This window comes from Arvicanthis niloticus, chromosome 6 (genome assembly GCF_011762505.2).
Source record: "Arvicanthis niloticus isolate mArvNil1 chromosome 6, mArvNil1.pat.X, whole genome shotgun sequence".
NCBI classification, from domain to species: domain Eukaryota; kingdom Metazoa; phylum Chordata; class Mammalia; order Rodentia; family Muridae; genus Arvicanthis; species Arvicanthis niloticus.
Genome location: NC_047663.1, coordinates 36,171,109 through 36,241,810, shown reverse-complemented (window position 1 = coordinate 36,241,810; position 70,702 = coordinate 36,171,109). Strand labels below are relative to the sequence as shown.

Sequence of the window (70,702 nt, the reverse complement as noted above, 5' to 3'; positions counted from 1 at the left end):
GGATGTCCTCTGGCTCTGTGGCAGCTGCTCCTCAGCTTGACAAGAGGAGCTGTAGACCACCCACTCCATGCCAAACACATTTCCTTCTCATTCTTGGAATGGGAACTTCCGTTTTAGAGAGAAAAACCAAGGCTTAGACCTGTTCCGGGTCAAGAGAGGTCACATAATCTTCCCAAGCCAGTGTTCTTTCCCAGAGCCCTGAGGGTCCCTGCTCTAAGGTCTCTGGATATTAGAGTTCCCAGGTCATGATGGGATGTCATTGGGTAATTTTTATTTAGTCCCAGAGCACATGCTTAGTCCTTTCTTCTTGTCCTCACCCAGGGTATTCCTCCCTTCTCAGAGCAGCTGTCTCTGCTCTTAGGCCTTCCCAGTTTGCTCAGAAGATTTCTGGTTGCATCATTGATACCCTGCGAGATAGACATCTCTTAGGTCTGAGCAAGTCATCCTTTACCCTCCCCCACACCTCCACCATCACCTATGCATACAGGTGCATGGAGAGACTACAATAGCCTTAAATATACATTTGTACAGGTGCCCCTTCCCACTGGACCACATGCAAACACAGTTCTTCAAACACAGAGGCTTGTTTACATACACATACACTTAGGTGTAGGGGAAGCAGAGGCAGGAGAATAAAGAGTTTGAGGTTAATTGGTGCGATGTGTCATGCCTATAATCCCAGCATTTAGGAGGCTGAAGCACGAGTATTTCCAAGAGATGAAAGCAGACCTGGATTACACCGTGACATTCCTCTCTCAAAGAGCAAACTCCCTCTTACAACGACAACACACACCACACATACACACACACACACACACACACACACACACACACAAAGAGGGGGGGGAAGAAAGAGAACACACTGGGCCACCTTGTACAATGTAATGAGATCCTGTCTTAAAGACAAACAGTTGGGCTCTCCCTTACCCCTGCCTTCTGGGGCTCAATCTTTTCTACCAGATTCCATGCAGTTCCTTGTCTCTTCTGGGGAGGGTAGATATTTCATCAAATCTGTGACCTACAAGATCATTGGCTCCCTTAAGGCAGAGTTGGTGTCTCTTTTGCTTATTGCTGGGACCCCAGACCAAAAACTGCTCAAATAAGAGGGGTACAGAAAGCATTTGAAGAAGAAATGAATGAGTAAATGAACTAATGAATGAATTTTACCGTCTGGAAGCAGAGTCCCTTTCAGGACATTCCTGCTCAAGTCCTAGACCAAAGGTCCTCTTCCAAGCCCACTTAGAGTCGGTTGTAGAGAACTCCTGAGGGCCTCCAGCTTCAGTCCTAGCCAGTCAAGTCCTCCCCAGAACCATGGCTCAGGTTGGGTGACTGAAGTGTGTGTGTGTGTGTGTGTGTGTGTGTGTGTGTGTGTGTGTGCACCCGTCTTCCCAGAGGACTTCTTTCTGCTATAGAAGGTCCTAGGCTATCTACATGTACAACTAACCTTCCAACCAGGCTCTCCAGCAGGGCTGATAATTCTTTGTCCCTATGTGTTTTGGAGCAAAAAACTTGCTCCTCCCACCCAGGGCATGCCTCTCCACCTGCAACCTTTGGGAAGCCTCCTAGCTGTCTGCTGGTAAGTCTTCCTTACATATCCAGAGATGAGGTGGTTCCCCTGTTGGAAGCCCTTCAAAGGCTGCAGATTTGTTAGGGTGGTCCAGGCCCTTTAGCCTAGCAATGGGGCCCTTGTGGGTCCTGCCTACTCCGGGAACCATGTTTCAGGCCCTGCTCTGGCCTACTCTTAGGGACTTTGCCCTGCTGCAACAAATAATGCCATGCTGCCTTCCTTGCAAACTGGGCCCACTGGTTCCTCCAGGATTCTTCTGGCCACCTTTGTTCTGACTTGGATACCTAGCACAATGTTTTGCAGTTAGCAGTCATTGACTGTGTCATTTTATTCTCCCCAATTGTTTCAGCAGAGATCACAGTACCCAACGGTGATCTCTGATGTTAGATGATTAGGCAATTCTGTGTATAATGCCTGGGGGCACACTGCCTCTGTCGAAGGGAGAGCCTGAGTGGACGCCTGGGGGACAAAATCTAGGAGTTAATAAATTTTTTGCTACCTTCCCTGAAGGAAGGTTACGAATGTTAGTGCGTGTGCACTGGATGGTGGGACTCTTCTTTCTCCAGGAACTCAGACTCAGACCTAGAAGTGTTCCTTTGTCAGTGGGCAAAACGACCTGCTTGGCTCGGTGTCACCAGCCGTTAAAAACAATGGCTCTTTCCAACCACTAGGTGGGGATCTAGGGTCGTCCAGACAGTCATTATCCGTCCTGTCCCAGGCGAAAACCAAGGTTTCCTTGCCTACCTAGCAAGGTCTGGCCCTCTCTAGGTGCCTCTGCTCCAAATTCTGCTTAGCACTACTGCCAGGCGAACACTGCAGGACGTGACTAAGTGCACGGACCTTGTGCAGCAGCCAGTGAGGCCTGGTTCAAATCCCAGCTACATGGGTAGATCTCCATCTACCTTCCTCCTCTCTCTCTCTCTCTCTCTCTCTCTCTCTCTCTCTCTCTCTCTCTTTCTCTCTCCCTTCCCTCCCTTCCTACCCACTCCTTCCCTCCCTTCCTACCCCCTCCTTCCTTCCTTCCTTTCTTTCTTTCTTTCTTTCTTTCTTTCTTTCTTTCTTTCTTTCTTTCTTTTTCATTTTTTGGGATAGGGTCTCATTATGTAACTCTGGTTGTCCCAGAACTGTAGATCAGGCTGACCTTGAACTCACAGAGATCCTCCTGTCTCTACCTCTTAAGTTATGGGAATAAAACCAGGTCCAACTTGTGTCTTAACTGTCTTGAGCCGCAAATGTCCTTGTCTGGAAATAGACTGTGTCTCCTTAGTTTGAAGATGGCAAAGGGAGAAGTCTGATAAGGTGCAGATAGTGAAGCAGCCACTTTGCTTCATCAGGGAGCTGTGTCTTTCTGCTGTGGAGCAGACAGCTGTGTTTGAGAGATCTCTGTGCTTGCTGTTCCCTGCACAGTGTCCCATGGTGTACCCAGTCCTCCACTGTCACCTTCACAGGGCAGCTGTCTTTCTGCTGGGCTTAACCTCCAGGTAGTCCTTTCCCCTGTCCTATGCTCCCTGGGGGACTCGTTTTGAAACCCTCCTATCCTTTCCTTCACTGGGGCACACTGACCTATTCAGCAATCCTGTTTTCCAGGTCTTGCTGATAAAGGGGGCCCTTTTATTCATTGATATATCCTCTTTCCAGGTGCCTGGCTTCTGGCTTCCATCAGTCGTGGAGATCAGATTCTTGTCTGAGTTCCTGACAACATTCTAGAAGCTCAAAAAGGCCCTCTCCGACTGCCAGGGTAATGGTTGTCAGCTTCTGTCATAACCTGGGCCAGTGTTGGGGTCCCTCCTCTCCCCATTCCAGGCAGGGAAAACCCAGATCTAGGGCAGGTTCTATAAGAGGTGACTCAAGCAAAGGGCAACAGAAGGAAGGGGAACATGGCACCTGGGATTGCTCCTTCATGTCAGGTGTCCTTGATGAGGACTCAGGCTCACTTACATCTAAGTAGAAGTATTCATGTACCTGCCTCACCCAGAGGGAGCCCCTTCTTGTGGTTCCTTGTTCCCTTGGTAACAAGGCTGGCCATGTGTTACTTCTGCCATAGGCACTGATACAGCTACACCAGGAGTGTCAGGCACACCTCTCTCTCAGAGGCCCTTTTCTTTCCTATGGTTTCTTTTTGCTTGTAAAAAAAAAAAAAAAGATTTTTGTTTTGGTTTCGATGTATATGTGCATGAACCTTCAGGAGTTAGTGTGCGTGTACCACAGACATGCAGGAGCCTGAGGAGGCCAGAAGCGGGTGTCAGATCTTCTAAAGCTGCTAGTGTTTGCAGGTGGTTGTGAGCAGCCATGTAGGTGCTGGGAATTGAACCCAGGTCCTCCGCAAGAGCAACCAATGCTCTTCAGCACTGAGCCACCTCTCCAGCCCCCGAGATTAACTTCTTGAGGAGCCATTGAACTTTGTCCCACTCTGCACTTCCTGATCATGCCAGGAGTGCACACTCCTCTTTGGTCCCCAATTTCTCTCTTGGGGATGGTGTCCTTGACCATCACTTCAACTTCCTCATGCCTTCCCCGCCTTCCAGTTTAGTTGCTAGTCCCCACCATGTTGTACTCTCCGTTTGCTTGTTTGCACTCCTCCCACACCTCAATGCTAGCTTTATCTTGTCTACTAGTGAATTGTGGCTCATGAGCTAGAGCGTGGTCCATAGTAAGTGCTCAATAAATACTCAATGACCCAATTAAAAAAACTTAGGCTGTGATGTGGGGCACATGAGGCAGGACATAGGATGGAGCCACAGAAAGGTGATCTGAGGGTCATTTAGGCCCCACTGCAGGGGTGTCTTCCTAACTCATAAATGGGCTGGAGATGTGGTTCATTGCCTGCCTACCATTATGAGGCTGTTGGTTTGGGCAAAGGATTTAAGGTGGCAGAGAAAGGGCACAAATACACTTCGTCTTTACCTCTTCCTGATACCTGGCAGCGAGAGCCGTGTGGCCAGAAGGGATGTTGGCCTTTTCCATGCCACGCACAAGGACAGAATGTCCCAGCTATTGAGAAGATCCAGTGCATCAGTTAATACCCCTGGACATCACTCAGGAGCATTCCAGCCACAAGAACAGAAGAAAATGGACAGTCTGTGTCCTTGCACAATGCCTGGGAGGAGTGGCCTGCAGAGGGATGTGTCCTGGCCTCTGACCTTTATGCCTTCTGCATTCTTTTCTGTTTTGGTATCACTCTCTCTGACTCCAGATGAGCCTCTTGGGATAGGGAGTCTGGCTGCGCACAGTTGGGGACTACGGAACTCAGCAGAGGGGCTGAGAGGGAAGGAGATTTCTCTGAAGCCCCACCTTGACAATCCCAGGGCAACAGCAATGGCCCCTCTTTAGTCACATGCCTGCATCCCACCTACTTCCACACAAACAACCCTCTGTTCATCACTGCTGTCAGGGACGGCTACACCACAAAGCCAGGCTTGCCGGGAGCCAAATACCCCACTGAGTCACTTGAGAGGTGTACCAGTCAGAATGGGTGGATTCCTAGTCATCAAAGCCCAACTCAAATGAACCTAAGTCAAAAATGAAATGTGTTCTTCTACATGAATGAGAAAAGCAAGAGTAGACATCAGACTTAAGAGATCTAGGAGTCAAGTGAGTCTGGACTGCCTCTGCCACTCTGCTTCATAGCCAGATATGTATTTCTATTGGCTCGGCTTTCAGGAACATTCTCTCCATACAATCTACATCTACATTGCTATCTATCTATCTATCTATCTATCTATCTATCTATCTATCATCTACCTATCTAGTCAGCCTAAATCCACACAGCCTTTAGCACCCCCAGTCTCATGGGGAGAGAAAGTCCCCTGCTGTTTGTGCATAGAACAAACCACTTGAGGACTTGTTGGCCCCAGTGAGGGTCATATATTCCCTTGAGAGATGGGAAAATTGGCCCAGTGAGGGTTATATATTCCCTTGGGAGACGGGAAAATTGGTCAGGCCAGGTCATCTATCCACCCTTGATGAAAGAGGCTGGAAAACAGGCTGTGGTGGGTTGGCTACCAGAGCGGGGAAGGGACAGACAGATGGTATATGGCCATCCCTAGCTGGCTTGAATCTTCTCCAGGCCTGGAGAGTGTAGTACAAAGAGATGGGTCAGTTCTAAGGCCATGGAGTAACTGGGTCCTAAATGCAGGTCCATCAGCTCCTCCCAGAACCTTGCCTTGCTTGCTTTTATTCATTTATTATATTTTATTTAGGGAGATATTTAAATTTAAATAAATGTAAAATATTATATTTTAAGGAGAGAGGGGTTTGTTTTGACTGGCACTTTAAGGAACACAGACATTCATGGTGGGAAGGCCCGGCAGCAGGATCGTGAGGTGGCTGATCACACACATCTGCAGTCAGGAAGCAGAGAGTGGACAGGAAATGAGGTTGAGCTATAAAACTTCAAGGCAGGGCTCCCAGTGAGCCACTTTTTCCAGCAAGGCTCCGCCTCTTAAAAGTTCCACAGCCTCTAAAACAGCAAGCATTCGGGCTCCGGGTGTTCAAACAAGTGAGCCTCTGGGGGACACTTCACAGTCAAGCCACATTATTCTGCCCCTCGTCACGGAGAGAATGGTTGGAAGGAGATGGCCTCCCTAAGGTCCTGTCAGTTCTTCTCTGTGCCAGAAAGGGTCTTTAAGGCTATCAACTCCATTGTCCACTAGAACTATTAATCTACACAATGTTTGGTGTATGTGTGTCTCTGTCTCTCTGTATGTATATCTGTATTTGTGTGTGTGTCTGTGTGTATGAGTGTGTGTCTGTATGTGTATGAGTGTGTGTCTCTGTATGTGTGTATGTATGTGTCTCTGTATCTGTGTGTGTATGTGTGCGCGTGCACACTCGTGTGTGCATATGGAGGCTGAAGAAGAACAGCTGGTGTCCCACCCTAACACTGTCTGCCTTATTCCTTTGGGACAGGGTCTCTCACTGAACCTGGAGCTAGCCTGGCAGCCAGCTAGCCCCAGCAATCCTCCTGTCTCTACCCCACAAAGTGCTGGGGTTATACGTACACATGTCCACACTCTGCTTTTTACAGGGATGCTGAGATCCACACTCAGACCCTCTTGCTTACACAGCAAGGGCTCTTACTCAGTGGTCTATCACTCCACACTGATTTAACACCCAGGTATGCACATACATGCATGCACACACACATATGCAATCATGCTATGTAGCCCAGGCTGACCTTGAACTTATTACCCTCTTTCCTCAGCTTTCTAAATTCTGAGATTACAGGATTTGATCCCCCCTTTTTTTTTTTAATTTTAGAGACTTGAATACTTAAAATTTTTTTAAGATTTACTTTTTTATGTGTATAAGTGTTTTGTCTGCATGTGTGTGTGTACCATATGGTGCCTATGGAGGCCAGAAGAGGACCTTGGAGCCCCTGGAACTGGAGTTACAGACAGTTGTGAGCCACCATGTGGATGCTGGGAACTGAACCTGTGTCCTCTGCAAGAGCAGTAAATGCTCTTAACCACTGACCTGCTCTTCAGCTACACAATTTTAAAGATTTAGTTTCGTGTGTGAGTGTGTGTGTGTGTGTATGTGTGTGTGTGTGAATTTAAGTGTATACCATGTGTGTATAGGTCCTCACAGAGGCCAGAAGAGGGCATCAGATTCCCTTGGACTGGAGTTATGGTTGATTATGTGTTGTGATGTGGGTGCTGGGAGCCAAACTCAGTTCTGTGGGACAGGAATTAGTGTTCTTAATAACTGAGCATTCTCTCCATCCCTGGGGTTTGTTTTTTGGCAGTAGTGACAAGAATATCCCATGGAAGAAAGGACAGACACCCTTTTCAACAAGTGGTTCTGGGAAAACTGGATATGCAAAAGAATGAAGTTGGACCCTCACCTTATACGATGTACAAACAAACATTAACTCCAGTTGGATCAAAGCTACAAAACTCTTCAAAGAAAGCATAAGAGTAACTCTTCATTACCGTGGTAATGTTTTCTTGACTATGATATTAAAAGTAAAAGCCTGTGTTAGTCAGGTTTCTCTAGAGGAACAGGGCCCACAGAGTGATACATATTCTTGGGGGACTATTAGGCCAGCTTGCATGATGCTGTCTTGGGAGTCTAACAGCAGCTGTCCTCACTGAGCAGGGCCTGAGGCTCCAGCAGCTGTTCCTTCCTTGAGGTTGGATACCTCAGTGTTGCCAACTGGGCCTGGAGGCCAGCGGATTCCTAGTGAGCTGCTTGCTGCTCTTCAGTCAAGGTTGGAAGGCCAAAGAAGCTGCCTTCTCAGAAGTTCTGGGGTGGGAGGTGTGCACCATCATGCCTGGCTTACATGGGGCTGGGAACTGAGTCTGGCCTTTGTGGATGCCACGTAACTGCTCTGCCAACTGAGCTACACGCACATGTGACTAGTCTGTCTTTTGTTGTTCTGTATAACCTTGGAGGGCCTGGTGCTCACTATGTAGCTCAGGGTGGCCTCAAACTCTAAACAACCCTCCCAATTTAGTCTCCAGAGCACAAGAATTGTACAAACATGTACTACCATACCTTGTATTCTCTCTCTCTTTCTTTCTCTCTTTCTTTTTTATGTATATGAGTATACTATAGCTGTCTTCAGAAGAGGACATCAGATCCCATTACAGATGGTTGTGAGCTACCATGTGGTTGCTGGGAATTGAACTCAGGACCTTTGGAGGAGCAGTCACTGATCTTAACCACTGAGCCATCTCTCCAGCCCACCTTGTACTTTTTACCTATTTATTTTATTTTATTTTATTTTATTTTATTTTATGTGTAAGGGTGTTTTGTCTGCATGTATTTCTGTGCACCACTTGTATTGGAGGCACCCATGGAGGTGGGACATCAGGTCCTCTGGAACTAGAGTTACAGACAGTTCTGAGCTGCTATGTGGTTGCTGGCAATCAAACCCAGGTGTTCTGGGAGAGCAGCCAGTGTTTTAGCCGCTGAGCCATCTCTGCAGCCCTTTTTCTTATTTTCCTAGACATGATCTTGCTATATAGCCTGGGCTGCCCTTGAACTTGGGATCCTTTTGTCTCTGACTCCTGAGTGCTGCGATTACTGGTGGGTGCCACCATGCTAGTCCCCAGATCTTGGTTCTTCTATGAACAAACCTACTAAATGAGACTGTCCCAGCTGCTTTTCTAAGTAGTTCATAGACACTTGGAAGTGAATGACCCATGTACATGTTGGAAAAGGGAGGTATACAGGCTTGGCCTTCTCTTGGGATGATCAATGTGATTGATAAGTATGGCTCAGAATGGCTTATCTGAAAGAAGTGGATTGACTGACTGAGGCTGAATTGGGTGAGTGATGGGATCTGTCCGGTGGAAGGCAGGAAGAGTAAGCACTGGGAGAGAGCCTCCGCTGCTGACCCTGTTTGTCCTCCTGGACGCTTGCTGTATAGTCAGTGTGGTAGTGTCTATAACCCATCTCTGGCAACGAGGCAGGACAAACCTTGCCCCAGATGAATGGAGGAATGGGTGAGACTACCAAGCAGCTCACCAGGCCTCCCCTCAGGCTAGCTTGTCCCTGAGTACCCACAGTCCTCGGTTTCTCAGAGGGCAGGCTCTCAGCCCCACCCTTGTGTCTCATTTTCAAAACTGGAATGTTGCTTCAGCTTCTTGTCTCAATTTAGTGTGTGTGTTTCTTTGTGTGTATATGTTTCTGTGTGTGTGTGCCTGTGTATCAGTGTGTATGTGTGTGTATGTGTGTGTATGTTTCTGTGTGTGCCTGTGCATCAGTGTGTATGTGTGTGTATGTCTCTGTGTATGTGTCTGTATGTGTGTCTGTGTGTATGTGTGTGTGTATGTTTCTGTGTGTGTGTATTTCTGTGTGTGTGTGCCTGTGTATCAGTTTTTTGTATGTGTGCATGTGTGTGTGTGTCTGTATGTTGGTCTGTGTGTGTGCGTGCACTCACATGTTGCTGAGGATTGAATGCACAGCCTCATATATTCTCTCCCTCTGATCTACATCTTCAGCCTTGATATTGACTTTTTATTGACATCTGGTTCAGAATCGTTTTCACATTCATATTAATTTTCCCTTTGGAGTCGGTTGAAATGTGTCCTTTTGAAAAGCTATCCCAGTGTCCCACATCCTGGGACCTGTGAATGTGACCTTATCTGCAAGTAGGGACTTCTGTAGATATGATCAAACATAACTAAAGATGACACTATCCTGGAATTAAAGTGGGCCTCAGAGCTAATGACAATGTCCTTTGAAGGCTACAAAGAGAGACCCATACACTGGAGGACACTGGGGAGACACAGGCAGAGCTAGAAGTGATGGCCGAAGTGATGGTTTTGCCAAAGACCTGCAGAAGCTGCCAACAGCTGCACGGGGGTAGAAGGATTCTCCCTCGGTCTATAGTGGAGTGTGGGTGAGCTGGCGCCTTCACTCCATAGCTTCAGACCTCGAGAATAACCAGCTGCCATGTGACACCACCTTGTCTTGATGATGTGTTCTGGGTGCCTGAGGAAAGGAACACACCTTTCTTTCTGTCTGAGGGGAGGAGGGGCCAGACTCAGTCTGTATTCACAGCCTGGTCCATTAGGCCCAGGTAGCTCCCTTCCCCGCAATGGGAGCTCCCATGCTCAGAAAAGCAAACCTTGGGGTTAAGAGGGAAATGATAATTTAGGTTAAGGTGTCTCCTTTGGAGCCATTAAAACCTTTCTCTCACACCTGTATTCAGAATGTGGAGCTGGTGGCGTGGAAGGTGAAGATTTCTGACTCCCCGGGGGTCTCCCTGGCTACGCAGGCTCCACCACAGAGGGCAGCTCTTCAGCCAGGCTGACCACACAGGCAGCCATGATGAGAGCTGGCATTGTTCTGGCTCTCCGAAGCCTGTACTGCAAGCCTTGCGCCCACTAGTCCTAATGAATATTTATTGACTAAATGAATAATTTTCATGGAGAGTTGTTGTTTTGTTTTTCCTGACGTGCCAGTCCTGGCCCTCGGTCTAGAAAATTCTGTGAAAATTGAAAACATAGGTCCACATGAAGACATAGATGTTTATAGAGGGCCACCAACAGGTGAATGAACAAATACCCAGTCTCTCTGCATAGTGGAATACTGCACGTCAGCAGGGAGGATTGCTCTGCCCAGCAAGAGAAAGTTATGCAGAAGTGGGCAGGAACCAGACACAAAGAAACACATACCACCGTGTGAGGCTGTAAGTTCTCCAACATACAAATTAGGCTACAATGACAGGAAGATCAGAGGCTATCTAGGGATTTGGGAAGCAGGGACTGACTGTAAAGGGACATGAGGACCCCTGGGGATGATGGGACTATTCTGTCATCAGTGTAATCATGGTTACACCAGGTAATACTTGTTCTCAAAACTCATTCAATTGATACCAATGAATATGATTAACTGGACGTAAAGGCTATTTTTTAAATGAAGAAAGGGGCTGGAGAAATAGCTCAGTCAGTCAAGACCCAAGCCCCGCACCCGAGAAAAGGCTGGGCCTGGCAGCACACCCGAAGCTCTGCACTGGAGATCGGAGGGCAGAGACAGGCAGATCCACAGAGCTCATTGGTTAATCCAGCTAAGTCTGAGAACTCCAGGCTCACTGAGACACCCTGTCTCAAAAACTAAGATAAATAGTGATCAAGGCAGGCACCCATGCATGCACACATATGTGCACACACAAACATGTACAGACGCCACACACACAAATAATGGTGTCTATTATTATTATTATTATTATTATTATTATTATTATTATTATTATAAAGGAAAAAAACCTTCCACAAAACTATGGGCTCTACGTACTCTGTCCACCATTTCAGTACAAATAGGACATGACTGTGGTGACTGACATGGATGATTGGGAGGGAGTGTCTGAATTTTTCTTTCGTTTTGGTGTCAACTTAAAACTAGGGATATAGGGGCTGGAGACATGACTGTGGTTAAGAGCACTGACTGCTCTTCCAGAACACCTGGGTTTGATTGCCAGCAACCACATGGCAGCTCAGAACTGTCTGTAACTCCAGTTCCAGAGGACCTGATGTCCCACCTCCATGGGTGCCTCCAATACAAGTGGTGCACAGAAATACATGCAGACAAAACACCCTTACACATAAAATAAAATAAAATAAAATAAAATAAAATAAATAGGTAAAAAGTACAAGGTGGGCTGGAGAGATGGCTCAGTGGTTAAGAGCAGTGACTGCTCCAGAAGTCCAAGTTCTCAAAGAGTCAGGGGAGCTGAGGTGAGGAGGACACGCCAAAGCCAAAGGATGAGATTGTGTCCTCCATGTTTTCAACCTTGCCCGGGTGCTAGCTAAAGAATCTGAACCACCTGGGCTCCTCTCTAGACATCCTGAGTCAGGAAGGGCCCGGCTGTGTCTCCAACTCAGGCCTAGATTAGTCATTGTCCAAAGTCAAAGAGAGACCTTCCAACCTGTAAAGAGTGTTCAGGGTCACATAGCCACACTCTGCCAACAGGGATTTAACATCTCTTCTCTCCACAATCACAGCCTCCTCCCTGGCTGCCAAGAGCTGCCCAGGCTACTTAAACTCCCGCCAGGCAGTGCTCACACCCTTGAGTCCATGTTCAGCCAGAACAGAGCCTCCCTCTTCACCCCTTCATGTCTTCAGAGGGCAAAGGTTGAGGAAGCAGCTCCCATGAGAATCCTTTGAGTCGACTGAGCTTTTGCTCCCTTGGCCTGAGGACTCCAGGCTCATTTAGAAAGGCCACTGGATGAGAATGGTAAGTATACTGGTAGTTAGTGAAACCAGCTTTTGTTTACTGGAGATAACGGGAACCATGGCACCTCTTGTACTGCAGGCAGCCATTTTGTTCTCATGAGTTAAGCCCATCCGCAAAGAAGATGTGTTGACGGTGGAGAGACATCGAGGGAAAGAGTGTCCCTTAGCCAGAACACTGCAGAGTCAGCAGCTAAGGCCTCTGTGAAGATTGGTAGAGGGCACCCCAGATAACAAGCTTTGGCTGGGGGACAAGTATTCAGGTTTTCCAATAGCTACTCCCCCCATGCTTGAGTGCTAGGGATTGAATTTGGGACCTTGTACAAGCCAAGAATTGTATCAGGGAGCTTCCCTTAGCCCAGGGCTTCATGTGTTTGATACCTCCAGTCCCATAGAAGAGGACAATTGTCCTTTATGTATATGTCATGAGACCAGATTTTAACATCACAAGTCAGAGCATCACCTGTGGTGGTTTGAATATGCTTGGTCCAGGGAGTGGTATTATTTGGAGGTATGGCCTTGTTGGAGGAAGTGTGTCACTGTGGGTGTAGGCTTTAAGACCCTCCTCCTAACCAAGTGGGAGCCAGTCTTCTCCTGTCTGCCTTCAGATGAAGATGCAGAACTCTCAGCTCCTCCTGGACGCTGCCATGCTCCCGCCTTGATGATAATGGACTGAACCTGTAAGCCAGCCCTGATTAAATGTTGTCCTTATAAGAGTTGCCTTAGTCACGGTGTCTGTTCACAACAGTAAAACCCCAAGATATCACCCAGTGAAGAATTTCTGAATTGATGTGCTGTCTTTTTAAGTTCTCTGTATATGTGGCTCCCACCGTTACGACTTCAACCAATGGGAAACAATTAGTTGGAATGTGTGCCTACGCTGAATATACGCAGACTTGTAAAAAAGCAAAACCAGAACTTGAGGGGCTGAGGAAGGAGAATGGTGACTTTAAGGTCAGTCTGGGCTGCATGTTAAGAACCTGTCTCAGAAAACAAAGTGAAAGCAATCCAAGGGGATGGAGAGACGCTGGTTAAGAGTGCCTGCTGCTCTGCCAGAGGACCGGAGATCCCAGTACCCATGTGGGGCAGTTAACAAATGCCTGTAAGTCCAGATCCAAAGGATCTGATGGCCACCTCTGGACCTTGTGGGCACCCACATGCATGCTCACTCATACACAGAAAATAAAGTAAATTAAAACAACAACAACAACAACAAAAACGAGGCCTCACAATGTAACAACAATTTGCACAGCACCCACACTGCCGTAGGTAGTATAAGCAATGCAGAGATGATTAGAGGTGCACCGGAGATAGGAGCAGGGCCTATGCAAATGTGGCCCCATTTTATATAAGACACTAGGCACTTGTAGATCTGGGTGTCTTTGAGATCCTGGGGTAAGTTCCTGTTGCAGAATGCAGCCTTCCCAGTAAAACAGCCATTGGCTTCCTTAGCCTGCCCACAGGTGTCCACCATGATTAGGCTTCTTCTGTTGACATTCTCTAGAGTAGCAAAGTGACTGTTGGATCCACACTTGAGAGTCCAGTCACTCCTCCTGGGCATTTGTATGCCACTCTGCTGCAATTGCACTGGCGGGGGTGGGGGTGGGGGCGGGGGTGGGAGGCAGGTAGGTGTGGCCTCTGGGTGTCGGTGTTGGTGCTGACTTTTCCTTACATCTTCTTGGCCTTGATGTTGCGGTTAGTGGAAAGGAGCTTGTGTCTCCTCGGCTATGTCTTTCTTTCTCCTCCCCCTTCCCCTCTCCTCCCTTTTCTCCTCTTCTCCTTGATCAAACCCCAGTTTTTGCACCTGCTACACAACCCCTGTACCCACTAGCTGTATTCCCAGGCCCACAGCTCCTTCCTTTATAGCAGGTGCTAGGAGAACTGCCCCAGAAGAGGTTCCCAGGTCTCAACCCAGGTCTGGGAAGAGGTGCAGAGAGAGCATAGTCCACAGAAGAGACTGGATACAGCCTGATCTATGGGAAGAGTGCCAGTTCAGAGGGAAAGGCCGGCTGCTTCTATCTGCTCATTTAATCTCTACCTCAGATGCCTCCTTTGTATTTTAGGTAGAGGCTCCTGCCTGTCTCATAGGCTTGTGGAGCTTAGGAGAGATGAACCTTGCGACAGTGAGGGAGGCAGAAAGCACAAAGACCGGGAAGCTACAGCTACAGCGTAGTCGGAACGCTGGCGGAAGTTTCCCAGGTGGGTTGGCAGGCTGGAAGGTCATTTTGATCAGGAGAACAGATACCATAATCCATTCTGTGTTCCTTCTGTAGTTCCAGAGACTTACCAACTGCCCCGTATGAGTTGTACAGAGAGGAGCGGGCGGCTGACCACGGCTGGGCAGCAGGTGGAGCCTTCTGCTTGAGGGGGCTGCTTTACTTGCTAGCCTGGAACACACGGGGAGCTGGGGTGTATGATCGAGATAGCTCCCCCGCAGAGGTGAGAGTGGCAGGGAGAGACTGGAGCAGTCAGACCCTGCATTCGTGGCCACAGGCTGACTGATCAAGCGCTTGAGGCCTGGGAAGCCATGGAGATACTTTTCAGCTGTGGTTTTGAAAGTATTGATACTTTAAGTTTCCTGTGAAGAGGGTTCTTTACCTGCCTTTAAACATTTCTTTTCACCTTTTCAAAGTGTTCAAAAACACATTTTAACGTTTAAAAATATTATTTTTATTTTTGTATATGCATGTCTATGTGAATGTATGCCACATGTGCACAAGTTCCAGCAGTGGCCAGAAGAGGGCGTCTGAGGCCCTGGACGGGAGCCACAGGCAGTTTTGAGCAGCCTGACCTGGGTCCTAGGAACTAAATTAGGTCCACTGGAAGGGCAAGAAATATTCTTAAACACTGCGCCACTTCTCCAGCGCCCCATCCCTACCCCCTGCCCACCCCAGTTTGTTGGTGGTGGTGGTGGTTGGTTTTGAGTCAGTGTCTCACTATGCGGCCTTGGCTGGTCTGGAACTCTCTGTAAAGCATGCTGGTTTGAAATCATAGAGCTCCAACCTGCCTCTGTCTAAGAAATGCTGGGATTAAAGATGTGCCCCCTATTTTTTTAATCTTACAATTCTTGTGTGTAAATTAGCAAAGACTTGGACTGACAGTTGGCAATTCCTCTAGGCTCTGCCCAACAGTTACCTAGCAACAGCTTTCACTGGTGCCAGCCAACCTGGCATATAAGAGGAACCTGCATGCTTGTGCTCTCCCTCTCCCTCCCTTCCTCCCTTCTGTCCTCCCCCCTCATCTCCTTCCTCCCCCCCTATCTCTCCATCTCTTCATCTATTGTCTCCCCCTCTTCCCCACGGGTCCCTGGTTGGCCTCTTCCTCTCTCCTGCCTCTTTTTGTCCTTCTATGTCCCCCTCCTTTTTCTGCTTTTACCCCTTTTCCAAATTCCCTTCCCTTCTCCTAGTAAACTTCCTTTTGTACTAAGTAGTGATTCCTCAGAGAAACACCTTGGCTAGTCCCACTGATGTGGTCCCTCCTGCCGCACTGTGCTGCAGTTTTATAAAATACAACATAGATCAGGGATAAAGACTTTGTTGGAACAAAATGAAATACCCAACAGTGAAGATTTGTAGGAACACACACACACACACACACACACACACACACACAATATTGCACGTTTTTAATACCTCAGGACTTTGAAACTTTTAAATTATTTATTTACTCAAAGATTTGCTTTGTGATTCTAGGGATAGAATCTGGGGCTAAGTGCATATCAGGCAAGTATTCTATCCCTGGGCTATAAACCTCTCAGCCTCATTTACTTTCTATCTGTCCATCTGTCTGTCTGTCTGTCTGTCTGTCTGTACCAAGTATCACTAGCACTATGTGTGCTAACCAAGCATCCCACCAACTAAACTACCTCTGGCTCTTACCATTTATTTGAATCCATAATCGTTGGCTCTGATTTCCTTTTCATGCCTGTGTGTGTTAGAGGGAGCGGTATATACAGTGGTCACACCTGCTGCCACCCAGAAGCTCGAAGTGTGATCCCTGGGTTGCTTTTCCACTTCAACTTCTGTAAAAGGAGGATAATAGTGACATTTTATACAAGGGAGGCAGAAGCCACCCAGAAGAGCTCTTAATGGACAGAGAGCTAGAATAACTTGGGTGACAAAATCATGTGCTGGACCTTAAGTCAAAGCTAGGAAACTATCCAAAGTTACTTTGATGTTGTCTAGAAAGACATCCATGATGGGGACAGTCCTGGGTGCTTGCACAGGCCTCTGTCACACGAGGCAGAGAGCCACTCTCCCCACTCACCTGTGGGGCTTCCGATGACAGCAGTGTTGAGGCAGGTACAAGCCTGGCAGAGGACAGCACAGACAGGCTATCATACTTCTGCTATGAGGAGAAATAATGCCTCTTCTGAGGTCTTCTTCCCACAACCATGACCCCAATCTAATTATAAAAACAACAGAAATCAAACAAAACACCCAACCAAGGGACATTCTTCAATATATGTGCCCAATACTCTTTAAAATTGTCAGGTTGGGGCTGGAGAGATGGCTCAGTGGTTAAGAACACTGGCTGCCCTTCAAGAGAACTCAGGTTTAATTTCCACAACTGTCTATAACTCCAGTTCCAGGGAATCGGACACCCTCATACAGGCAAAACATCAATATAAATAAAATAAATTGTCAAGGTCATTCTCACCAATATAGAGAGTTGGAGGCCACCCTGGGGTCCATGAGATCCTGTCTCAAAACAATCAAATCAAAACAAAACAAAGCAAAACAAAAGCAATCAAAGACAAGACAATCTGAGAAACTGTTACAGACAAGAGGAATCTAAGGAGACACGGTGACAAAGTATGTGCTGTCTTGGTTAGGAACCCAGAGAGAAGAGGTGTGGTTAATTCTGCGTATGACCTACAATTTATTTTAAAATTAGAAGATTTATTTTTAGCATTCCAAAATCTTTACTATCATGCAGATCTATTTACCTACTTATCTATCTACTATCTATCTATCTATCTATCTATCTATCTATCTATCTATCTATCTATCTTTGTGTGTGTGTACACGTGCATACACACACATGCCACACCACCTGTAGAAGTCAGAGGATAACTCTGTAAATCTGCTCTCTTCTTCTCCCTGTGTGAGTTCCAGGAATCAAACTCAGGAGGCCAGGCTTGTGTGGCAGGCACCTTTACCAGCCACACCATCTTGCTAGTCTTCCTGACGTCTTTTAATGTAAAGTCCCTAGTTAGATTTTGTAACTGCTGCTAGCTAGGTAGCTCTCTTTAGAACTTCCACCAGCCCTTGAGTGGATATAGGGTTTGCCATGGCTGAGCCAAACACTGGGGTCTTGCTAAAGCGCGGCATCACTTACCTCTTAGCTCTTTCAAGTCCTACAGAGCTGAACCATACCACAGACCTGGGGCAACTCCAGGAGCGTTGGTGAAGGTGAGTTGTCCAGATCTTGAAGATGCTGGGGTACAGGACCACTCTTGCTGTCTGTGTTCCTCCTGACCCATAGCCATTTTATTTTGGGGACACAGAGTCTCTCTTTTGGGGTTATCTGGGACAGAACTGCAGGTGGTAGGTTGATATGACACATGGACAATCTCCCAAACAGTGTGGTTGAAGGTGGGGCTGGTTTACCTGGCCAGACCTTGTGCAGATTGGCCAGCAATTCAGGGGTGGCTCTTTGTGTGAGCACTAAAGACTCTCCATCCTTGTCCCCACTGATGAAACTCTCCTGATGGGGCTTTCTGCATAGCCAGGTTCAGAAAGAGTAAATGTGCTTTTAATTTAGTTTTGTTGTTTTTTGAGACACAGTTTCTCTGAGTAACCCTAGCTGTTCTGGAACTCTGTAGACCAGGTTGGCCTTGAACTCAGAAATCTGCCTGCTTCTGCCTCCTGAGTGCTGGGGTTAAAGGCATGCACCACCATTATGCTCTGCATCAGTTCTGTCTTATAATTAAGAAAATACTTTTGCTGGCACACACCTTTAGTCCCAGCACTTGGGAAGCAGAGGCAGGCAGATCTCTGAGTTTGAAGCCAGCCTGGCTTACAAACTGAGTTCCAGCACAGCCAGGGCTGCACAGAGAGACCTTGTCTCAAACAAACCAAACCAAAACAAAACAAATCAAAACAAAACAAGAGTAAAGAATAAGATACAGAATCTGGGCTGGAGAGATGGCTCAGTGGTTAAGAGCACTGACTGCTCTTCCAAAGGTCCTGAGTTCAATTCTCAGCAACCACATGGTGGCTCGCAACCGTCTGTAATGGGATCCGATGCCCTCTTCTGGTGTGTCTGAAGACATTGACAGTGTACTTACATACATTAAATGAAATAAATAAATCTTAGAAAGGAAAGAAAGAAAGAGAGAGAGAGAGAGAGAGAGAGAGAGAGAGAGAGAGAGAGGGAAGGAAAGAAGGGGCTGGTTCGCTTAAAAAAAAAAAGATTACTTAATCTGTGCATGTAGCTGATATGGTGGCCCACACCTTTAATCTTCCTTCATCTTCTTTTTCTCCTCCTCCTCTACTCCTATATATATTTTTGCTTTTTTAAGACAAGGTTTCTCTGTATAGCCCTGGCTGTCCTGGAATCTTTTAATCCTCTCTAGACCACAGGCTGGCCTTGAACTTACAGAGACCCCTGCCAAGTGCTTTCCCATTGTATCTTTTAGAAAGGTGTATATGAAAGGCATATATATATACACAAATATAATATATGACATATATTATATATAATGAAAGTCACTACAGTAAAGCTAATTAATATATTAATTATCTTACATAGCCACTACTTGTGTGTGTGTGAGAATACTGAAGATCTTCCTTCTCTATAAATGTCAAGTACACAATACAGTATTGTTTCCAGATCATAACACACACTAGAGCTCCAGAATATATTCATCTGGCATAGCTACATTTTTTAACTACTTGACTAAAACCTCCCCATTTCCTCTCTTCTAGAGTCCATTATGTGCTTCTGAAAGTTTGATGATTTCAAATTCCACTCATTAAGTGAGATGATATAGTTCACGTCTTTTTGTGCCTGCCTTGTTTTGCTTAGTGTGGTGTCCTCCAGGTCTCTTCATCCTGTTGCAGCTGGCATGGTTTTCATCTCTTAAAGCTAAGAACTATTTTATTGTGCTTATACATCCACATGTACATAATCACATCTGATTTAATCTACCAGTCTGTTGAAGAATACTTGGGTTGTTTGTGAATAATACTAAGTGAACCCAGGGCTGACTGCTGATGGTCTCTTTTGTGCATCTACAACACAGTACTTGAGTCTGGGTGACAAAGAACAGAAAGGTTTTTTTCACAGTCCTGGAGGCTGAATGTCCGAGGTCAAGGTGCCAGCAGATTCACTGTAAGGTCCCATTAAAGAACAGAAGGTGGGGGTGGGGAGAGACAAACACTAGCCTTAAATAGTGGAAGAAGAGAAGAGACCCGACCCTTTGATAGGCGCCAGCTGTGGCGGCTGAACCTTTAGAATTTAATCACTTCTCCTTGGTCCCCACTTCCTTTTCTCCTGCCTCCGCTATACCAGAAGGGTGAGGTTTCATGTGGAGACCTACTCTTTAATATTACTACAGTGGTTGTCTTAGGGTTTTCACTGCTATGAAAAAACACCATGATCACATCAACTCTTATAAGGATAACTTCCTTCAACAAGGCCACCTCTATTCTAATAAGACCACACCTCTTAATGGTGCCACTCTCTGAGCCAAGCATGTTTAAGCCTTTACAGTAGTCTCACCTGCAGACTATACCAGCAGGATTCACTTTAATATCTGATTTCTGCTGGGTGGTAGCAGTGCATGTCTTTAAACACAGGAGACAGAGGCAGATGGATCTCTGAGTTCAAGGCCAGCCTGGTCTACAGGTGAGTTCCAGGACAGCCAGGGCTACACATAGATACCCTATCTTGAAAAAACAAAGCAAGACAAAAATCTGATTTCAATTTCTTTGGATAAATATTCAGAAGTGGGATTGCCGGATCATGTGGTAGTTTCATTTTTAATTACTGAGGCACCTCTATTCTACTTTCCATAGCAGCTGAATCAATTCACATTCCATGTGCTGTAAAATTTCCCCTTCCTATATCCTCAGCAACAATGCACACACACACACACACACACACACACACACACACACACACACACACTGTAAATTGGGTGTGGTGGTACATGTCTTTAATCCCAGCACTCTGGAGGCAGAGGCAGGTGTATCTCCAAGTTGGAGCCCAGCCTGGTCTACAGAGCTAATTCTAGGACAGCCAAGGTTACACAGAGAAACCTTGTCTCAACAAACAAAACCAAACAAACAGGAGTTCAAGGTCGTCCTTAGCTGTAATAGTGAGTTCAAGGCCAGCCTGAACTCAGAAGACACAGTCTCGAAAACAAGCTCTAAGCAAATAAAGAAAGCCTCTCAAGGTCTGAGGGGATTCCTAATTGTGACTTTGATTTGCATTTCTCCGATTATTCTTATTAAGCAATGCAGTCATTATCCATTTGTCTTCTTTTTCAAAAAGATTCCGTGTCCTTATGCCTGGAGACGTTTTGTGGGAGCTCTCTCCTGTTACCTTGTTTCTGAGGAAGGGTCTCTCTCCTCCTTTCTGCCAATTTGACGGTCTGGATGATTCCCCTCTCATCTGGCTGGGATTACAGATGGGGGCCACCTCATTTGAACTTTTATATGGGTTCCAGTGATCAAAGTGAAGCACAGGGCAAGTGCTTTTACCCGCTGGGCCATCTTGCTGGCCCCTGTATATCTTCTTTATAAAAATGTCTACACAGAGAAACCCCCTGTCTTGAAAAACTAAAACAAAACAAAAATAAAAACCAATAGCAGCAAAACCAACCAACCAGCCAACCAAGCAACCAAATGTCTGCTCAGGTCGTTTGCCTTGTGTTTGCCTTGCTATTGAGTGGTGTAAGTTTATTATATTTGTTCATTGACCTCCCAGCTCCCTTACAGGGTTTGCAAATATTTCCTCCTGTTCTTTAGGATTTCCTTTTCATTTTTATTGTCTCCTTTGTTGTGTAGAAGACTTAACTTGAGAGAGTTCTATTTGTTTCTTTTAGTGTTGGTTGCCTCTGCATTTGGTGGGGCCTTCCAAAGAAACTGTTGCCAGTATTAAGGTTTCCCCTGGGTTAACTTCTAGGCTGTCTTTGGTCTCATGGTCTAGCTCATATTTATGAATTTAATCCATTTTTAAATTAAAGTTTTTTTTATTACATTTATTTATCGTGCAGGGGGATGAGGGAACACACTATGGTGCATGTGTGAATAACAGAGGGTAACTTTTGGGACTCAGTTCACCCCCTCTTCTGTGTAGGTCCCAGGATTGAACTCAGGTCCCCAGCCTGGGTGGCAAGTGCTTTCACCTGTCTACCCAGCTCATCAGCCCCTTGTGTTAGTTTTATACAGGCTGACGCATGATGAGCTGGTTTCTTTCTTTCGTGTGGGTGTCTAGTTGTCGTAGTAGCTTTACCCTAGTTTCTTTATTCAGTCCTAGGTTCATGACAGAACCCCTCTGGGGTAGCTGAGGACTCCAGAGATCTGCAGGAGTCTGTTGCTGAGTCTCAGTCACTGCCCCCAAGGGGAGGGAAACAATTTCAACATGACAGAGCTGTAGCACTTTCTAGAAGTCCAAGGAAATCAAGAGTCCAAGCCTCTCGGATGGTGGCTGGTCCTAACGTTTAGTAGCAAATGCACTTGGCCCAGCTAAGTGGGAAGGAGATTAACTGTGACCTGCTGCCTGCAGTCTGCTCCTGTTGGCCTCCAACGGTTCCCTCCCCTAATGGGATACACTTCCCTTCTTCACATGCTACGGTCTACAGGGTTGACTTCCTCACTCTGCAGAACTGCACTCTCTCTTGACTCATCTTAGCTCTTCTTCTGGGTTCCTTTTCCACATCTCCAAAGAATCTATTCTTGGTGTTCTTTTCCTCTTTCTATGAATTCTCCTGTAGTGGCCCCTCCATGACCAGTATAAACTCCTACCATGTACTTAGGTGTGTTAAACCAGGATCCACAGCCCTGACAGTTCTAACTTTAGTGGCGTTGTAACCAACAGGAAACTTATCTTTTTTGCCCACACTCACTGTTTCAGAGTTTCCACGACCAGGTAGGGTTCTGTTGTCAAAGCTCTGCAGACGTCCTTGCTTGACCTAGGGAAGGATTCACTGGAAAGATGAGGATTCGGCCTGGAAACAGAGAGCTGAGAAGTAGGCGCAAGTACACAGCTTCCTTAGGACACAGAGAATATGGTAGAAGAATGTTACTAACTGCATAATATTTTTGCTGAGTCTAAAATAAACTGTGTGGGTTTAGCCAAAGGAGGATGGCTCAACTTCTTTCTTTCATGATGAACAAGATCAGAATTCTAGGAAGGGAGCGTGTGAGTCACATGTCTTGGCTGGGGCTGGGCAGACCTCCTGCATTGAGGGTCTTACTAAATTGTACTCATTAAGAACGGTTTTCTCTCTTAAAACTATACTAGGTGACTTAGCTATTTTTCTATTGCTGTGACAAAACCTCATGACCAAGGCAACTTATAAAAGAAAGCATTTAATTGGGTTTACGTTTTTACAAGCTTATAGACTGTGATGATCCAGCAGAGGCATGGCAGCAGGAAACAGCTAAGAACTCACATCTTGATCGGCAAGTAGGAGGCAGAGAGGGATCTAGGAATCACAGGAGTCTTTTGAAATCTCAAAGCCCCCACCTTGCAGTGACACACCTCCTCCAACTAGGCCACACCTCCTAATCCTTCCCAAAGAGTTCTACCCACTGGAGACCAAGTATTCAAACATATGAACCTATGGGGGTATCCTATTTAGGTTACTATTGCTGTGATGAAATACCATAATCTAAACCAAGTTGGGGAGGAAAGAGTTTATTTGCTTATACCTCCACATTACTGTTCATCATTGAAAGAACTCACACAGGGCAGGAACCTGGAGGCAGGAGCTGATGCAGAAGCCATGGAGGGGTGCTGCTTACTGACTTGTTCCACATGTGTTATTCGATCTTATAGAACCTAGGACCACCAGTCCAGGGATGGCACCACCCACAACGGATCACTACTTAAGAAAATGCCTTATAGGCTTGCCTGCAGCCTCCTCCGTAAGAGGTATTTTCTCCCTTGAGGTTCCCTCCCCTCAGATGACTCTAGCTTGTGTCAAGTTTACATAAAACTAGCCAGACAGAGGCCCATTCTCATTCAAACCACCTGAAGAAGGGGACTAGACCCTGAAAGTGCACAATCCATTATACACTGTCTAGAGACATCCCTAATTCCTGCCTCTTAATACTCTAAGCATCTTTTTGGTAATTTCCCTGCTCTCATAACTCCAGTTCCCATGAGCACACATATCTACCTCACCAACAGAGCACTTCTAAAACACAAGGTAATCTTCTCAAGTTTTTGCCTCTTCTTCCTGGCTCCCCCCTGCTCCTTGGACACGACTCTCCCTGATTTGCACACAGTCTTTCCTCCAATGTCCTTCACTGTACTCTGCCTCAGAGGATTTCATTCACATGAGCGTCTCTCAAGAAACCTTCCTCGACCAGCCAGAATGAACTGGCGAATCCTTCTCCTGTACTCTCTTCAGCATGGATTTGATTTTAGCCTTGAGAAGCATAAGCTTACAAGGAGCCGGCTTCTCCTGGAGATAGGGGACTCCCCTAACTGTGCAGCCTGGTTTCTCAGCCTGACCCAGCTTCTAGTGTTTAGCACTGTGAGTAGCATGTAGATCCAATGAGCTGTCCAGACAAGGGAACTGGAGCCCTAAGAGGTCAAGTCAAGCACTTAGGGACCAACAACTTCATGCATGGAAATGGATTCTGAGAAGGTAGTGATAAATCAGATGGTGCTGTGTAATAACCTGAACAGTTGGTAGACACCGGAGGGGAAGGGTAGTCACCAGCCACCTTCTTAGTGGGAAAATAAGGTTCAGCTGACTCAAAAACCCAGGTGGGAAGAGGGATTTCAGTTAACTGTGAGGAAGAACATCTTGTTCCTGGGTCTGATAGACAAAAGGGTGTTGACTCAAAATGCTTGAGGACTTGGGCCCGCTGGAAGCTTTAAAACCCAAGGTGGTCACTGAGACCTCCAAGTTCTATTAGAGGTAGGCAGATGGCTGAGCCAACCTGAGGAGACATTGCCTTTTGAGGGAGTCCACCAGAAACAGAGGAACCTGGCTGAAGATTCCAGGTCTCCAGCTATATTCCCATGGAGCTCCAGGCTGCTTGGGGGAGGAGGCCTAAGCCAGGGAACCCAGCTAATTAAGCCTATACCACAAGCGAATGTGAGGCTAATAAGGCGGCCCCATTGCAGGGTCCCTCCACACCAAGTCAGCCTGGCTGCCTGTTTATTGCCCGTATGGAGATCATTAATGCCTCCTGACACCGGGGTCACTCTCAGGGTCAATCCCAGAGCCTGTGCTGCAAGACAAGGGGAAATGAACTTCCCAGCACATGTGGCCCAGGCGTGACAGGGAGGGGGGGTCTCCAGTCACCCCCATTCTAGAAGAGATCTGCAACCCCAACCCCAGTCATTGAGACCCTCCCCCTCAAAGCAATCCCCCTGCCCCACACTGGTCTGAGAGAGGAAAGTCTATGGAAGGATGAAATGGCGACCCTTGTCTGGCCGGGACAACCCCCACTGAGGCTGTCCCCACCAACAGACGGGCACTAATCCCCTGGCGACGGGCTGGGGTGGCGTCTGGGAGCTGCAGCTGCAGCTCGACAGGGGCCAGACTACCAGCCGCAGGTGGCGGGAAGACGCGGGCCTGAGGCCACGTGGTGGCGCAAGCCGGGGCCTCAACTCCACCCTCTCTGCCTTTTTTTCTCGGTGATTGGGTCTCTCACCCTTCCTGAAAGATCAGTGCTGTGATTGGTGAATCTCGGTCCCTTTGAACTGAAGGACAGACTCAGCAGCCACTCAGCGCACTCCTGGTGACGGTGGCGGACAGCAGCGGTGCTGCAAGCTCACTCACTCTTGGACTTAAGCAAATGAGGCCTTCTGAGGCTGGGAAGGGCAAAAGTGAAGGCAGGAACCCCCAGATATCCTCTGGGCAGATACCTTTCTTAACCCCGGGGTGTCTTCCACAATGATGATCAGAACTGGGATCCAATCTCTAGCCAGACTGTCGAGAAGATGGGAAAACCTCCAACTATCTTGGAGGAAATCAATAGGATTATGAGGTTAATGCCAGAGCAGTTTGAGTGACAGTTACCAGATAAATGATCCCAGAAGGACACGGCTGAGGTTAAATGAAGCCCAATAAATAAAGGGACATGTTCAAAGAAAGAGCGTCAGAAAATGCAAAGAGGCAGAGTCCAGCCTAGGGCCTGTTGACTCTCTTGGAGAAATCGCAGTTCCAGCTTGCAACCTAGAATCTGTACCCTTTTCTGTGCCAGCATTGGCTTAGTTTTGAGGCATGGCATTCCTCGGACAGCTCCATTCTCCCAGCCCCCCTCCCCAGCTCTGGGATCGAATGAGGGAATGGAAACTCTTACTGTGAAGTCTAACCCGTTAACAGAACTCCAGCTTGCCTCTTGATTCCTTAGAGAAAAGACCAAAGGCAGCGACAGGTTGGAGCTGAATGTTAGAATGCATTTCCCAAACATCAGATGGATATACTTACAGGTCTTGGAGGCAAGGACCACTTTCTCCTAGGCTTCCAGTACAACATCTTCCCATCATGAAATATGCTAAAGTAAGCTGTCCTTCACTGAACACTGAGCAAGAGCCTTTTCCCAGCTTCTTCCCACTCTTCCCATCAGTGTCTGCATCAGGCATGCTTAAGTTCTCTGTTCTGGAATGAGGCTCAGACACTTTCTGTAGGCAAGTAGATATGGTGTCTTTGTGACAGCCAATTATATTAGAAGAGGGAGAGATCAAAGCTCTGTGTAAACCTTCTGAGTCCCTCAAGGTCCAGAGATGGATTTCCTCTGGGGCATCAGGTCTGGGCCCAAGGATATAGGGTGTGGCCCTCAGTGGCCTGTGGTGAAGGATTCAACCCAATGGGAGCACACCTTCCCTTGCTTGTGTTTGGTACAATACAATTTTAACTTCTGGGTCAAGGCTGATGTCCCATTAGAAAGGGTCCCTCCACATCGTCTCTGCACTTGCAAGTTTGCTATAGAGCATGTGAGTGTTAACCTTTCCTTCTGTCTACAACAGGATCTGGAGAAGGAGCAGCCTCTTCTTTTGAACAGCTGGCTTGGTGACACCAGCATGGTTATAGAGCATGATACTCTTAGGACCATGAAGGATGATAGAGGTTCGTTCTCTCCGTCTCCCTCTCCTTCTCTCCTCTCCCTCCCCTCTCCCTCTCCCTCTCTCCCTCTCTCCCTTTCTCCCTCTCTCCCTCTCTTCCTCTCTCCTCTCCCTCCCCTCTCCCTCTCCCTCTCTCCCTCTCCCTTTCCCCCTCTCCCTCTCCCCTCTCCCTGTCCCTCTCCCCCCTCTCTCCCTCTCCTTCTCCCTCTCTCTCTCTTTCTCTCTCCCTCTCCCTCTCCCTCACCCTCTCTTCCTCTCCCTAGCTAACTCTCTCTCCTTCTCCATCTGCCTCTCTCTCTGTCTCCCCACTTATTTTTTTTGTCACTCATATGAATGTCAGAGGGCAACTTTGAGAATGCCTCTCCTCCCACATTTACATGGGTTCTGCAGATGGAGCTTCCTGTCCTCAGGCTTGTGTGTCACAAACAACTTTACCTACTGAACCATCTTGCCAGTCCCAAGAGGTGGTTCACTTTGGGGAGTCTAACAGGAGAGGAAATTAAGTTTTTGGTCTCGAGGTAGTTTTTTTTTTTTTTTTTTTTTTTTTTTTTTTTATTAGAGAATTTAGCATATCTGGGTGTGAGGCTTATTACACCCATAATAATAGCACATGAGAGGCTGAGGTAGAGGGTCACTAAGTGCTTGAGGATAACCTGGGCTACATAGGGAATTCCAAGCCAGCCTGGGTTATAAAGTGAGACCTTGCCTCAAACTTCAAAAGAGAAAGGAAGAAAAGAAAGAAAATTAAGTATCTACAAAGGCCTGGGTTTGATATCCAATACTTCAAATAAAAGGAACCATGAAGTGGTTTGATAGGTTCAGCTATTGTTTCTTGAATACTATCACTCCAGTGGCCCTTCACATGAGACCCTGGGCAAGTCCTACGTGTAAAGATGACACCAGTCCCAGACTGTTCCTCTTCCTGTGTATCGGGCACAGTTACTGGCTTTTTTTTTTTTTTTTTTTTTTTTTTTTAGTGGTAAAGCCTCCCTGTGCTGACCAGATAGGCTTTTAAACTCCAGTGTTCAAGTGATTCTCCTGCCTTGGCCTCCTGAGTAAATGGGACTCAAGGTACAGGCTGCTATGCCTGTTACTCTGACAACAGGAGTGTGAAGAAGGTACTGTTGTCTGCTGCTAGTAAGTAAAACTACTGTGTTAATGTTTTTGCTTTTTGCTGCTATGACAACTTACCTGAGAGAAATTATTTGAAAAAGGGAGAGGTGTTTTGTTTTGTCTTGTTTTGTTTGACTCATGGTCTCTGAAGGCCATGGTCACTGGCTCCATTGTTTCTAGGCCTGTGGTAAGAAGGGACATTATGGGGCTGAAGTGGTTAAGAGCACTGGCTGCCCTTCCAGAGGTCCTGAGTTCAATTCCCAGCAACCACATGGTGGCTCACAACCATCTGTAATGGGATCTGATGCTCTCTTCTGGTATGCAGGTATACATGCAGATATATATTAAATAAATACAACTTTTTTTTTTTTTAAATAAAGAAGGGACCTTATGGCAGGGGGTTTAATGGAGCAGAGCTGGTCATCAGACCACAGCCAGGTTGCAGAAAAGAAAGGAGACAAAGAGGTTCCTGGGACAAGATGTAGACCCCCAAGGAGGTGCCCTAGTGTCCAGCCATCCTCTGCTTCACTGTCAGAAGTTTCCATCACTTCCCAGCAACTCCATTAAATTATGAATTCATCAGCAACCCATCCATTCATCAGGTCAGAGCCATCCTGAGTCGCTCACCTTGTAATGATAATCTCACCATGAGGGGGAGTCTTCAATGTGTGGGCCATTCTGGGGGAGACACTTCCCATGCAAACGGTAAAAGTGAACAACATATCTAAGAGCATGTGCTAAAGACTCAGACTAATTAACTTCCAGTCCTGAATTCATGTCCTGGCTGTCTGACCTTCGGCAAGGCATCTGACCTCAGTTTCTTTATCTGTAAAATTGGGTTAATGCTAGTGCCCCCCCCCCCACCATGGGATGATAGGGGTGAATGCAGACACTGCTTCCTGAATTCTACATGCCATGCTGTAGGTGGTGCCCAGGGCATGTGAGCTATTTGATGAGACTTCAGAGCACCTTTGTGGGATGTCACTGTGTCCCTTCAGCTGTTCTGGGACATTGTTATCAAACTCATTCTGTGGATGAAGAACAGCCTCAAAGCCATTCTGGCTCCCTGGCTCTGTAAACAGCTTGTTGAGGACATGAAATCAAGATGGGTTTCTTTGTTTTGAAGCTGGGTCTTACTCTATGGCCCAGGCTGGCCTTGAACTCCTGGGCTCAATTCATCTCCCTGCCCCAGTCTTTCCTAGGCTAAGGCTAAAGTCATGCCATCACACCCAGCTCTAAATTCTGGGTTTTATCTACTGTTTGTTTATTTAGTGCAGTTAGGACTTGAGCTGAGGGCTTTTAACTTACTGGGCATATTTTCTACTATTGAAGTCTCTCCCACGGCTCTGCATTCTGAGTGTCTTATATTTCTGAGCCCAAGGGCTTTTTGGGTTATTCGGGCTTAAGAAAATTGGAAGGGGGTAAGAATTGTGTAGCCTTCTGGCCTTAGTGGCTCATTGCCTTTAATCCTAACACTCCAGAGGCAGAAGCAGGTGGATTTCTGTGAGTCACCTGATCTACATAGTGAGTTCTAGGACAGCCAGAGCTACATAGCAAGACCCTGTCTTGAAACAAAACAAAACAAAAATTCATTCATTCATTCATTCATTCATTTCTCTAACTCAGAATGTTTGTAAACTCACCAAGCCTTTCCTCAGACAGTAAAAGTCTCATATTTCAGAGAAGTTTTTGGTGCAAACAGAAGGAAGTGGCCCTTTAGGAAAGTGGGGTACTGTGGACAGGAAAAGCTGAGGTCCACATAGCACAGGGTACCTACATCCCATATTGGGCTTTGCCTTTGCAGTGTGTCTATGGAAGATACCAGAGCCACTCACTCCTAGCCTGACATACCTGGCTCAGGGATCCAGCAATCTGAGCCTTCATTTCTTCTAACTGGAAGTTTTCTAATTCTCTCCAGTGGAAGAAGGCCCTGGGGAGACTGGGGTGAGAGGTCAGGTGAGCAGCCCTCATCTGTGGAGCAAGGGGAAGCACCTGCAGCCCCAGCAGCACTGCCACCTTCTCCTGTCCCCCATCCCCCACTCTCTAGAGTGGGCTCAAATCCCTGCCCCCACACAGCTGCGGGAGCTTGCTAATCCCAATGGGACAAGGGCTGGAGAACCAGGAACCAAGAGCCTGGGCTACTGGGAGATAATAAAGCCCCAGGGGACAGGTAAAGTCCCATGGCTGGCTGCACCCATCCTTTCCCTTGGGAGACTTAATAAGAATCCCAGGCCTTGGATCCCAGCACACACAACTTGAGGTGACTGGGAGGGGGGGGGCGGGAGGGCTTTGTTTTTCTGGTCTTGGGTGGGAAGGCCTTACTTGTTGCACATGTAAGGGCCACTCAGACCTTCAAATGGGTCTTTCCCTATGCAGCGCCCAACAGCTCAGTGCTGCACTGGGGCCTAGTCATAGGTCTTACAAGTTTCTTTGGTCAACAAATACAGATCTAGATGAACAATGATGGAAAGAAATGGGGCTTAGGTCTCTCTCATGACAAGTGGCAAATGGATCAAGATTCCCTGTTAGGGAGGCTGCAGGCACCCACTGTGTTAGCTCTGACAGCTACAGCAGGACAGTGCTCATCCTTCTCAACTTAGTATGGGACCTCTGAGGATCTCACCCACAAGGACTTCAGCGGAGTTGAGGGTGTTGACTGGCTTCACTGTGTTTCCTTCTGTAAAGAAAACAAAATGGTTTTCATAGTAGTCATTTCTCCAGTCTTCTGCTTAGGTGTCCTTGGCCAGCGAAGGGGTCATGTATGTGTCATTTCCAGCTGCAGGGTAGCTAGGAGAGCAGACATGAGGACTTCATGGCTTAGAGGGATGGGTCCCACATGGGTCTTGCTCACAGAATGTGACTCAGTTGGTTTTAGGCATTTATTAAATGTTCCCCAAACCACTTTTTTTTTTTTTTTTTTTTTTTTGAGGTGGTGTCTCATATACCTCAGGGTGCCTTTAAATTCCTCATGTATGAGAGGATGGCCTTGAACTCCTGATCATCCTGTCTTTACCTACATATTTCTGAGATTACAGAGCCCAGGGTTTCCTGCAGGCTACCCAGGCACTTTACTAACTGAGCTACAACCTCAGTCCAGATTTTTTATTTTTTAAATTGCAGTTGCTAACTGGGTGTAGTGCACATACTATAATTCCAGCACTTGGGAGGTGGAGGCAGAAGGATTAGTTCAAGACCAGCTACAGCTACATAAGAGCCTGTTTAAAAAAATAAAACAAAATAAAATAAAATAAAATAAAATAAAATAAAATAAAGGGCTAGAGAGATGGCTCAGGCTCAGTTGTTAAGAACATTGAATGCTTTCCCAGAGGGTTGGAGCTAGATTCCCAACATACACATGATAGTTTACAATTGTCTGAAACTCCAATTCTAGGGAATCCAAGCCCTCCTCGGGGTTCCTTGGCCCCACTCATGGTTCACAGACAAACATGCAGGCAAAACACCCAGACACATAAAATAAACAAAACAGAAAATTGTAATTGCACATGACTACACTGCCAGCTCAGGCGGTCAGCCTTGACCACAGGTCACCGCAGTGCCAGTGGAGGCTCCCCTGCCCTTCCTGGAGTCCCGCACCCTCCACAAGTTTTGATGTAGGAGTTACTAAGCTTATGGGTTATTTGTTAATGATTTGCAGGTAATTAGCTAGCTAGCGAATAGGACTGTTGTTTGTCCTCCCCTCTTATTTATGAATGTGGCACACAGTAAGCACTGGGTAAATACTTCTTTGAGTGAATAAGTGCATAGAATAAAGATAAAAATGGGGTTCTGAAGCAGCATCGAAGGGGAATGCAGCCACTAACAACTTTTAAACCAAATTCTGTGCAAATAGAAGAATAAACATTTATACGGGAAACAACTGCTTTCAAAAGTTAGCTAGGGCTGGAAAAAAGTCTTCCTACATCCTTCACCACAGGATTGCTGCCTCTGGGCTGGGGAGAGAGCTTCAGTGAAGTGTTTGCCTTGCAAGCCTGAGGAACTAAATTTCAGCTCCAGAATCCATGTAAAAAAAGCTGGGATCACTGGCAGATTTGTAATTCCAGTGCTAGAGACAAGTGGATCCCTGGAGCTCCATGGCCAACTAGCCTAGCCTATGTGAAGAGCCCAGGGCCAGCGAGAGATCCTGTTACAAAACAAACAACAAACAAACACGGGTGACCACACACACTTACACACACACACACACACACACACACACACTCACATACACACTCATACACATTCTCTCACACACACACTCACATACACATATACAAAATGAAAAATAAAAATGAAAAAGGAAGTATTGCTCATACATTTCTGCAGTGGAGTAACCCCATTCTTCCCTGGTCTTCCATGCTGGTAGACCAGATTTTGTGTCAATTACAGCTCTCCTGCCTTTAAGAAAATACACATGCTTTCTCCTTTGCCTTGGCCCTAATTTGTCTTCCTATTTGTATTTTCATTAGCTTATATTTCTTATAAAATACCTTGGACTTTTGAGGAAGAGAGGAATGAGGTAAAATTTAGAACTGCCGGGAGCTACATTAAGTGCCACATGTCAGTCAGGCATTTGCATGCACTGACTTAGTCTTTGTCATAGCTGGGAGGCCATGATCACCCATTCGATGTGGGTGTTAAGAGACTTGCCTAAGGTCACACAGCTGCTAATTGGTGGTTCAAGATTCAAACCTGGCTCAAAACCAAGGCCAGCCTAACACCAAAACCTGAGGACTTTCCCCTAAGCCAGCCCAAAACCAGTGTGTTAATGCTTGTTAGATACGGTGATATTGTTTAGTTAGTTGAGGTATAGGTGTGTGTGTGTGTGTGTGCATGTATACTCGCCTATATTTGGAACTTCTGAAAGCTGTTTTAGAGGAAAAGAGAAGGTAAAGACACTTCCTGTACATTCATTGATAAGTACTGTTCTTCAGCTATTATAACCTAGTATATTCGTGTACCCACAAAGCTCACTAAACTATTGTACAACATTGACTATAAGGTACATCCCAGTTTCACAGTAATATAAAAAAATATGTGTGTTGGAGTTATTTCATTCTTTTGATGATGATGATATTGTGTGTGTGTGTGTGTGTGAGAGAGAGAGAGAGAGAGAGAGAGAGAGAGAGAGAGAGAGAGAGAGCTCTTTTTCTCTCTCACTGCTGGCTGGTTTGCTGCTTTATTTTCAGTGCCAAAACCTTGCCTGCCTCTTCCATATCTCATGTCTCCACATCATCATGAACTAGTTGATACTGATTTAGACCATCTCCCATGAGTCTCCAGAAAGATGTGCACTTATAGGAAGACCACAGTCTAATTATTTAAGAGCCTCACTACATGGTATGTCATTATGAACTTCCTCCAGTGACTGTCAACAAATTCTTTCCAGGCTCTGGCCTAACTCTGGTCTTCATATAGTACCTGCTAATTCACCACCAGCTCTGTTTGCCCATTCCACACAGTTGCTTGCTTGGTCAGCCTGCCTACGATGTGGGAAAGACTTCCCTACAGGCTCTTGAAGAAGACAAGTGTGGGACTGGGGGTGGGGGGTGGGGTCAGGAGCTGTGGGCTGTCATCCAGTTTTCTCTAGCACAGGAAACATGGCTCCCGGGCATACTCTGAAACACCCCGGGCCTTTTCTTTCTTCACTGGGGGGCGGGGGGGGAGACTGTGAGGGGGGAGAGAACAAAGCCTCTGTACCCCTCTTAGAGCATGCTTTATCTCCTCAGTTTGGGACTCTAAGGGAGGAATTTTTCTTGTTTTGTTTTTCAAGACAAGGTTTCTCTGTGTAGCCCTGGCTATCCTGGAACTGGCTCTGTAGACCAGGCTAGTCTTGAACTCCTGTAGATCCTCGGGTCTCTGCCTCCTGGAGTGCTGGGCCTGGTTTATGGGAAGAAGGACCGGATCCATAGATGTTAGAGATGACAGACCGCTGCTAAGCTGGGCCACTGGCTCCTAACAGGAGCAGGTGTGGTTGGTTGGTTGTAGGAGTTAAGTCTGGTTCTTCCTCCCGGTCCCATCCGTACAGACATAAGATATTCTCTCTACAGTTTGTTTTTCCCATGACCCTTGTTTTGCTTCTTTCTTTGAGTACATGAGCCAAAGAGGCATGGATGCTGGCTTGTCTCTCAGCTTTGAAAAGAGGGCAGATCCCTTCAGGAAATTATTTTGGTAGTGTGTGTGCCTTTAGTTTGCTTTTGAGGGCAAATCCTAAGCTGTCTGGGAAGGTGATGTCTCTAGTGGGTCGAGGGACACAGACCCTGCTGAGAACTGAAAACCAATGCCGGGGATCCCCACTAGCAGATATGGGGGACCTTTGGAAATGAATGAACAGGCATATTCTTGACCAAGTTTTCTGGACACATGGCAGGCTATGAAGCCCAGGCACACATGGGGTGAAGGCCACAAGAGTCTGTACCTCAGAGGTTTGGGAGATGGAAGTAGATGTAAAGAAAAAGAAAGGTAAGTGGACCAGGAGGGAGGCAGGCAAGGTCTAGACTACTAAGCAGGCCTCACTTTTCTGGCTCAGAGCAGAAGATACCACCATCTGCCATCTCAGCGCTGCAGCCTGGGGTATGCATTGAGTTGGATCTTGGGGACCTCCTGGCCCAAGCCTGCCTTTCCGCTGCAGTTTCCTCAAAGGGTTCAGGTATTCCTGGCACCCTCAAATCCAGCTGTGGCCAGGTTAAGGACCAAGCTCCCACTGAGGCTAGTTAAGCATCTCCCTGGTATCAGGCCGGGCCCTGCCACCCAGCCTCCTCCTTACACTTCTCTGTGACCCACTGCGGTCTCATAGGCTCACCAGGCCTGTCGGCAGCCCGTGGTCCTCTGACCAGATCTAGGGCACGGGGCTGTAGATGTGAGCATGGGTCATCTGGGGCTGTACAGGGCATGTGTGCCCTCCGCCACAGGGCTCCCAAGTCCACTGCATGCAGGCGGGGCTGTGGGAGAGCCGGTGCAGAGAGATGACCCGGCCAGTGGCTAGGCCTAGGCCGAGGAGCGGGCCGGGCTGTCCAGCCTCAGTGGGAACAGGGCACAGCGACCCGTCCGTCCGTCCCCTCTTCCCTCCTCTCTAATCTAAACCATGCGGGGCTCCAGGCCCCTGCCCAACCCTAGGACCATGGCGAGGACACCCGGTTGTACTACTGAGGAGCACGCAGCCCAATCGAGGCTTGGGGTCTGGGAGGACCGAAGAGTCCCAGGACCCTAGAATTCCCCCTCTCCGGGGGGCGGCAGGCGAGAACTGATTGACAGCTGCGACGTCAGCACGGAGGGGGGGGCGGCCCCGGAGGGAGGGAGGACCAGGAGGAGGGAGCAGAGGCCCCAAAGTGCAGCCTCGGAGATCAAGGGCCCGCTCCACACCCGGGATGTACCGGGCCCCGAGGGCGCAGCGGGCAGCCAGTCGGTGACCTAGAGGCCCAGGCAGACTCCCTGCGGTCTCGCTCCTCTAGGACCCAAGCCGGTTGCAGACCTGGGGCCGCAGGAGCCTCCGCATGCTGCGGCGCAGTTAGGGTGAGTGTGGGCTCCAGCCCGTCGCGGGTGAGCAGGGTGCGGGGCTGGGGCCATCCAGCTCAGGTTTAAGTAGCAGGATCCAGAGGGATGAACTAAATAGCGGGCAACTAGGGTAAAGGCCTGGGGGGCTGGGGGAGGGGGGTCAAAGCCGCAGGAGGATCGCGACCGCGCCTCGGTAGCCAGGTAGTTGCCCCGGCCGACACCCAGTAGCAAGGGCACAAGCCCCATGTCTAGAGTAATGGGACCAAATGGGTCTAGGGACCTAAGTGTATTATCGATTAAGAGAACGGCTTCGGCTTCGTAGGGACAAGAGCTGTGGCCTTGAAATTCGAATTTGCAGAACAAGAAAAGCCAAGTTGGGGGCGGGGGGAGGGCTTGGGACTGGCGGTGAAAACCGAAAATCCACGCAGAAATGTGGGTAACCAGACGTGGGCTGTTTGATGCCACAGACTCGTCAGGTTTAAATGAGTGGCTGTTACATAAGTAACAGTGGCTCAAAATTCCCAGAATGAAAGCTATTACTAAAGAAGCAACGACTCCGACTCCGTTAACTGATGAAATCCTTAGGATTTTCGTCAGCACAATAGATTTTTTTCAGGATCAAATGAAAATAGTAATAACAATTTGAAAGGGGCTGAAATCAAAGTAACTTCAAATACGGAGAAAAAGTAACGGTAAAGTCACCATCCGTAGTATCTAAGAAATAATACTGATATAGCAGATTACCGAACTGAAGTACTGTAGGAACCGAGCTAGGGAAAAGACGAACAACATATATATTATGGGAAGTTCCTTCGGTTTCATTGCGAGACTATCACACGATGCATTGTTGTTCTCATACCAATATTAAATATCAACCAGAATATTAACAAGTAATCTTAATGCTTGTAGAGACACAGTGATGAGGATTGCTGGAGTAATGACAATTTATGAGCAAGTATTAATAGTCATAACATTGTAGATAATGTCCAAGTAATAAGTATTATACCAACGTGCTGAAAAATAATTTTGAGTATTAAAGGCTATGGCAGTATTACAGATGGTGACAAAGTAACAAGAAGCCATGACGTGATGAAAAAAAAATAACAGGCAAATTAAGATCCATACCGTGGCAAATAATGACAGAGTAACGGGAAAATGTGATGAGTAATAATGCCTAGAATATCATAAACAATCCTAACAAAACGAATCGTGGTAAGATAACAAGAACTATTATAATGACATAAAGAAAATTAACTTGAAATATTGGGGACAATAATATTACAAATAAGCTAAATAACAACGTATAAAATTTAGATAGACTAAAGATCTAAAAGTGGGAACATGAACGGGATGTCCAGTGCAAGAAAAATAATGATAGATTAACAGGACCAACTGAACACTTTATCCAATTGTCGAGATATTGGTAACAGTGTTACTAATGTGCCAGGGGAGCCCAGAAGGGCGAAGCAGTAACAGGAAAACAACAACATATTCTATAATGATAATCAAACTCCCGCTTTATCCTTCCAGTGTTAAAATCACGAATAATTCCAGGATTAGGGATAAAATTGCTAAACTGACCAGAGTTTTACCTAAATAATAACAGTCAAAACACTAAAAAAAAAAATAGTAAAAAAAAAAAACAAATTAAAAATTCCCTTAGTGTAAAGAAAAATATCACTAGTAACAATATAAAAAAGAAAAACGCTACCCCTTTTTTTTCTGCTCCGGAAAATGAGGTAGCTCAAAGCGACCATCCTAGGCGCAGTAGAGGAGCTCGCCGCTCCGCAAAGGGTAGACGTGAAGGGCCCTGGCGCCGAGACCAGGGCGAGCATGGGACCCAAGATCCCGGTATTGGAGCATGCTGGGACGGAGAGGAGCGCCCAAAGGAGCAAGAAAAAAAAGGGGGAAACTAGGGGCGCCTTTCAATGGTAGCTTAGAAGAAGAAGAAAGTGATTCACGACCCGATGGTCGGGAAGGAGAGCGCAGAGTAACTCTGCCAGAGGGTGTAGGAGGGCAGCCGGCTCAACGCGGGCTGGGTGAGGAGCTGCAAGGCCGCTGCTGGGCTCTGGGTGATGGGGAACCTCGGTAGCGCGGCAAGCAGCCCCTGCTCCTGGTCCCGCAAGCCTCCGCACCTGGGGCGGGCGTTGGTTAGCGCCCAAACTGAGTGGACGCCAGTGCACTTGCCGGGACCCTGCAGGGTCTCCATTTGTTGAGACTCTTGGATTTTCGAAGAAGCTCGCTGGGGAACCAGCACGTGGCTCAAGGCGGGTGCAGGGGCAGGCCATGTCCATGGAGTCTGGCTTGTTCAAGGCGGGCTGTGGCCGAGACCGGCTGGGCTGTCAGCCTTATCTTTATGGGCTTTTCCCAGCCCCGGCTGGCCCCGGCCCCCTTTTATCTCCTCAGTTGCACTTGGCTTGTTTACTTTGGAGGCCCTGGGAGTCTAAACCCGGGCGCAGAGGCTGGTGAGCTGGGTAGGCTAGAGGCCTGAGTCTGGGGATAGCCAAAGAGATCTGGGGTAGGACAGAAAGCGTGTGGGAGGAGAAAGGGGAGATATTTAGTTAGCCAAGACACACAGAAAGCCTACTAAAACTTGGCCAGATCCTGGAGGAAGAGGGTGGTGGGAAGGAAAACGCAGAACAGTACATGGTTGCACCCCGAGGGATGCAGGATGGGCTGGTCCTTGTAAGCTAAAGTTTTCCTTTTAGTGTCCCCAAGACACTAAAAAAAGTGACGTGCTCATGGGTAGGCAGGTGAAGAGGTTGGGATACTTAGGGGAAATTTTAGCTGTGCCCTGAGGCAAGGCCAGACTCTGGGAAATGGACCCGCCCTACTGGCCTAGTGTTTAGCTAACAAGGTTTTGAATCCTTTGGCCCAAGGAAGATTTCTTTTTGGAACTAAAGAGCGAATGTGTGAGCCAGCCTGTGTGAATGTGAGGACAGGTTGAGGAGCCCCCTGGCAGAGTTTAGGATCTGGATCAGAGGGACCCCAATAGAGAGTGTGCTTCTTGGGTGAGGAGAATGTGGTGTGAGGTTTAGAAGCCTTTGGTTCAGTACGTCTTTATTCGGAGAGCCTGGAATGGGGTGTTGACTGAGCACAGGCCTGAAGCACCCCAGTCTGGGCCCTCCTCGAATATGGGGCTGCAGGAACCGGGTCCCTGATTTCAGGCCTAGGTCTCCCGTAAGCTTCAGGAGTGTCCTGGATACCCTGGGCCAGAAGTGAGATTCTAGTTATTTCCGAATGGACAAGAAGACCCAAGAAGGCCTTAGACTCTAGTTGAGCAGGAGGGGAGGGACACCGGGTGAGGGGAGACCATGTCTAGAAGGCGGTCTTTCTTCAAGCCCTACACATCACACAGCCCCAAGTCTTGGGGGCAGGCAGACCTTAAACTGCATGTAGACCCTCCCAGGTCCAGAACCTGAAGGGAGGAGGCTAGGGTCCTGCCCTCCAGCGTGCTCCCTCCCCCAGCTCAGAAGGGGGCGGGGTCCACGTGTGCCGGGGCACCCACTTGAAACCTGGGGGACTCTTCACAGGGCCACAGGGCCTCTAGCCAGTGTGGATCTGGCCGAGTGACTCGGCGTGTGCTGTGCCCGCAGGAGATGCTGCAGGATAAGGGCCTGTCGGAGAGCGAGGAGGCCTTCAGGGCCCCGGGCCCAGCTCTCGGGGAGGCCAGCAACACCAACACCACCAACGCCCCCGAACCCGCGCTGGCCACGCCGGGCCTTAGCGGAGCAGCGCTCAGCAGCCCCCCGGGCCAGGACGCCGACGTCGCCGCTGCTGCCGCCGCCGCCGCGGAGCAGGTAGGGGCATCGGGCTGTCTGTTTACTTTGGTCCTCTCATGTGGATCGCAGACAGGACTCCTGGGGTCAGAGACTGTCGGCCCTTTGGTTCTCTGCGGGGCATGGGTCGTGCTCTCGGCTTTTGAGGGAGGGCCCTTCTCCACCTCAAACCCTCGGGGCTGACTCTGCGGCAGCCCAGGTAGGGGAGATCTTTGCTTCTGGGGACGAGCCCAAACCAACGTCCAGCTCTGAGGACCCCGAGAGGGCGAAAGCCAGGGATCGAGACAGACAGGAAGGCCACAGAAGCCGTACCGAGAAAGCTTTGGAGCCGCTACCCTGCACACCACCACAACCTACATCCCCTGAGTCTTTCTTGGTGTTCCTCGACCAGCTGTGTCGTGTCTACTCCGGCATGGTCACTATGTATCTATCCTCTGTAGGTCTATCAGTAGGTGAAGCCCCAAAGGAGGGAGTTTGAATCTGACTCAAAGTTTCAAATTCGCCAACGGTTCAAAATAATTTTTGTGGAACGAAATCTCGAGGAGTGGGCTCTGAGGCTGGCATGTTCTGTACGCTTGGTTGGTCTGCGCTCTACTCTATGCAGGCTCCGCGTGGAGCCCAGCTGTGGGCCAGCTAGGCCGACCAGTTCCCCTCCTTCCCATCCCCAGACCATCGAGAACATCAAGGTGGGGCTGCATGAGAAGGAGCTGTGGAAGAAGTTCCACGAGGCAGGCACGGAGATGATCATCACCAAGGCCGGCAGGTCAGCCGGGGAGAGTGCCGTGGGAAGGGCGGCAGGTGGGCAGGTCACCCGGGGAGAGTGACACGGGGAGGGCGGCAGGTGGGAGCCAGGAGGATGTGAAGGGGCTTGGGTCCTCCCAGTTCCTGGTATGGGGCCAGTGGGAAATTTATCAGCCACTGAAATCCCACCACCACATCCTACAGCAGGGTCGGTCGGGGCCCATAAGTGTTTTTACACCTTTAGAGGGGGTCTGACGGTTCCAAAAGAAAGACAGTATTATGTTGATGACAAAGGCTGGTGCAAACACGGGCAGCCACTTGCCCCGAGGCCACCTGCAGGGATGCTTGCCCTCTGGAGAGTTTCTCTAGTCTAATCTGCCTAGGAACCTTCCTGTGATAGAAGGATGAGGTTGTGTGTCTCAATTGCCTTAACTTTGTGGGGGCTGCTTGAACCCGCAAGATATTTCCCAGGGCAACACCCTCCTCAGCCTAGGGGAAGGCGCCGGCGGTTCTGTGAGTTGGTGGGGAGCCTCCCTAGCTCTCGGTGGCTGCCAGGGAAGGGTGATTTATAAAGTGGAAACATCTTTAAAATGCACTAGTGTCTGTGGGAGAGAAGAGGGAGGAGAGGGTGAGAAGAGAAAGACAGAGCGTGTGTGTGTGTGTGTGTGTGTGTGTGTGTGTGTGTGTGTGTTATGCTCCAGTAGTCACATGCCTGTGAGTGTGTGTAAAGCAGACGTTGGCTGAGCTGTGGTGTCTGGCATGGGCCAGTTATGGCCCACTAGAGTAGTTGTCAGGTGAAGGAGAAGGCTGTAGACACTGGAAAATTAAGGTTTAGAGGACTGTTGTTTGTCCTTTCTGCATCCATACACTTTGTTTTGGTCTCTAGGGACAAGTTAGATGGGAAATGTCCATTTCCCTAGTGATGGGCCCCAAAATAGGTGTTTGGGGGAAGATGATGATAAACCGTCAAGGGACAGAGTTATGGAATCAGACTAGAGTGTGGGGGGAGTGTTCTCTTACCAACTCAGCTGTTTCCATCTGTGCGACCCTCAGACAAGAGCCATGGCAGACTCTACCTGCTTCCATTTCACCCACGAGAGAAAAGGTCTTGCGTCATTCAACTGACCATAAAGCACATGACAAAGTTTTGTTTCAAAAGAAACCGAAGGCAGTGGCACGTTGTGTGCACGGAGCACAGGCACAGGGGTCTCAGGCAGGCGTTGTGAACTTGGTTTGCTGTTGAACATGGAAATGTGGACAGTTGGTCACCCTCTTGTCTCAGTCAGAAAAGTGGCATGGTCACCCAGGGCTTCTATGGGGAAGGGGGAAGGTTGTTTTTACGGCTAAGTTTGCTGCATTTAGGGGATGGAAAAAGAGGATGCTTTAGTATTCTTGGCAGAGTGACCTTGTGGAATAGTCATGGAGAATAGAGAAAGAAAGGGGCAGGTGTGGAAAGCTCCGCCTTCCCCAGGATGGGTGCACTTCCCAAAGTAACTACTGTCCTGCGGCTCTGTGGTACCAGATGTTTGAAGCAGGTAACTGTGTACCTGCTGTCCTCCTTAACTATGGGACTTAGACCAGGGCCTCCCATGAATGACGCTAGTAAAATGTCAGGTGCATTACAGGTGCGAAGAAAGAGGGATTGGTTTTTTTATGCCTGCTGACCTGGAGAGAAGTAAAAACAAAGAACGCTCCAGAATTTACATTTGTAGATTTTTAGCGTCTTGGAAACATATGGTATTTACCTCTGGGTATGTGAGTTTGTGGTTTTCAGTGGGCTTTCTACACCTGTGTGGGTCCTCTCTCTCCCTCCTCCCAATATGAGCCCTCAAGGCCACACTGCAGAGGCTACCCTATCAGTCAGAATCCATTCTACCCAGGGGTGGAGCTTGGGGATGGTGCTGATAGTTTAAAAATGGCTGTGAGGATGCTGGTCCGTGATGTGAGTCTCACATCCTTTCATTTCCCCAGTGAAAACATATGCCGAGTATAATTGGGAAAACTCGGTAGCTTCAGCCACTTATACTTCAGATCTCTTCTGGGGGGGGGTGCTAGGATCCACCCCCATCTTGCACATGAGACACGTGCTGCTAACACACTGAGCTACACCTCTAGACCCCCGACTGTCGTCAGAGACCACCTTCATTGCTGGCTCTTTCCAAACTCTGCAAGGCTACCAGTACCCTTCCTGGGATATGTACATTTCTCAGCAGATGACCTAGTACTTGTTCCTCCACCTTGGATCATAGATTTCTAGATGTAAAAGTTGGAAGAAAACAGAAAGAACAAACCAACCCCCAGAGAAGGGAATTGCCAGGATTGTGCAAACCAAGCAACTCACAATCCTCCCCCAACCCCAGAACAAGACCCTAACTTTGAAATTTTTCAGTGGCTTTTTTCTTCTTCTTCTTTAAATGGAGGTCCTGTGCAGTGTGAGCTTGTTGGGTCCCAGAGACTCTGGCTGCTTCGGGCACGGTAACTGCTGTCTGGCCAGGGAGTGAAGGGCCTTGGTGAAGGGAACCAGAATTTTCTCAAGTCTGTTTGAGGTCATGGTTTCACAAGCTTCCTGCCTGTTGGGTCCTTGAAAAATCTGAAGACCAAAGGAAAAAGAGAATCAGCCTCATGGGATAGTGGCTTTGACTAAAATGCTCAAGAACCCATGATGCCAGGTGTCTGTCACAGGAGAGCCAAACCCTCCCTGGGCAGTCTCAATTCCTCTCAGACCCTTGTACCCAGAGTGCTCTTGTTGGTAACGGCAGAGAACAGATTTCTGCCTTGGCTTAGTATCTTTTCCAAGCTTGATGCATGTGAGAAACTGCATTTTTTTTCTTCCAAACACAGATAAAAGTGAGTTCCACAAAAATTTAAATATAAACCTTCCTAAAAAGAACATTTCCTACCCATCTGACTGCCCTACTCCTAGGTCGCGGTTTTGCCACTAGATAAATCTCCACTATCCGCCTTCATAGCCTGTTGAGTTCAATGTTGCTTGTGTTAGTGACAGTGAATTTGCGTTTGAAAAATGAACTACCGATGAGAACTCCTGTTGAACCTGTATTGTTTGTTATTCTGAGGCAAGGATTTGGCTCGGCTAATCCCGGGCTTCAAAGCCAATTGCCTTTGCTCTGTATACAGAGCGTCAGAGCCCAGTGGCGTGGATGATAAGAGAAGTAAGGGGTGAAGACACTGGGAAAGTGGGTCGGGGAGAGAGTGCTTTGATCTCTTCTTAAAGTATTTTCTGAAAGCAAAAGTCTATCAGAAGGAAGTGCCTTAAAAAAAAAGACAAAAAACAAAAAACCTGGAGCAAAGCAACTGACCTTCACAAACAGCATCCATTTCAATCACCCTCCCCTCAGGGAAAACACGTCTTTAAAAATGCTTTGGGTATATTAGAAAGGCTCCTTTCTCTCTCTCTCTCTCTCTCTCTCTCTCTCTCTCTCTCTCTCTCTCTCTCTCTCTCTCAATTCAACTGAGTCTCTTAGTTGTGTTTTCAGAAATCATTTGGCTCCAAAAGGTCTGGCCTGAATACAGGCAGTGCTCCAGCTTTGGGTGCGGCCCACCCCTTCCCAGCAAGACCCCAGGAGTTTAAGATTTTAAGAATAGAAAGATTGTGGGGTCTCGAGTGATCTCTGCCTTTCCCCTGCAATTCATTTAGCACTCCATTTCCCTTGAAGGTTCTAAGATAGGAATTGTGGTGTGTGTGTGTGTGTGTGTGTGTGTGTGTGTGTGTGTGTGTGTGTGAAGTAAAAGCTTACGTCATTTAAATGTAGATTTCATCTTTGAAGTGAAATATTTCTGCAAGAGAATACTGGGCATCTGAAGTTTACAGCCCTATAGAATTTAAAAAGCATGAATCAGGGTGTACCCCGCCATCCAGATAAATGAGAACCCCTGCCCCCACAGTCCCCTAGTGTTCCTCCCGCCGTACCCCGCAGGTCACCACTGCCGCCACCCTGAAAACCACTTTCCACACTTCCCACCCACACCGGTGGTTCTAATGCCTGCGTTTAAGTGAAGGCACATGTGACTGCTTCAGGCCTTCATCCTCAGGGAAGTTGGGGCTGCGATGGGATCCAGCTAGGTAGGGAGAGTCTAGCGGATTCCAGGATTTTGATTTCCACTCTGTCCTCAGGATAGGGGTTGTGCACTAATTAGGCGCCTTGAATTGACAACCATGAGACCCAGGAGTCCAGCCATCCCCAATGCGTTCTTTCCCCAAAAGGAGTTCACGTTTACAGATCTGTGGCCAAAGTCACAACGCTCCCCCTCCCCCAAGCCTCGGGCCTGCTCCATGGAGAAAGCTTATTCTAGCAGCTCATTCTAAAGCCATTTCCGAGTATGAAGCAGATAAAGGCTCGGAGCCTGTGCCCTCTCAGAGCCGGCTGCTGACCAGAGGGGAGGTCCGGGCTTTCATCTGCTCCCGGCGGGCGGCCAGGCGGCCGGCGTGTTTATTCCCCTGGCGGAACCGCTTCCGAGCGTGCTGGCTGCCGCAGCTGTCTGGGGACTGAGCGGGTGTGGGGACCCGGGGTAGCGGGGAGAGAGAAGGCGCGGGGACAAGTGCAGAAGGGTGTGGAAAGGGAGCCAAGGGAGCCAGCAGAGTGGGGTACAACGACAGCTAGAGCTAATGACAACCTCCCCTCCTGCTCCGCCCTCCTCAGCCCCAGGCTTCCCCCACCCACTATAGGGTGTTGGGTTTTCAGGTGCGTTTAATGTTTTTTAATGTCGTCAGTCAGAAATAACTTATAGCTCACACGATCCACCCCTGTGTCTCATTAGGGAGGACCTTCCTTTACTTTGCCAGTAGAAGTCACAGCCCCCAAACTCAGTCTGGCCTCTGTGTGGAGGCCAGCTCTCCTGAGACCAGGCCGGCAAGCTAGACCTTTGGGTTCCATCATTTAGCCCTTTGCATTTGGGGGTGGTATACTTTACTCTGCTCATGCAGCAGGACTTCCACCTTGGACAGACTACTGGGTGCTGGGGGTGGGGTGAGTGGCAGCATTTAGGGACCTCACAGAACTTCAGGCCCTTGAAGCATGCCCAGGGTGGCTGAGGGACCCACACCAGATATTCCTAGCTGCCCTCTTGGCTTGTGAGGGCTGTTGCCCTCAGAAGAGGAGCATCGGTGGGCAGAAGAGGCAGAGGCCAGGAGATATTCTTCCTTCCCTACACCAGGGCCTCAAGACCTCCCCAAAGTGGCTTCTCCATTGTCACCCTCTGAAAGCGGGCAGACCTAGGTCCCAAGCCTTGGGAGGAAGAGTGCAGCCATTTCAGGGGGGTTCTGAGGAGCACTCAGTGTCTGCCTGGCTCTCTGAGCTGCTGAGGCCCAGTTCGATATAGAGAAGAATTGGATGGTCAAGGCCGCTCAGTTTCCTTTCTGTCCAAGCTGTACACACGGCTGTAGTGGAAGCTAGGCATTTCTTCCTGGTCCTTGTATGTGGGCACTGGCCTTGGATGGAGGCTAGGGCTGACCTCTGCTGTTGCCACCTGCAGCGACTATCTGAACCCAGCTAGCCCAACACCGGCAGGGCTGCCCCATTTTGTGTCTGTTTCTGTAGCAGTTGTGAAATGGTGGCCTGGAGGGGACAGGGTTCTTGGCCTTGCCCCAGGGAGGGTGAGGCAAAGCAGCTGCTGCCCTCCTTCTTTAGCTTTAGGCCCACTAGGGGTGAGGCAGGGCCAGGAAACAGGATGGCGCCCACTCCAGCTGTGCCCCTATGCTGGGCAGGGGGCTGGTTCTAAGGAGGAGGCTGGATTGGGTTCCTGAGTCCTCTGGCTTTCCCCTCATCCTTGGAGAGGGGGTGGGGTGGATATTTGCAAACGCTTTCAATTGACATCTGAGACAAATTCTTCCACAAGGTTTATAAGTCCCTAGACTTGCAGTTAGAACTGCGCCCCCCCCCACCCCGCCCTCCAGGCACGCATACAGGCACACATGCGCACTCCCCCCACATGCTCTTGCACATGCGCCTGGTGCTTGGGCCAGCATAGCCGCTCTTTCTTCCTGCATTGTGTGTACCAGTCTCTCCTGTAGCGGGAGATGGCATTGACTGGGCTAGGCAGGTCCTGGAGGGGGAACCAACCCTTCCGGAACCCTTGTGCTCAGGGTCCCAGCTTGCTGTGGGGTCTGCCAGCTTGTGGAGACCTTTATTCTTTCAGGAAGTCCTGCCCTACCCAGGTAAGCTAATATGGATAACAAAATGGTGGGTGGGGGAATCCAAACTATTTACTATGTTCAGATCAGCTTCTTGTGACATTTTCTGTCCTACTTTGGCTTGGTATTGACTTGATTCACAGTACTAAAGGGGGGGGGGGGAGCGTTGAGGCTCCAGGTCTTTATAGCTTCAGTCAGCTTTGGACCCTGCTTCTTTTCTGGAGAACCCCTTCTTAGTTGTGTGTGTGTGTGTGTGTGTGTGCGTGTGTGTGTGTGTGTGTGTGTGTTAAGAGACAGGGACAGGGTTTCTCTGGGTAGTCCTGGCTGCCTTGGAGTTCATTCACTCTGTAGACTAGTCCAGCCTTGAACTTTGATATCTGCCTACTTCTGCGTCCCGATCGCTGGGGTTAAAGGTGCACGCCACCATCACTCTGCCGTTTTTGGTTTTGGTTTTGGTTTTGCTTTTTTTTTTTTTAAGACAAGGTTTTGATATGTAGTCTAGATTGGCCTCAAACCAACAGTCCTGCTTCAGCCTCCCTGAGCGCTGAATTTATAGGTCAGCATGGCCTTGCCGAGTTTAAACAGAGTATGTGACTTGTATAATTGGTGATCTAACCCAGCATATGCTAGGCACCTGAGCTCACATCTCCAGCCATTTTTTGTTGGAAGCCAACTGGGGTGGGACCAGAGGCACCTGGCACGGGAGTGGGGTATGGGGTATGTGTGTGTGGCTATTCTCTCTGCCCTGCTCTGGTTAAGAAGGAGCTGAGGGACCTATGCTCTTACAGGATTGTATGTATGTGCTGAGGGCCATGGGAAGTTTTTCTCTAGAAGGTTCCCTGAGCTTTAGGGTTCTAGACAGCTTTATCACGAGCTATAGGGACTGTTGCTGGGTCTGCTTTCATAGTGATAGGCCATACCACTGGCCTGTGGAAGGTGGAGGAGCAGAGCAGAACCTGGGGGCAAGAGGGGTTCATTTACCCTCACTTGAGAGGTAGAGAAACCAAGGCACAGGAGAGCCGGGAAGGTGGCCTGAGGCCTTAGCTGGTGGGTGGTGGACTTCGTGTGGCTGGCTGACTTCAACATCCGTCTTCTCATGCATGACGGATGACAACGGATGCTTCTCCACTAACTTCCTTGATTCCTCGTCAAGGTGTTCTGCCTCAGTGAGGCATCCATCATAAGAACTCCCCCTGCAGCACACACAGGAAGAGCCCAGGGTCTTCATGAAGCTCTCTTCCCTAGGAGAGAGGCATTTTACTGATTATGGGAGCAGCTGACAGAGACTTCCAGGTCAGCTGTCCTAGCATCCTATAGTGGCACCTCAGAGTCTTAGCTGTATGTTGTAAGCTGGCAAAGGACCGGAGCCAATTTAAAGCAACCAGATGGCTACTGAAATCCTCCCTCACCATCCTGACCAGGGTCTCTGAGCTGCTGGGGTCCTAATCTTGGGGGGATTTCCAGGGCGGGGAAATTTGAGAAAAGGTGTAAAATGTCTTTCTGGATGTAGATTAAGAGCTGGTGGGGTCCGGGGCAGCTCTGTCCTGTGGCATAGTGAGGACAAGAGAGAACTGGGTGAGGATCCATAGGTCAAGGGCTCTGCTGTCTGCCCTGACATTTTCTCTGTCATTTCTCCTGGTTTACCACCTCCACCCTTGGCTCCTTCAGGAGGATGTTCCCCAGCTACAAGGTAAAAGTCACAGGCATGAACCCCAAGACCAAGTACATACTGCTCATCGACATCGTCCCCGCGGACGACCATCGCTACAAGTTCTGTGACAACAAATGGTGAGAGGCCGGGCCTATCCTTCCTCAGCTGCTCTTTGTACCCCTGTCCCCAGCCAATCTGCTTCTGCCCAGATTCACTTTGCTGGTCACCTGCCTGCACCTGTGCAGGGGCCGAGGCAGGCCCAAATGCCCAGCACTGTCTATAGCAGATGTGCAGCTTGCTGGACCTTGAAGGGCCATACCCCCTTCCTTAGTCATGGGCAGCCTAGTGCTGTCTGGTGGCAGGAACACCCAGAAGATTCAGGCACTGACCATGCCTCACTGGGGTGGAGAATGGTGACCATTTTCTTCTTGAGAAACTAACAGTTTAGCAATCTTACATGGTTTGAGGCTCTTCTGTTTCTCTGCCTGGCTTCAGAGTCTGACCCTCTCAGATTGAGGGGTTTGCTAGTAGGGACCTTGCTAAAGGGTCTGGGGAAGAAATGGGCAGGTTGAAAGGACAAATGGGTGTCACACCTTAGAACCGTACTTGTCCCTAGAACATGAGGCTGGGACCCTGGGCTCCATGGTAGAAGTCATAGAAGCAGAAGCTAGATTAGAACTCAGAACAAGCTCTGGATTTGAAAAGTTATTTAGGTCCTTATAGAAGTTCCAGATGACACATTTATAGCATATAAAAAGTAATGGTTTATATATAATATACGTATTATATTATATAAAGGCACATAGGGTGGAGGTTAGGGGTGGGTAGATCAGGGGTTAGAGCACTGCCAGTAAATAAATACGACTCATAAGTAAAGCACACAGAAGTGCGTTTTCTCCCTGAAGCATCTTTATAAAAGGCTTCAGTCTGGAAGTAAACCCTCCTGCTTTCCTGCATCTCTCTCTTCCTACAGCTGGGAAGAAGCTGGAGAGTGCTGACTCCTCCTTTCTTCTCCCCTCTCTCCCCTCCCCACTGCATCTACCCTCAGAGGGGAAGGGAAGTTAGGTTTCCGCCAGACCCCAGTATGCTCAACTGCTCCTGCTGTCTGTTTCCTTGGCAGGATGGTTGCAGGGAAGGCTGAGCCAGCCATGCCAGGGAGGCTTTATGTCCACCCGGATTCTCCTGCCACTGGGGCTCACTGGATGCGGCAGCTGGTCTCTTTCCAGAAGCTGAAGCTGACAAACAACCACCTGGACCCCTTTGGCCATGTAAGAACAGAGATGTTAGAGGTGGGAGCTGGGTGGGTCACATGGAGCACGGAGATCCTGCAGATCAGCTGCAGGCACCCCTCTCCTCACTAGCTAGTGAGTCTGGGCAAATACCTCAGCCTTTATGGATCTTCGTTCCTTGTGTAGAGAATGGAGTGGACCTAGTACCTTTTGTGGCAGTGAAGCCTAGGTGCGAGACTATGCAGGAAGTGCCTTATGGAGAGCAGCTAAGTGAGGGCAGGTATGACAGTGGAGATGTTGATGTTGGGATGAGGGGGATCAGAGGACACTGATGGAAAATGATGCTGATGACAACTGTGATGGTGATGTCAGTGGAGATGAAAATGGGGATGGGGATTCTGAGAACCACACTGGTGATGAACAGGATCATGGTGCTTCCTAACTCAGCTTCTGCCTGGCTTCCTGGGGTCTGGGTCACAGGTCAGGACAGTGGCAGTGGTAGTAGGAATGGTGGTGGTAGCCTGCAAGCATCCTAACTCCAGCTTCTCAGGCTCCTTCTTTCCCCATCTGGTTCTGGCAGGCCCATATAAAGGAGCTTTTTATGTGGAAATGTTTAGCTCAAATGTGCTGCAAACAGAAGCCTAGCAGCTGGTATCTTCTTCCAGGGCTCTGACCCTGCCTCCATAGGCTCCTGTGAGTCTTTGGTAGTTTAGGGCAGGGATGCTGGAGAGCTCAGCAAGGTAGAGGCTGCTGCATGCAACCTAAAACTGAGGGCAGAGATGGGGGGGGGGGGGACAAGTGCAGAGGTGTAGCTCACTCGCACAGGTCAGCCTCTGGGGCGGGAGGCTGGGTACAAGCCAGAACTTTTCTGAGAAGACAAGACCCTTATGCAAACATGCTGGAATTGCTTCACCCTGATCAATCCATCTGTTCAGTTTTCTTCTTGGTTATTGGTTATGTAAATTTGCATCTAGAATGCAAATCTCTGTTTCACAAGTTTCCCATGCAGGGTGTGAAGATCCCTGTGGAGAGGGTCAGGCAAGCCCTAGCTCCTAGAGCAAATGCTAGCCAGGTCTCTGCCCACACTTGACTCCTGGTGGACTTTGCCTGGCTGGTTTGTGGTATCAGGCTCATGAGGTCTCTGATGCTGATGGGGGATGTAGAGACAGGCAGCCTCTAACTACACCAGCAGGATCAGGCTGCACTGGCAGGGTGGAGCTTGGCAGGTGTGGCCTCTCTGGGCATCTGAAAGTACCTTGAGATTAGGAGTTTGGAGAGGATTTTGGGTGTGCTTGATTGTTACCATGTCTCCCAGGTGCAAGGATGCTTGCCAAGACACTTATCTCTTTTGGCCCTGCAGAAGGTAAGAGGAGAGGGTGGGCCTTCTTTAGAAGCAGGGGCGAGTACTGTGTTTTCTCTACCCACCTTCCTGGTGACTCTTCAGGTTCTGTAACCCTGCATACTTTTTAGGGTGAGTGGGACTACTTTGCAGGGTTGTGAGGTTGTGAGGGCTACTGGGTCCACTGGCCCTGCCCAAGGAGGCTTGTTTCTTTGGCAGTAGAAATTTTACCTATTTACTTCAGCTTTCATCCCCGAGGGATAAATGAAGTGCTTATGTCTACCTTATGTCTGCCTTGCACCCAGCACTTGGCATTTATTGACCATCACACACCCCTTACATTGTTGATCTCAAGGAGATGAGAGTGTCTGAGGATCTAAGAGTAGAGAGGGTAGGTGCTTGGACCCAGGGCTCTGGGCATCTTTCTTTGGTATTGGTAGTATTGCTGTAGAGGGAGTAGCCTATGGCTGTGTAGACAAGGGCTGTGCTATACAGGCTCACTTTCTGGCCTTCTTAGGGCAGAGCAGCCCTTTTGACTGTGATTTCTACTCTTGACTTGTGCCACAGGGAGTTGTGAGCTTGCAGGAAAGGAAAGTCAACCTTCTTGCTTCTCATTTGGGAGCTCGGGAAAGCCATCTTGTTCTATGAATTTGCCTCAAACATACTCTTTGTTCTGCATAACTCACCCACCCAAGCTTCCAGTCCTGAGGGAACTTTCCTCAGCCCAGTGGACTTGTATATTCTCTCTCTCTCTCTCTCTCTCTCTCTCTCTCTCTCTCTCTCTCTTTCTTTCTTTCTCTGGATTGGTTTTTCGAGACAGGGTTTCTCTGTATAGTCCTGGCTGTCCTGGAACTCACTCTTTAGACCAGGCTGGCCTCAAACTCAGAAATCCACCTGCCTCTGCCTCCCGAGTGCTGGGATTAAAGGCGTGCACCACCACTGCCTGGCCTTTCCTTGGATTCTCAGAGCATCTGGAGACCCCTAACAGCTACCACCCAGTTTTCTCCATTATCACCAAAGTGGCTGGCACCTCTTCTTGGGAAAGAACCAGCTGAAGAATGAGATGGGACTGCCCCATCTTAGAGATGGTCACAGCTAGTTCCAGTGGGGTGAATTACCCTGGGGGCCTCCATGTGGGTTTGGGGTTCCTAGCTTAGAGATCCTCTGGGCCAGCCCACCCCATCCCCTCACTTCACAAGTGGTCAACTGGTTGGCCATGTGTCTGCCGTCGCATAAAAGCAAGAAGAGAGTCCTGAGTGTAGGAAGTGTACAGCAGCCACCTTGGGTTATCGTATCTTATTTAGAGTCTTTATCTTCAGAACTTCCTCCCTCCATGAATGCTCATTTTGGTATCTTTCCCCCTTTCTTTCCTTTCCTCCCTCCTCCCTCCTCTTTCCCCACCTTCCCATCTTCCTCTTCTTCCTCATCCTCTTCCTCCTTTTCTTCTTCCTCCTCCCCCTTCCCCTTCTTCCCTTTCTCCTCCTCAGATGGGATGAAGGGCCTTGCACATGGTGGGCAATTATTCTGCCCATGCCCCCAGCCTGATGTTTTTCTTAATTCTCTGAGGACCAGGAAAGGGAACTAGGACTAGGTATGAGGGTATTGACTTGGCAGCTGTCTTCTATGGCAGATGGAATTGAGAACAGGAGTCTCTCTCAGACCACGTGGCTAGATTCTTCCAAACTCAGGGTTGAGTTCTGACTGGACGACCTGTGGGGTTTGATGAAACTTAACAAAATAAATGCATGTGAATGTTTTGGGTGCATGCCTGGTACCAGAGGAGCTTTTAAAAAAGGGTATCAGATCTCCCAGTACTGAAATTACAAATTATCGTAAGCTGCCATGTGGGTGCTGGGAATGGAACCCACGTATTCTGGCAGAGCAGCAAGTGCTATATTAATTACTGAGCCATCTCTCCAGTCTCAAGTTGTGGGGCTCTGCAGTAAAATTCCACAAGGAGATTTCTAGTAAGAACAGTGGAGGAAGAGGCTCAGGAGGGCAGGACAGGTACAGGGTATGACCTGGATTTTGTTAGAGAAAGGACAGGCAGCAGGAGCAGAAAGGATCATGGGAGTGAAGCAGGTCAGATGCAGTTAAGGCAGAATTGCATACAACTGGCTAGCGGTAGTGGTTGCATACTCTGGTGAGGGTCCCATGACCCAACCCAGCCAGGATCTTTTGTAAGAAGACACAGCTGAGCCCATGAAGATGGTGGCAGTTTGGCTCAGAGGGCAGTCCTGTACAGCACTGTGCCTGCCTAACATCCTGCCACTCCATCTTAGTTAGGGTTTCTATTGCTGTGAAGAGACACCATAACCAGGGCAATTCTTATAAAGGACAACATTTAATTGGGGCTGGCTTATAGTTTCAGAGGTTCAGTCCATTATCATCATGGCAGGAAGCATGGCAGCATCCAGGCAGAGGTGGTGCTGGAGGAGCCGAGATCTTCATTCTCAGGCAGCAGGAGACTGTGTCACATAGGGCTTGAGCATATCTAAAGACCTCAAAGCCCGCCTCCACAGTGACACACTTCCTCCAACAAGGCCACACCTACTTCAGTAAGGCCACACCTCCTTCCTAATAGTGCCACTCCAAATGGGCCAAGCATTCAAACACAAACACATGAGTCTATAGGGGCCAAACCTGTTCAAACCACCACAGCTCCCTGCCCCCCCCATCCCACCCCCTCCACCCCCCACCCCTCCACCCCCCCACCCCGCCTGGGTGACTTTTCCATCCCTTTACCCCCAGTCATTTCTTATCCTTGGTTCTGAGGCCAAATTCGGTCCCTCTGGGGACGGAAGCACGGGTTCTCTGTGTGCTTGGTGCATGCCATCTTTCCATCCTTCTGCTTACAAAGTTATAACTGAGTACGTATTTATATCTCTACAGTTGATTTCTGAATCAGAAATCCACTCACGTGGTTTAAAAATAAGCCACCAAGGAGACTGGGGAGCCGGCTCAGATAACCCCTCCCCCATGAGCCTGATAGCCCCTCCCCCATAAGCCTGATAGTCCCTCCCCCATGAGCCTGAGGACCTGCTATAGGTCCACAGCATTTATCCCAAAAAGCCCTGCACAGTGGCATGCATCAGTCAACCCCAGTGCTATGGTGTAGAGACAGATGGGCCCCTGCGACTCACTGGCTAATTTCCAGACAAGTGAGCTCTAGATTCATTCATTCATTCTCTGTGAGGGATCCTGTCTCAGAGTAAGGTGGAGAAGAACTGAGAAAGACACTCGATGCTGACCTCTGTCCTCCATATACCCGGGTGCACACAAAGACTTAGTCACTGAATTAAAGTGTCTGTGCTGTGATGTGGTCAGCCATACAGGCAGAGTAGGCTGCTATCGCAACACCTTTTATACCTTGCCCTGTGGACAAGGTAACCTGGAAAGCCTTTCCTTCCGAGAGCGCGGCTTCTTCCTCTGCTGAGTCCCACGAATCACTTTGCTGGTCTTCACTGAAAGAATTAGCTATTTTGCTATCACATGGTTCAGGTTTTCTTGATCTTGTTTTGTTTTCTGAGTCTTGAACTTGGGTCCCACTGGCTTAGTCTTCTGAGTACTAGGATTGTATATGAATTGGCCTCCATCCCAGGCTATTTTTCACTTTTTGTTTTCTGAGACAGGGTCTTACTGTGTAGCCCTGGCTAGCCTGGTCCTTGCTATACAGACCAGGCTAGCCTCAGATTCTTTTCATTCTTTTGATTCAGCTTGAATGGCTCTTGTTTTACACTGGTGTGTGTGTGTGTGTGTGTGTGTGTGTGTGTGTGTGTGTGTGGCAGCGAATGACCTGTTCACAATTTGAATGAGTTTTGAAAACAGTCACCCTCTTCTTCTCTGGGGAGTCATGCAGATGTGTGTGCCTGCCCGGGCCTAACCAGCAGGGAGGGAGGGCAGACTTTGAATTTTGTTCTCTAGCTTTTTTTGTGGTATATTTACACCTGTGTGCACATGCATGTGGAGGTCAGAGGTCAGTTGGCCTGGGGTGTTGTTCCTCAGAATCCATCTACCTTTTTGGTTGAGACTGTCAGGAGCTCACTGGTCTGGCTAAGCCTGGCCGCTGATCTCCGGGATTCTCCTGTCTCTGCCTCAGCTTGGAGATTACAAGCATTGGCCATGCCTGGCTTTTAACATGTGTACTAGGGATCAAACTTGGGTCCTCAGGGTTACATTGATAGAGCAATCCCCAACTCCAGCTTGACAGATTCCCAATAGTTTGACAGGTGAACTGCAGATACCAATTTTAGTTTAAATTTACCTCTCCTTCCCCCCTCAACCCCTGCCCCCATGAGTGTGGGCATCTTTTCCACACAAATCTCCTTTTCTGGGAACTGTTGTGATTCTTCTTTATTTTCCTCTCAGATTTTTGAGCTCGTCATTTTTAGGAGCCTTTATACCTCTGGAAGATTTAGGCCTTGTCTAATGCATTTGCCAGTTTGTCACTTGATCTGGCTCACAGTCGCAGTGGTTTTCTCTGGCAGAAGTTTTTGATTGAATTTATCCTTTCTTCCTTTATAGGTTCTGGAAGGACCTCAGTCATTTCTTCTTTATGAGGGAACTTTCCTTCAGTGCCTTTCAGAATCTGAGTAGCTCAGGTTAGCCTCAAACTCATGACCCTTCTGCCTCAGCTTCCCGAGTGCTTTGAGGAGTCTGTTTTATGCATTATGTGGACCCGATTGATCAAACTCAGGTGGTCAGGCTTGGCAGCAGATGCCTTTAACCACTGAGCCATCTTGCCAGCCTTGGATTTATTTTTAAATACAAAATAGGAATCCTTTAGAACTATGCTGGCATTTGATGGGAGGTGCCAATCCTGACTTTTCTGTTTTTAAGACAGCTACCTGGCTTTTCCAACATCAGTAGAGGAGAGTCGTCCTCTTTCCTTGGGGTAGGATGCCTTCTGCATTCTTGGTCCCCATGTGAATTTGTCTACCCATGTGCCAGCTGCTTTAACTGCTGAGACTTCTCGATGCATTTAGTGTTTGGCAGGGCTTATCCCCTTGGCTCTGCTTTTTTTTTTTTTTTTTTTTCAGTTTTCTTGGCAAGTTGTGTGTGTATGCGTGTGCATGCGCGGCATTTCATTTGAACTGTAGGATCAGCATGTGGAACTGAAAAAGAAACTTGTGTTTCTACTGTAATTCCTTTAAATTATACCCAGCTTTGAGAAGATTGCGAGGAATGCCCTCTTTGCTGGAGTCATCTCTCTGCCCTCTGGAGTGCGTGCAGGTGCCCTCCTTAAGGTGCCACCCTCCCTAAGGTGCCACACATTTTTATGCAGCCTCCTCTCAGGCGCCACCACTGTCTCCTTTTTCTCTTTGTTGCCTCCATTTCCCCATTTCCAGCCTCGGACTCCCCGATCAGGCCACCCCTCCACAGCCAGGTAAAGGGAAGTCAGCTTAGGAGTTAGTATGATTTTGCCTCTCCTTCAGATTGCTGTCAGATGTCTTCCAACATTCGACCCATGACCTATTAAATTGAAGGTGGCATTGATGTTGACTTTGTAAAGACATTGTTAAGATTGGTATGATGTATGTCAAATACCTAGCTGAGGCCCTGGCTTCTCCTGAACCTTGGCTGTCATGGCTGTTGCTATGGGAGAAGGCCAAAAAAAAAAAAAAAAAAGAAAAGAAAAAATTCCTAGCTATGTGTACGAGCCCCAGCCCCAGGTCCAGAGAGTGAGGCCCAAGGCTTATCTGGCCAAGGCTTCTTGAATGGGCTGGAGGTCTGCCTGACTCCATTCAGTTTTCTCTTCTGCTCTTTCATTTCTTTTCCCTTTCTTTTTGATAGGATTTCATTCCACAGCCTAGGCTGGCCTTGATTTCTTGGGGTTCCTCTTGCCTCAGCCTCCCAAATCCTGGGATTACAGGTGTGAGCCGCCACATCCACTCTGCTACAGAGCCTATCTCTGTTCTAATCTAATTTCGACAGGGTGGAGGAAGTGTCCTTAGCGAGAGCCTGATGATGCTGGGCGATCTGGTTTTACTATATGAATAAATAAATGTACATTAGCCTACTGTTGTGTGGCTAGTATCCACACAGATGCATCGGAGACCTTGCAGTGTCTAGCAGACACCTTTTAATTATCCATGAAGTTAGTCCAGAGTGGGGTTGCCTCTCCCAAGGCCATCTGGAATCCACTGGGCTGCCTGTCTTCATCCAGCTGTGTGTCCTTGGGTGAGTCACATTCCCACTCCAGGCCTTCTGTTCTTCATTGTCGATCTGGATCTAGGGGCTTGGGTTAGCGCATTCTCTGCACTGTGCCTTTCCAGGCTCTCAAGTTCTTGGATTCTAGCGGGGATAAATCTGGACCTCGGTGGCAAAGCATGCCATAGCAAGCTCTCGGGGAGATGGATGCTTGGCACTATTACAACTGTTAAAACAGAACAGGCTTCTGAATTGTGGCCAGAACATAATGAATCCCATTTCTGCGGCACAATGATGGTGATGATGATGATGATGGGACTCGTCATGGAGTAGGGTGGCTGACGTGGCTAGCCCGTTTGGCCCAGTATCACTCTGTAACAGATGTAAACGTGAGGCTCTGGCAAATTAGTTGAACATGGTACCTGAGGAACTTATGACCAAAGCCAAGTGTATGAGTCACTCAGTTGCTTTCATATTCTCTCAGGCTGGTAGGACGAGGGTTCAGGTTTACATGGGCATTGGTTTGATGGGTAGGTTTCCTTCTAGACAATTGCCAGAGTGTCAAGAGCTTGAGGGGGTTGGGACCACCTGGTTGAGGGCTATACTTCAGCAGATGCAGACTCTAGTGCCTAGAGACGACCTTTCTCAGGACTTGTAGCTGGTGGAGAGATACCATGGAGGCTTCTTAACTCTTCTGGACTTCTCTATGGCCTTGGCTGCACCCTCTGGTGCAGTGGTTCTCATGCTGAGACCCTTTAACACAGTGACCCCCAACCATAAAATTCTTGTTGCTACTTCATAACTGTTATTTTGCTACTGTTATGAATCATAATGTAAAGATACGAATTTTCCGGTGGTCATATAAGATCCCTGTGAAAGGGTCATGAGACCCCTAAAGGGATCACGACCTACAAGTTGAGAACTACTTCTCCAGTGGCGGCTCCTACCTGCCTCTGCAGGTCCAGAAGTTTCTGTTCTTTGGAAGATGTTTTTGGCAGTCTCAACCCAAGTCATCTAGAACACTGCCTCGTAGGCTGAAGTGGTAGCATTCTGAACACAAGAGTTTCATGGAGCCAAGTAGGTGGTAGAAGTGGCCCTGGATGGAGGGAAAAGAAAGAGCTCGTACTCATGAATGGTTGGTGGCTGCTGCCGGCTGTCCCTAAGGGTTGTGCAGAGCCTCCCTGGGGTATGGGCACAATGGCTGTGGTTTAGGCTTCTGTCTGCTCTGCCTTTGCAATGCCAGCTTAGGAGAACCAGAGAGCCTGGGGTCCAGCCAGCATTTGGGGGTGCTGCATCATGGGAGTGCTTGTAGAAAGAGTGTGTACATGTTCATTTCAAAATCTGCCTGGAAATAAATGCCCAGATTAACTTGTCTCTAGTGAGCAAAGCAAGATCTACAGAGAAGAGGCACAAGCTCTTTACTCACTCGGCCAAGAAGCCTGAGGTGCAGAAGAACAGAAGAGAGGGCCCTTTCTTTGTTTATTTTAGTGGTATTGAGAACTGAGCCTCTATTTCCAGCCCTGGCTGAGTTTGTAGTTTGAAGAGTCAAAAAGAAATAGGAAGCCATATGGCGTGGGCAAGGCAGAGTGAGAAGCTTCAGAACCGGGATTTCCCAGAGGAGCTGGGTCCTTGCAGAAGAGAGAGTGGCGGGAACTGCATGTGAGGGAACCCAGTGCTCCTGGCAGCACCCAGGCTGCTTCCTAGGGAGCTGGAGCCACTTGCTGGGTTCAGGGAATGGAGGCCCTCAGTGAATACCTGTGCCTGATGACAGAATCCAGAGGTGCTTTGCAAGGTGACACTCTGGGCTCCTAGGAAAGGACATGTGTTCTTCAGCCTCATTGAACTCCAGTCCAAGGCCATGGGGGGGGGACGGGGGGGGGGGAGGGAGATTTCTGCACCTTCCCCCAAGGGGCTAAGGCTGCTGTACAAGACAGAAAGGTTGAGACCAGAACCACCTAGGTGAACTTCAGAAGGCAGGGCAGAGCAGGCCAAAGCCTACAGCTAGCCTCTGGCCAGCACCAGCCCTCCAGGCACAGGATAGGGTGGAACCTTCTGGGACTCAGAATTCAGCAAGACTTTCCAGGAAAGAGAGTTCACTCTGGGCCTTATTCTCTTGGCACTGTGGCCACCTAAGGGTTAAATATTTCATTCCACAGAGGCAGCAGCAAGCCTAGCCTGGAAGGGGCACCCCAGGAAAACATTTGGAGAAGAGGAGCTGAGGGCCAGCTGCTGAGATAGAAAGCGAAGGGTTAACAGAGCAGCGCTGATAAAATGCCCCAAATTCCTGGTCCGGCCTCCAATGAGAGGGCATCTGGCAAATGTCAACGATAAAAAATACATTTTAATGGCATGCGATGTAGCCACTACTGTGGGGGCACAGCCACACGAAGCAGGTTTGGGGCAGTAACTACTGTATGTTGCTGCCTGGGCTCTGATGACCAAGCATCTTCTCTGAGCTGACCTGCCTCCCCAAGCCAGCTGTTCTTGGGTGCTCAAGGTCTCCTGTCGGCCCAGGCAGCACACTGGAACTTTGATTGTCGTGTTGACGTACCCCTCCGGCTAGGAATTGCCTTGAGCGAGCGAGCAGCTGGTCACCCATCAGGCCCCAAGCTAGCAGGACCTTTCCCTCACAGCTCCCCCACCCGCCTTTCTTCTGCCCTGCAAACTCTTACCAGGGTTGCTGGCAGATGTGAGAGGCATCGGCTGAGCACTTACAGCGGCAGTCCTAGGAAAGGCAGGGTACCTGTAGGCTTACGGGAAGACTGCGATCTAGGATCTCTCAGAGGAGGTCCAAAGGTGTAGGACTAGCATAATGTCACAGGGAAACAATCCCACACCACGGAAGCTGGAGTAAGGTGTCTCTAGAATGAGAGGCCAGATGGAGATGGAGCTTTGAGACATCTCTGGGTTTGGGCCCTTGGCTTTCAGCTCAGACTGAGACCTTTTCTCACAGATCATCCTCAACTCCATGCATAAGTACCAGCCGAGGCTACACATCGTAAAGGCCGACGAGAACAATGCTTTTGGCTCCAAAAACACAGCCTTCTGCACCCATGTGTTCCCAGAGACCTCCTTCATCTCCGTGACCTCCTACCAGAACCACAAGGTATAACCACAACCCATCATAACACCATCATACCTGCCTGCTGACCCCAGGGTACATCAAGCGAGGAACAGCAAAGCAGACTAGTCCAGATAAACAGTGAGACTGACACACTGGGAAACAGCCAGCGAGTTAAACTGAGCAGTAGTTTAACCGGTAAGGGCAGAACCCATGGCCAGCAACGGAAAACTGGAGATATGGAGTCTGCCTTAGGGTAGGGCTCTCTTTTCTTCTAGAGTCTTTCTGTATGTACAATTCTGGGCTACCTGGGAGAGCTACCTGGGTTCTATCAACTAGGAGGTGTTTGGTGTTTGCCAACCCCCACCCCCCCAGCCGCCTTTCACTTTTCTACCTGTTTGCTTCTTACTCCTGGTTATAGGCTAAGACCCCCAAGTCAGATTTGTAGTCTTTCAAGATCTGTAAAGGGGTTGACATGCACAGGAAGGTATCATGGGGTTCAGGAGCTGAGTGAGTTCTGGAAAAATCACTAGAAGGTCTGAAGCAAGTAGAACAGACAGCCAGGGACATGCTTCCAGTGAGCAGCCAAGTCAAGGAAGACCCAGGGGGGTTCTGGGCTCTGAGCTGACTTCAGAGGGGGATGTAGCTTTCCAGACTGTTCCTAAGTTATCATTAGGCCTGGGTTGGGGGAAGAGGCCTACCAGTCAGCTTGTCCCCTCTCCTCCCAGTGACTTTGTGTGTCCTTTTCTGACAGATTACACAGCTGAAAATTGAGAACAACCCTTTTGCCAAGGGATTCCGGGGCAGCGATGACAGTGACCTGCGTGTGGCCCGGTTGCAGAGGTGGGACTGCTCTGGCCAGGGGTGGGACGGGAAGACCCAGGAACCCTCAAAGCATCTTCACTCTCTCCCTGCTCCTCCAGCAAGGAGTATCCAGTGATCTCCAAAAGCATCATGAGGCAGAGGCTGGTTTCCAGCCAACTCTCAGCTAAGCCGGATGTCAGCCCCCTGCACAGCGCACACCAGGCCCTGCAGCACTACCAGTACGAGAATGGGGCCCACATGCAGTTTGCGGCTGCAGAGCCCCAGGACCTGCCCCTCAACACCTTCCCATCACAGAGGGACTCCAGCCTCTTCTACCACTGCCTGAAGCGTAGAGGTAGGGTTCTGGGATGATACATGTATAGGCATACTGGTTCTCAGTTTCCCTTGGCCTTGGAAAGCCACATCTGAGCCCTTGGTATTCCTGGTATGGCCAGCCCCAGGTGTTGATTTGGGGGCCACCATGGGTATGGTTCCTCCTGCTTGGTTCTATCTGGGAGCCAAGGGGAAGCTGGATCATTGGTAGTCTCAGCCCCAGAGCCAGGGAGACCCATAGTGCTTTGGGTGGTGTTCTCCATCCATCCCTGAAGGATGCACACAGGTTCTTGGGCGTTGAAATGAGTGATTGGAAACAGATTTCGGGTGACCACACCCTGGACACTGGCTTCTTTACAGCACTGACCAGGGAACAGGCATGTCTGGGCTCTGCTGCCAGCCCTGTGTTTTCCATAGACAAATTTGGGCTTAAGTAGTGTTACCTTGCCAAAGGACCTTCAGAGAGGTCCCCATGATTCTCTTGGGAGTGAGTCTGGGAACTATTGCTTATAATCTAGAATGCTCTGTCAGCCCACTCTCAGACACAAGACTGGCCCTTGAGCCTAATTAGGCCTGATGCCGCGTATATTAAAAATGTAGGCTTCTCATGTTATTATATAAAATTTGAATTTTAGCATTTATAAATAAGGCTTTGTTGGAGCGTAGCCATACCTATATTTAGTCTCCAGTCGTTTTCATAATCCAGCAACAAACGTGAGTAATTGTGGTAACAAACTGGGTGGCCTTAAAGCCTCTACTACCTGTCTGGCCTTTCCCGACCCAGAGTGATAGCTCACTTGCCAATCATAGGAATGTAACTCAGAGGAAGAAGTTGGAGAAAGAGGAGTAAGTTTCCCCAGGCAGCCATGAATCAATCTGCAGAGGGGCCAGGTGCTCAGCCCCTCCCTCCTCTAGGCTGCGCAGCTCTGTCTACATGGCTTCCAGACTAGATCCCTAGAGAAAGCACAGGAGGAAGGCCAAGATAAGCCAACAGGAAAGTGTTCTTAAATTTGTTGAGAGGACTGCTGTCCCAGCCCTCAAGCCTCAGTTATCCTGGGTCCCAGGAGAAGACATGTCACTCCAGAGAGGTGAGCCCACACAGTTGGGGGATGGTAGAAGATACTAAGAGGTGGTTTTGTGGTGGCTGGTGGCATCTTTCCAGAGAGCATCAAAGTAACCTGGACATGTAAGCCTTTTCACTTGCTATGTGGGGATTGGTGTGACAGCAGCTGATGTGTCTTCTTTGAACATAGTAGGGTTAAATTGCCCTTCTCAAAACAGCAAAAACTTGCCTACAAGCTCTTTGGCCCACTGCCTCCTTCCTGAGGCTCTCCACAGGCACTGAGGGTTGAGGCAGTAACATCGTGGCCTTAATTTGCTGGCTAGTTCTGACAGATGTGGTCTCTGGGCCTGGTTCGACCTGGCAGTTGCTTCTGCTTTCCTGGGCCAAGGCTGCGCTAGTCTGAGAAATGCCAGTGTGAACAAGGGCCGCTTAGCATCCTGAGATTCAGGCTGGCAAAGGATCAGAGCTGTATGCTGCCTGATGCAGCACACCCCTCAGTGTCCAGGGATGTGGTGTCCCCCATGGCCTTTGGTGAGGGTGCATAAATTGACCGCTTCTTGGTCACTGCCACCTTATAAAAGCTGCTGCTTATTCAAATGGCTCTGGGAGTACCAGGCGACATAAGGACCAGGGCGGGTGCTGAGTGAAAAGGGCAGGATGTCCTGATGTGTGTGTGTGTGGGGGGGGGAGGGGAGGGACAGGGTAGGGAGGACACCAGGCCCTGGGCTGGTGGGGATGCCTTTTTCTGAGCTCTTCTCCATCTTCCAACAGACAGTGCCCGCCACCTGGACTTGCCCTGCAAGCGATCCTACCTGGAGACCCCCTCTTCAGTGGGGGACGATCACTATTTCCGTTCTCCTCCTCCCTACGACCAGCAGATGTTGAGCCCTTCCTACTGCAGTGAGGTGACCCCCAGAGAAGCCTGTATGTACTCGAGTTCAGGGCCTGAGATCGCAGGGGTGTCTGCCGTGGACGACTTGCCCCCACCCCCACTGAGCTGTAACATGTGGACGTCGGTGTCGCCGTACACCAGCTACAGCGTTCAGACCATGGAGACTGTGCCTTACCAGCCCTTCCCCACACACTTCACCGCCACCACGATGATGCCTCGGCTGCCCACCATCGCCGCCCAGAGTGCCCAGCCTCCAGGAAATGCCCACTTTAGTGTATACAATCAGCTATCCCAGTCTCAGGTCCGAGAGCGGGGACCCTCTGCTTCCTTCTCTAGAGAGCGTGGCCTCCCTGCGGTATGCGAGAGGAAGCCACCCTCTCCTCACCTGAACACTGCCAATGACTTCCTCTACTCACAGAGCTTCTCCTTGGCCCGGGAGTCATCCTTACAGTATCATTCAGGAATGGGGACTGTGGAGAACTGGACTGACGGATGACGTGACTACCTGTATCCTTGACAGCCCCAGGACCATGTCAATCCAGTATTAACCTCCGTGGGTGGCCGGCACTGCCAAGAAACATGGAAAGGTATTTCAGAAGGGGTGTGTGTGTGTGTGTGTGTGTGTGTGTGTGTGTGTTTGCTTGAACTTCTACACATAGTGGTTGGAGAACATCTGTCTTCTTACATGCAGCTAAGGCCAAAACAAGAAAAAAAAAAAATGCAATTATCTAAGAAGTGATTTTGGCTGCAGGAGCCGAATCTACTCTTAGCTGGCATCTCTTGACGTGCCCTGGGTGGGACAGAAGTGGAGGGCTCAGGAGTCACCTAGAGCTTTCTGAAATATACTCTGATTTTACTCAGGGGCCAAGTGAGATCTCTGGCACAGGGAGGGCCTTTCTTTTGCCTGGGTGGGGGTGGGGTGTCCATGCTTACCATAGAGTTCCTGGCCTTCCACCTGCAAGGGCAGCTGTCACTTTTGGGAACAGAAGTACCTGCTTCCCTTAGCTTCTGGAGATTGTGTGAGACTACCTGAGCCTTAGAGTTGTCTGAGAGTGGAGTTGGCCTGGACTTGGATTCTTGAAGCTCCGGGGTCTGAAGCATGACTTTCAAAAAGAGTCATACGCTGAATGTCACCTCATGATGCTTGTTTTTCCTTCAAGAGGAGGGGAAAATGTCATCAGCAGTATCTCTGTAATTATTCAAATTTCCTCATAAAGCACGGAGCCCCTCCCCTCCCAGTCTTAGCATGTGGCCTCTCAGCCTATGATGGGTAGTCAAACACACCTTACAAGGCAATGTCCCTTGGAGATCTCACCAGACTGATGTTACACGTCGGCTGGACTGGTTCTGATCCCAGAAAATCTACGTACATCCCTGGAGCAAGGACACCGGCAGAAGAAAGTGGACAACTGAGAGAAAGTACTTCAATATTCAAGCTCAGAGGAGCGCATCATTCCTTCAGAATGGGGAGGAGAGTATGCACTCCTTGGCCCGTTAGCATCACACGTCGCCAGGATGTCAGGGTGGCCGGTATGAACTCGAAATCACTAAACTTTGCATGCTAAATAGCTATTTATATATTATATAAATAAATATATAAATAAATATATATCTCACAAATGCGGGCCACATGTCAAATTCAGCTTTGCTTTTTTACAAATAAACTTACTGAAAACAGATGCTGAAGAAGTATTTGGAAAGACATCTATTTAAATTTTTATTACATTTGATGTTAAAGATAAAACATATATATATATTATAAATGCACACTGCAGATAAAGCTTTATTAGAAAACACATTAGCTGACAGGCGGTATTGAAACTTCAAGTGTTTTGATATATATAGCATGGACATTTTATTTTGCATATTGGAACATAAAGCCATCTTACAACTGTGAAGTGTGTGTTTGTCCTTTGTTAATGCCTTGCCATTACTTGGCAATGGTGTCTGCCTTTCCTTTCAAGTGCCTGGTGAGGATTTCAATGCCTCTCTATGTGTTTGTAACCATGGGCCCTCAGAGTGAAGTAAGTTCAAAGTCTCTTCAATCTCATGTTACTCCCTGGGTTATGGGGCTAGATTCCAGGGCTCACAAAGACCCTGGAAAGGTAGGGCAGGCAGTGTGGATCTCATCTCTGTTAACAGTCAACACAACCCTGCAGTTTGGGGAAAATAGTCTCCTAAGTAGAGAACCTTTGGTGATATTTGTGCAGTTGCTTCAGAAGAATAACTACAGAGTAGGTTTGAGCCTGAGTCTGGCACTTTCTGGAGCAGCTGGCTGTGCGAAGCTGTCAGCCAACTCCACCCTAGTGGGTATGAAGAGAGACCCTGGCCTTAGGCTGGAGGGACTGGGAGAGATGAACTCCAACTTGGTCTTGCCACGTTAACTGAAGAACAGTATCCTGCAGGAGGGTGCTACAGAGTGTAGACAAGTGTCTGCACGACTCTCACCCACACGGCTCATCCAACCCCTAAATGTTTTCTCCACCACTATGGTCTTCACTTAAGACGGTCTTGAAACCTAGGAGAAAAGATACAAGAATAGAGGTGCTTTTAAAGCCTCTTGCTCAGGCCCTTCCTTGTGGCTCTGTGGGGCCTCTGGTTGGGCAGCTTCCGATTACTCCCTCACAGAGAAAACCTGGATTTGGCTCAGGGACGGGGAAGGTGGCTCTTCACTCATAGGTTCCTGCCCGTTCCTTTCCACAGATGGTACGCTGTCCAGGATAGCCCTTGCCTGGACCTCAGAGGGCTGGGTGTCCGTTCCTAGATTCTCTCCAAGTACCTACTCAGCTCAGAATGATAATTGTTCCCAAAGAGGTACTCAGCTTTGAGACAGCCCACAGAGGCCTCCTGACTTTCTGGGAAGCATAAGTTTCCCTGGCTGCCCCACCTGGGCATGGCAAAAGCAGGGCCTGCAGTGGGATTTGTGGAACTTTTCCTGCCCCTCTGAATCAACAACTCAATAAAAAGGGGGCACATGGGATCCTGTGGAACAAAGGGCACCATTCAGTAGCGCCAGCAGGTCATACATCATCGGCACAGAAGCCTGCCACATGACACTGCCTGTTTCTGCTATGCCCTGCTTGGGTAGGAAAAATACTCGATTACTGCTCCCTGGCTATGTGGCCATGAATGGGTGGCTCCCAGGGTTCCACTATAGCCAAGGGATCAGCCATCCCACAAGCCTCAGCGACAGAAGGTCCTGGAATCACAAAAGAGAAGTTGGGTCAGACTGACAAATTGTTAAAAAAACAAAGCGATTTCTAGCCTCAGCAGGGCCTCAGGGGGTCAAGAGGCCTCTGCTGGCCCCTCTAATGGAGCCTGCTAGAGGAGTAGCAGCCTAGCCTTGCAGTGTCTTATCTTACAACATAAAATTAAAACCCACTTAAAAGGCCGGAGGGCATGTTAACATTCCGCCTGCTGTCTAATTGAAGGAGTTCCCAGTGCAAAGGGTTTTACTTGAAAGATGTCTCCCTCCAAACCAGGCTCTCCTGCCTGCTAGGGCAGGGGTGGCAGGGAGGGGGAGATTGTCATTTCAAAGAGCTCAGGCCAGAAAAGCACTGCTTGTGGCCCCCAATGATGGAGGGGGGGAAGGGGGAGGAGGGAAGGGGCAGGTGGTGACAGCCAAGGTTAGAACAGGCTAAGTTTTCTAGTTTTGCAAAATTTACAAATTCATTAGCAGTTATGTCAGCAGAGGCCAGACTCATTCAGGTAATGATTCAAATATGGCGAGCCCCAGAGCAAAAACCTGGCAGCCTCTGTGGCCCAGAGATTTCTATTCCACTCCCCAGCAACCCTTATGCAAATCTCTCACAGGTCTCCAAGGCATACGGAATCAATCAGGGACATCCTGTAAAGGGTGGTGAACTTGCACTGGCTATCCTGAGTAATGGGAACCAGTCAGCCCCAAGCCGACTGGGACTGAAAGCCAAGGTGACAGCTATTAAGCAATCGCGCGCAGAACAAAATGGCAGAGGGGGCCGGGTAATCAATTCAATTTCAATGGGCAGCCCACGCAACAGCAGCGTCTGTCGCTGCTGATTAGAGAGGGCCAGCCTGGAGCTTTCAATGTGAGCCCATCACAGATCAGAAACAGGCCCCGGGATGAAAAGGGAACGGACGTCTCCTGAGGAGCCGGCGATGAAGGACTCTGTTTTATGTGACCGTGTTCTTCCTCCTCTCCTTGAAGAAAGAGAAGGGGGAAAAAAGCCAGCAGTTTGGAGATTAGATAGTTTTCTTTTCAGCCATTCATCATTATGAAGGAAAGTAGACAGGGCAAGAGCAGAAAAAGCTCCAGCGGGATTTCTGCAACGTCTCACTACGGAGAACCAGCTTTACACAGCAGCCCACCAGGCCCTGCCTATTACCGAAGTCTGATGGGGCCTGCAGAGCATCCACGGCCCCTTTTCTCCAACAATGGCAAACAGGCCCCAGGGCTCCGAGGATCACAGGCATTCTCTTGCAGAAACTCCAAACTGTATCATTTGTGAAAATTAAAGCCTGAGCTAGAATAATGAGGAGAAGGGGAACATGGAGAGAAAAAAGATGAGAGGGCTGTGTGGAGTTCAGCAGGTAGGACACAGGAGGTGCCCACTCTACTTTTCCTGGACCAAGGTCAGAGCTGCCAGGCTCCTGTTGCATCTGCTGCCTGTCAACACTAATCCTAGCCTGATGGCAGTCAGCAGCAAAATTCTAGGCTCAGACTTGGTTGCTCTAGTCTCTGCTCTGGACACAGGGCAAGGGATGCCCTGTAGGCACAGAAGCCAGGAAAGATGAGCCAAGGTAGGGCTATAGAGAAATGGATGCGGCTACTGAGCAAAGACACCGGATGCAGAAATAGGAGGGTAGGGGCCATTCTGGAGGCAGTGTTGGGGCAGAGGGCTCAGGGCTGGGATGGGAATGAGGGAGAAAGGGCTGACAGAGAGAACCAGAATGAGGGCGTGCATGAGATCTGATGGCTCTTATGACAAGAATTATAAAGATGATTAAACCAACTTCATAGTAATGTAAAATGCATGCTGAGTGGCAGATTGCCACTCCTGTCTAACGATTAGTAAAAGAAAGAAAAGAAAGGCAAAGAAAAAAGAAAAGAAAAGAAAAGAAAAAAGAAAAGGGAGCCTTTAATGTTTATTGCTGGTGGGAACAGACTTCTAGTTTTTCTGGAAAAAGCAATTTGGTAGCCTGGACAATGACTCTAAAATGACTCTAATAGTATTCACAGCCTTGAGAGAATAGCCAGAGATGAGGACTTGGAGGGATGTCATATAATGTTCATTGTACTATCAATTTTTTAAAGTCCCCACTGGCAGAAAGCAAATTGCTTAAATGATGATTGCTTCGTATTCTGGGGGATGGTGCAGCCAGTGGCATTATGATCACAAGGAGCCTCTAATGGCATGGGGACCGGCCGACAAGTAAAAAGGAGAGGCATAGTAGAACATGGTCTCAAGAACATTAAGATTAAAAATATGGAGTAGCCAAACTATGTGTCATTAAGTAGTAATTAACAAGTGACTAAAAGACACACCAATGACTTCTTATGTGGAAAAAGTGAGTGGTCATGCAGCCTCTCATCTTTATACACTACAGAACTTGAACCAAACCTATGTGTGTGCGCATGCACTTTTGTGTGTATGGCATCCACATGAACATGCACATGTCAGAGGTAGATGATGAAGAAGGACCTGTTTCAGAGTTCTCACCCATATCTCTGTTACAAAAAGCACAGAGTAATTCTGCAATTAAAAGGTATAATAAAAAAACAAAAGAAAGATATAGTAATAGAATTCCTTGCAGAACTAAAACGAACTGCCCAAATGCTGGGAGCAGTAATTGCAGGAAAAGCTGAAGCCCCTGCTGGAGACTCAACCGGACAGACTGCCTTGGGGGCTGCCCTACCTTGTCCTTTCTTCTAACTTGCCCAGGCCTTCAGTGCTGCTGTTGGGTGATGCCCAGGGCTACAACCTTCTAGCTCATTGAGTATTTGGTCTAACACCATCTCCATGTATAGCTCCTCCCACCAAACATGCCCACTAACCTTCAAAGTCCGACCACCTCATTCTCCTCCCTTGACATCACCTCCTGGGTTATTTCTACTAAGCATCCTAAGGGCATTCCACCCCACCCTGTTCTGACCCAAGCCAACACAGTACAGCTTCCTCTCAGTGTTTAGGCATGGTGCTCACTCCCTGTGCTCTCTACTAGATCACTTCAAACCTATGCTACATGATGCTGAATCTGCATCTCAAAGTTCTCTTCCATGTGAGCCTTTCCCCCCATCCATCAGGCCTAAGAGTATCTCCATCATACAGGCAAATCCCTCCATCTGGGCTATTGTCTTTCTTAAGTCAGAGCTTGGGGATTATTATGAGTGGCCTGTATGTGTCATCCATGTGTGGTGGCCACTGAGACCTGTGGAGCCAGGGAACTGTGCTGGCAGAGACGGGAGTGCTACCTTCATGGCTGTCCCTGCCTTCAGCCAGGGGTAGCACCCAACAGGAAGCAAGGCAGCTCAGCTTCCTGGCCACAGGCTAATCATAGGATTATGGGCTATTTGAGCACCTTCCTGCCCAGCAGGCCTCCAACTAGAGTATGATACTCATAATAACAGCTGTCTGTCTATTCTTCCTTGTTCCCTAGAGGCAAGTAGGCCCAGGAAGACTCAATCAGGGATGTTTCCTGTATCTATCCTCTGATGCCTGAACACCTATCATCTCTCAAGACAAGTCAAATAGGCTGCTCTCTTAGAGGAGGTAACTCCATGGGAATCACACTCAATCCGTGCTAACCAAGACAAGACACATCCAAAAATGGCTCCCCATGTAAGGGAACCTAACACATGGTCCTGATGGAGGAACATGCTCAGAAAATGACATCACTTTTCCATCCTTCATCCCTTCACAGCTGGACCTCTTTGCTGTTTCTGTGTGGGTAGAGGAGGTAACAGCCCAAGCATCATTCCTCATCCTCCCCCAGACAGGCTGGTGGCTAGCTGGATCCCCACCCCAGGAGGCTCTCGCCTAGACCTTTTGGGTTGAAGGAACTGGAAGACTTTTCCAGCAGAATCTCACGAGTGCTTTGAGACACTGAGCGTTGCCGCCATTTGGAAAGTTAAGTGTGGTTCTGAGTTTTGACTGGACAAACACTTGCTACAGGAGGAGGCCTCAGGGGAAAGGCTTGGCCCTGGGGCTGTTTGAGGTCTCCTGGGTTTGGGGATCCCAGCAGGTTATTCCAAGTAGGACTGGATGTAGGGTGGAGCCCCTTGAAACTTGGAGCAGGAGTTCAGAAGCCAATGGCCAAAGGCTTTTGTTTTCTTTTCTTTTGTTGAGACTGGGACTCACTGTGTAGTCAAAGCTGGTCTCAAACTCACAGCAATCTTTTTTGTTTCAGCTTCCCAAGTATTATGATTACAGGTCTGAGCCACCAATGCTCAGTGTTCTGGAGGGTCTTTGTTGGCACAGTTAGTCAATCTGTAGAAGGTCCTTCACAACATCCAATTTGTAGACCACTGAGCCAGGTGGTCTTTGAGCCTTTCTGCCCTACAGGACTCTGCTCTCTTGTGTTTGTATTCTAAAGATAGTACAACTTTCCAAACCGTGCCACCTGTGAGTCAAATACCCCTGGTTTAAGACTGCCCTGTCACCTTCTGGCTTATGTTTTTGAGCAACAAGTTTTTTGTTTATGTTAGGGACTTGGAGACAATGCCTAAGTGTACCTGTCTCTTGGGATGTGGAGGGTTTCTTCCCTTCCTCTCCCTTTCCCTTTTCCTTCTTTGTGAAAGAGTTTTACCATGCAGCTCACATTGGCCTTGAACTCACAATAACACCACTGGTCTTCCTAAACTGCAATCACAGGTATTCCACCACTTCCGGCTTGACTGTGTGTGGAAGCATCTCGAATAGACTCTGACCCCCAGCGTTCATGGAGGAAGAAGGTCAACACCAGTGTCCCACTTTGTGGCTTCCCTTAAGGGAAGGACAACCCTTTCGCTTTGTGGAGTTTGGATTATGAAGAGTGATTTATCATTCTCATCTGTACTATGAGAAAAGAAAACTGAAATCTCCACTTAGTTTGTTAATCATCAGCCCTCAGGCTCTGGGCTTGGTGCCCCAACTGGTGAGTTGCGACCCCTTTGAGGTCACATACCAGGTATCATTTACACTGATTCATAACCATAGCAAAATTACAGTAGCAATAAATGGCAAAAAAAAAATAATAACTTATAGGTGGAGGCCGCCATAGCATGAGTAACGGTGTTAAAGGGTTCCAGCGTTGGGAAGCTTGAGACTGTCGCTTCTACCACCTTTAGGACTGTCACTATCCCACTCTGTCATCTTTCCTCTGAGGTTGCTGGGTCAAAAAGGTGCATAGTTCCTTGGCTTTTGCATTAACTAACTGGG

General features: G+C 48.6%; 1 protein-coding gene across 3 annotated transcripts; it reads left to right on the top strand.

Moving 5' to 3' along the window:
• Nucleotides 1-34,603: 34,603 nt before the first annotated feature.
• On the top strand, nucleotides 34,604-63,926 carry Tbx4 (T-box transcription factor 4). Of its 3 annotated transcripts, XM_076936099.1 has the most exons (10): nucleotides 34,604-35,134; nucleotides 38,713-38,916; nucleotides 39,564-39,658; nucleotides 47,453-47,572; nucleotides 48,556-48,703; nucleotides 59,107-59,259; nucleotides 59,969-60,057; nucleotides 60,138-60,373; nucleotides 62,186-62,607; nucleotides 62,725-63,926. In XM_076936099.1, exons 2-10 carry the CDS (start codon nucleotides 38,716-38,718, stop codon nucleotides 62,800-62,802), a joined length of 1,542 nt encoding a protein of 513 aa, XP_076792214.1. In that variant the 5' UTR covers nucleotides 34,604-35,134; nucleotides 38,713-38,715; the 3' UTR covers nucleotides 62,803-63,926. The 3 variants fall into 3 exon arrangements, with proteins under 3 accessions (XP_076792214.1, XP_034362353.1, XP_034362354.1); XM_034506462.2 differs by having other exon boundaries at nucleotides 62,186-63,926; XM_034506463.2 differs by lacking the exons at nucleotides 34,604-35,134; nucleotides 38,713-38,916; nucleotides 39,564-39,658 and adding an exon at nucleotides 45,619-45,808 and having other exon boundaries at nucleotides 62,186-63,926.
• The last annotated feature ends 6,776 nt before the right edge of the window (nucleotides 63,927-70,702 follow it).

Excerpts from the sequence above, each read along its gene's own strand:
- Tbx4 (XM_034506462.2), top strand. The coding sequence starts at position 38,716 with ATGCTGCAGGATAAGGGCCTGTCGGAGAGCGAGGAGGCCTTCAGGGCC. Across the intron at positions 48,704-59,106 it reads ACCTGGACCCCTTTGGCCAT|ATCATCCTCAACTCCATGCA; the intron begins GTAAGAACAGAG and ends CTTTTCTCACAG. Across the intron at positions 60,058-60,137 it reads CGTGTGGCCCGGTTGCAGAG|CAAGGAGTATCCAGTGATCT; the intron begins GTGGGACTGCTC and ends CTGCTCCTCCAG.